General features: G+C 44.6%; 1 protein-coding gene and 1 long non-coding RNA gene across 6 annotated transcripts; both read left to right on the forward strand.

Moving 5' to 3' along the window:
• The first annotated feature begins 2,840 nt into the window (after positions 1-2,840).
• On the forward strand, positions 2,841-11,844 carry LOC140593829 (uncharacterized). Its single transcript, XR_011994139.1, has 4 exons — positions 2,841-2,966; positions 3,886-4,090; positions 10,369-10,541; positions 11,662-11,844. It is a non-coding gene; the product is annotated as an uncharacterized lncRNA (long non-coding RNA).
• Positions 11,845-28,691: 16,847 nt separating this feature from the next.
• On the forward strand, positions 28,692-49,424 carry LOC112925540 (protein FAM124B). Of its 5 annotated transcripts, none has more exons than XR_011994141.1 (4): positions 28,869-29,867; positions 45,029-46,762; positions 48,427-48,545; positions 48,887-49,424. XR_011994141.1 is itself a non-coding variant. In XM_026006351.2 (2 exons), the coding sequence occupies exons 1-2, from the start codon at positions 29,136-29,138 to the stop codon at positions 45,677-45,679; spliced, it is 1,383 nt and encodes a 460-aa protein (XP_025862136.1). In that variant the 5' UTR covers positions 28,692-29,135; the 3' UTR covers positions 45,680-48,191. The 5 variants fall into 5 exon arrangements, 1 of the variants encoding a protein (XP_025862136.1); XR_011994142.1 differs by having other exon boundaries at positions 28,902-29,867; positions 45,029-46,642; XR_003236139.2 differs by having other exon boundaries at positions 28,870-29,867; positions 45,029-46,642; positions 48,427-49,424.
• The last annotated feature ends 22,111 nt before the right edge of the window (positions 49,425-71,535 follow it).

Raw genomic sequence — 71,535 nt, forward strand, 5'->3', positions numbered from 1 at the left:
GGAAATCCCGAAACTGGGGCTCTCTATCTCTCTTTTTTTTAAGATTTATTTATTTATTTATTTATTTATTTATTTATTTATTTATTTATTTATTCATTCATTCATTCATTCATGAGAGACACACAGAGAGAGGCAGAGACCCAGGCAGAGGGAGAAGCAGGCTCCCTGCAGGGAGCCCGACGCGGGACTCGATCCCGGGTCTCCAGGATCACGGCCTGGGCTGCAGGCGGCGCTAAACCGCTGCGCCACGGGGGCTGCCCAAGGAGCTCTCGCACATCGCAGTGGCTTCCGCTTTTTCAGGGAGGGGGAGACGCTGTGAACTGCGGGGAGCTGGGGGGGGTCCCGCGCCCCTGGCCGGGTGCAGGTGGCGCAGGACCCCGCGGTGCCCGGCTCGCTGCGGGCGGAGGCAGGCGCCGGGCGGGCCCCGAGGGCTGGCGGAGCAGGGCGCGGGTCTGCAGGGGAGGAGGGTCCCGGAGCGGCCCGGCAGGGGGAGGGGACCCTGCGACCAGTAGGCGGCTCGAGGAGCTGCGGGTCCGGGGCGCTTCGGGCCCCGCCTTGGCGACGGAGCCCTGCGCGCGCGGGGCGGGTCCCAGGCGGCCTGGGCTCGGCGGGGCCCCGGCTCTCGGTCTGGCCCGGGGCGGCGGGGGGAGCTCGGCAGCCGCGGGAGGCAGCGCGGGGCCCGGGGACCAGGGCGTGGGGACGGCGGAGCGCAGGCGGGGGCGGGGGGAGCTGGCCCGGGGCGGGCCTCTGGCCGTACCCCGGTCCGCGTGGGGGCGCTGGGGACGCGCGTCCGCGGGGGCGGGCTGGGGGCAGGCTGGGGGCACCCGGGCCTGCGCCCCTCCTCCTCCTCCTCTGTCGCGGGTGCTGCTCCAGGGTCTCGGGCTTTGCCTCCGGGCCCCTGTTACCCGGTTCCTGAATCCCGACACCTTCTCTTTGGCCTCGCGTTGAATCCCCCTGAGATCCATCCCCCCCCCCCCCCATCTTTCGCTGCGCATAATGGTCACCTGGGCCTTTGGCAAACACGGACCCCTGCCCAGCCGCTGCCTTGGCCCCTCGCCACGTCCCTCTGGAAAGATCCAGTAGCTGAGCCGGGTTCTCAAACTGGGTCCCATGGTCAACCGAGCCCCATCTTCTTCGTTGGACTGGAGTTGGTGCAAAGCCACTCGGGTGCATCCTTATTTTTCCCTCTTGCACTTAGGGCTTTTCTCATGGGTATGAAAAGGTTTTCTTTCTTTGCTCTCTTTGTACTGAAAGGTGAGTGATGATAGCGGTGCTATTGTAGAGTAAAAGTTAGACAGTGAGAGTGGGTGACTGGGGTGCATCTGAACAGAGGGCCGGTGGCAGCAGGTGTACCACCTGGGCTGGACCTGAACCTGCCACTGGAGTAACTGCAGTATCCAGGGTGGCTCTTCTCTTCCCTTCCTAACTGGGGTTGATCCCGGTTTGCTTTATAGAGGCCACGTTGTTACAGGTCCCTCCTGTGATGCCGAGGCAATGAAAAGCCAAAATCCAATGGTGACTTGGCCATTTGCTGCCCGAGGGGCCCTCGGAGAATCCAGGCCAAATTAGAGGCCAATGGCCCCTAGATGCCCATGATGACTTTTGGGATAGGAAGGAAACTGTAGGAGTGAGGAAGAACTTATCCTTTGACTCCTGGCACTAATCAACAACGATTAAGTTCAAATGAGTGGATTAAGTAGCTGGGGAATGTCAAGTGCAGTAGGCCCTCGACGAGCAAACATAGTGCAGAAGAGTCCTCCTGTCACAGCCTGAAGCTGGAGATTATTGGGCAAAAGAAAAAGAGAAATGGTGGTGGTGGACGGAAGGCTCAAAAGCATCATGAGTTGAACAGAGAAGTGAAGAAAGGTAACTTGGGGTAAACCTAATTCAAGAACTATCACTTCAGTGGATTGGGTAGTTATGGGTAAGCTAAAGATGGAAAATGTTTATGGCTTTAATACTGATCCATACAAAAATATTTTCTAGACTGAGGATATTGATTCTCTCTTCTCTCTTCTTTGGGATACAGCCTTCAGGGGAACATGATGGTTGGGGTAAAAAAACAAAAATCTCTTTGAATCCTAATCTCGCCTTTCCAAGCTGCAAGGAAGGGAGGGAAAACTATTGACCACGCAGGCTGTTTCTCTAAAAAATAGGATTGTAGGGCAGCCCGGGTGGCTCAGCGGTTTAGCACTGCCTTTGGCCCAGGGCATGATCCCCCAGATCTGGGATCAAGTCCCACATCGGGCTCCCTGCATAGAGCCTGCTTCTCCCTCTGCCTGTGTCTCTTCTTCTCTCTCTCTCTCTCTCTCTCTCTCTGTGTGTGTGTGTGTGTCTCTCATGAATAAATAAATAAAATCTTTAAAAAAATAGGATTGTAGAATTAAATGAGTCACAGTGCGTTGTACACCTGATGGGTGCTATTAATAAATAGAATTGTCATTACTCAAACTACCATTCATCACAAACTATCTTTGTAGAAATCATGCTATGGTTTTAATAGGCACTCTATAAATAATAATAAAAAATAAATGACCCTAATTCATAAGTAATACCATATCGTATAGTGAGTCCCAGACTTCTTGTATTATCCTAAAGACAATATTACACAGACTAAAATACAGGCATTTTCTTTGTTTTGATTTGTTCCACTGAAGAATAACAGAAAAGTGTATAGAGCATGGCATACGCGAGCTGGTACGACTGCCGTCAAACGTATAATCAACTAAACCAAACCAAAGAATGAGAAGGGGGCATAGTCAGGGCTATGAAGAGCCACCACTTCTGGGGCAAGTCTGTTTGATTTTGGGTGCTTCCTAATTTGTCCTGTCGTTCTCAAGGCCAGCATGGAGCCTTCCCAGGATACAAAAGTGCTCTGGAATGTTAGCAAGAGTGGAAGACACTCTTCCTGTCCCTGGAAAGCCTACCTCCCAGGGGGTGTTGGGGGAAGAGAGAATAATTAAATAGTAAGTAAATTAATATTGCTCTCATTCTGCTTGCAGGGGCCAGACGGTGGGATTTACATTACAAAGGTTAAATTTACATTATAAAGAAGCCCTTCAGGTATTTTATAACTAAATTCTCTTAAAGACTTGTAGAAACTTGCCTTGACTAAATGTTCTTTTTAAAGGCAACCCAGTTCCACATAAAATGACATGAACAGTAACATGATGAATGCTGTTTTGGAGTGAATCTCCAAGGGTTTGGTAGAAGAAGGGGAGGCATGTGGAGAGGGTTGTGCTGTAGCAGCAGTGACTTCTATATCTGTGTGACTGCTCCTGTAGAGGTGGACGATGGGAGGGTCTGCACGGGGGGATCAAAATTAGCTCACAGATCAAAAGAGGGCAGGGGGAAAGGGGAAGGCTGCTGTGAATGAAACTTCAAGCCCTGGATAGGATTTTAGCATAATGCAAGGAGCAAAAGCCAAGGAAGAATGACCAGGTTCAAAAGAGAGTCAGTGTCTCTCCTGGGACAGCCTCAGAATTTCCAGTGTGGGAGGCGATTTGGGGCAGACACCTCCTTCTACACCTAAGAGTATTTGTCTGGATGATCTCTGCAGGTCAGATGCTGCAGAGCTGGAGTTGGTTGGTCTAGATCGAAGAGATGGGAGTAACTAACACACTCTCTCTCTCAACCACTGCCTGTACGCTTTATATTGTTGTCATGCCCAACAAATTGTTGTTGGGCAAAAATGGAGTCTTATCGTAAAGATATTAGGGAAATGAGAGCCCTGGTTGCCTCACACAGAAACCCAGCAGCCTTCACGGGGACCATAAGAGAATCAAGGGCACTGGCAGAGAACAAAAAGACCTAGGAACCAGGTTTCTGCAGTCTTGTCTTATCTTGCGTTGTGGTGACTTGGTGTCTTATTGCTCTATTCCCCAGACTGCTGCTTACCAAGACCATCCAGCTTCTTTCTGGGGTCTCTTTGACATCAACTGTTCCTCCATTGGCCATTTACACCTCCCTAGAGAGAATACTCAACTGCCCCAACTTAGTCTCCATGAGGCCAGGAGACGAGCTTTGTTCCTCAAAAGTTGCAGAAGAAGGAGACATTCTGGAAGAACTGACTGGGGCTGCTTCTCTATAGGTAGGTGTCCCTAGAAGGCACCTCCATGGAAGGGGCTGTGACTTCCCAGGAAATGTGCTGTTTTCTACTCTAGGTGCACTCAGATCCAGAGCACAAAGCCCAGGGAATGTGCTCGGGTTACCTTGGTCTCAGTACTCACTGAATATGTGGACAGGAAAAGCCCCTCCAAGGGGGTGTGAAACAAGCTTTTCCTTAAGAACAATCTCCCCTTACAACATTATTGGCGGGTTGTACTGTGTCTCTTTGTCAATAGCAATGACATCCACTCTGACGGAGTGTTCAGTACCCGGCGGGTACAGGGACAGCACCACGCACTTTCCCTGCTCACGGAATCACGCGTATTCACTACACCTCACCAGTGTGAGCAGGTACGTGCCCTTGATAGAACTGGCCATGTGGTACGGATGAATCATCTATTTCTAGGTTACAGGCTACTCCAAAGCTTACTGGACTTAATCATCATTGTATTTATTCAGGTCTTGTGAGTCAGAGATTCAGGTTTGGTTCAGTAGCCAACACCTCTCTGCTCTGTGATGTTAGGGCCCTCAGCTGAGTGGCTGGTAGGGCTGTGACTAGCTGGGAATCTCTCTTCTTATCATGATGAGGCCACTCACCTGCTGCTGGGAAACCCAAGATGGTTTCACTCACTGGTCTAGGGCCTTGGTGTGGGCTGTTGGCCTGGGGGATTTGGGTTCTCCTTTGGGTGATCTTCCTCTGTTCCTCTCTCTTTCTTTCTTTCTTTCTTCTTTCTTTCTTTCTTTCTTTCTTTCTTTCTTTCTTTCTTTCTTCTTTTCTTCTTCTTCTTCTTCTTCTTCTTCTTCTTCTTCTTCTTCTTCTCCTTCCTTCCTTCCTTCCTTCCTTCCTTCCTTCCTTCCTTCCTTTCTCTCTGTCTCTCTCTCTCTCTCTCACTGTCTCTTTAACTCTCTCTCTCTCTGTCTCTCTGTCTCTCTCCATGGCCTCATCATTCAGTAGCCCAGCCTGACCTTCTATGCATGGTGTCTGGCCTCCAAAAGGGCAAAGATGCAAGCTGCAAAGCCTCCTAAGGGACAGGCTTGAAACTCACATAGCGTCACCTGTTCAGCATCCATTGGGCAAAACAAATCACGGAGACCTCCCAGATGCAAGAAGAGGGAGATGAGGCCACCTATGCATGCAGGGAGGGGAGGAATGTTGGTGGCCATCTTTGCAGATCATTATTTTTCCTTTTCAATGATTAGCTGATGATGGTTCAGACAGGAGAGCTCAGGGGTAAAGGACTTACACACGTTTCTACTGTAAAGTGGTTCAGCCTGGGGTGGTCACAGGACAAAAGAGAATGTCACAAAGATTCTCAGTGAAAGCCCTTAGAATGCCCTGTCTCCATGGATCCATCTCACATAAAATGGCAATGCTCACAACACCAATTAGTTTTCTTTCAAATAGGCCCCATTCCAACTATTTACCTTTTTCCTATCTGGTTTCAGTTGATGATGTATTACCCCAAAAAATAATTTTACAGAGTTAATGCTTTTCTCATTTTTGTAGAATATAAGCTGTGTACTGAGAAGCATCTGGAAAGTCTTGGGCCATTGGAATGCTTAGCTGTGAGCTCCTGGAGCTTTCGATTTTCTGGTTAACTGAATATTTAGCTTTAGTAAGCTCTTGTTGGAAGGTCTTAGAAAATGTACTAATTCACTTTACTTCCTTTATAACTAGTATATGAAATACTATTGAATTTTTGGCTCACAAGCAAATACCTCTAGGCTCAGAGTCAGCTTCCTGAATCTTGTTTTCTGAGCTGCTGTAGCAGGATCAAGTGGCTGAGCTGGATATGGAGTTTCCGTGAAGTGAATGGTGACCAAGTTGGATCGTTTTATTAGTATAACTTTATGCTTTCTGAAAAAAATGAAAGGCCACCCCTCTCTTCAAGAAATGCCATTTATGTGGAGATCTTACCATAAACTTAAACACTTTTTCAACTGGATGAAGAACTATTTTGTTATTTAATCATGGAAAGTGTTATTCTTGATTCGTAGGACTCTTTAAGAGGAAATCAGTAATTAGTATGGGATCGGCGGACGTCAGTGTGGGACCCAGTTCTTCCCCAGAGGAAGGCCTGAACAATAGGGGATGTGATGTTTCATTGGATTATCATTATAGAAATCAGGCATGTCTGTCTGGACATATTCTCTTTTGGGCTTTTGTTTCTATCAGACCTTTGGTCCCTCACACTGTTCCTAGTCACACTCTTGATGGCCTCTGCAGGGTAAGATTGGGCATTTAAACTCTGAAAGTGGTTGTAGGGCAGGGTGATATTTGTATCTGATCGAATAGAGCTTATCTTTGAAAAAGAGTTACTTGATTTTGATTTTAGAAAGGAACCCCTCCCAATGACATCATTTGCCCAAAGATGATTGAGAGAAGAAAGACTCCATGTACATATTCCAGCTTCAATATGTAATCAGGAAGTGTGATGAGCAGAGATGTTCTGTAGTTAAAAAGCTTAGAATTCATTATTTGTTTAAAAAAATGTGTATACATAATGGATGTTACATCACATCGCTGCCCACAGCCATCTCTGTCGTTTCCTTTGTACTTGTCCTGTGCAAATTCCTTTATCTGATTTTCACTTATTTATGTATTCAGCAACTTTTGGTGAACCGTGCAGGTATCAGGTGCCAGGGTCCTAAAGATGATGGAGCTGTGGCCCTTCCCCCAGGAGACAGACACGTTAGGAGATGGTAGCAGCGCACCAGGGGCTGAGGTATGGACATGGGCCTGGAGAAGCCTAGGGAGGTCAGCGAAGGCTTCTTGGAGGAAGAGAGGCTTATGCTGAAACTCTGAGAGTGGAAATTCATCAGGAACAACATGGGGGTGAGTACTGGAGGTTATTTAAGATGGGGTTAGAGGTGAAGGGGCAGAAGAAGCAGCCCTGTGGAGCTGGGGGCCCTTCCATTTGGGAAGAGTCACAGCCACAGTGCAGAGGCTGTCAGGATCAGGTCCTGGAGACCCTAGCTGTCAAGGCCAGGAGTTGGGGCTCCATCCTGCAGGGTAGACATCGGGAACTGGGAAGAGGTTAAAGTCTCTGTCAGGAAAAGTGAAGAGGGGGTAAAGGTGGGAGAAGGTGGAAGCGATGCAGAGGCCAATAATGCAGGGGCCCGAGGCTCGTTAATACTCTCTAGGTTCTTCCTGGCTGAGTGTACCTGCAACATGTCACTTATCCTCTGTATTTCCATTTGCTCATCTTAAAGTGAGAAGCAATTTGATAATTTACAGAGCAAATTATCAAAGTATTGGGATGTTTAAGTGATTTAGTATTTATAGAGCACTTAGAACAATGACCAGCCCGTCATAATAATCAGTAGCTGTTATTTATAGTGATCAGTGATGTCATCAAATGTGGATGCAGAGGGATGCCTGGGTGGCTCAGTGGTTGAGCGCCTGCGTTTGGCTCAGGCCAAAGGATGGGGTCCTGGGATTGAGTCCTGCATCGGACTCCCCACAGGGAGCCTGCTTCTCCCCTCTGCCTGTGTCTCTGCCTCTCTCTCTGTGTCTCTCATGAATAAATAAATAAAATCTTTAAAAAAAAAATGGATGCAGAAAGCTTGTAACGGTGGCCCAGTAGAGGAGGTTGTTTGAGATTCACCAGAGGAGAAATCATGGGGCCAGCAGAGAAATAGGTTAGAAGACTGATTCACAAGACAATGCAAGATAAATTCTTCAGGACTTGGCACCTGGTAGGATGTGCAGGGCAGACGGATGAGTCGTGGGTGACCCTCAGGGTGGCTGGCCTGCGAGTCTGACTGAGGGGTGAGGTGCTCATAATAGGAATAGGAATCAGGGAGGTGGAGCCTGGGGACAGTTTTGACATGTTCTGTTTGAGGTGCTTGTGTGACATCAGAGTTGGGGGCTTGACTGAAGACATGGATCAGGCCTAGGAATCTGGATTTGGGATTCATCATGATATAGGCAGTGGGAGCAGTCATGGTATGGGCGAGCTGGCACAGGCCACGTGTTCAGAGAGAGAAAGGGACACAGACTAGAGATCTGAGCAGGACCCGTGGAGACCTAGGTCCAGACCACTCTAGACATTTCTCTTTCAGGGTGTGGGTAATGTCTTAATGAGTTCAACTTGTGCTGGAATGACCCATTAGGAGGCCAGCATGTCTGAGGGACAGTGGCTCCTGGGGTCAGCGAGGAAGGAAGGAAGGAAGACCCTAGGAGTGACTGGAAGAGGTGGTTAAGGATGAAAATCAGTTTTGAGAAGTTAGCAGAGGAACCTGCATGTCAACATCTCAAAGGCGGCCAATGGCAGGATGGTGATGGCTGGCAGGGTCGGACAGATGAGGATGAGTAACCGGTGAGGTCTAGGTCCAGGCTGGAGGGCTGCTGTGTCTAAAGAGAACTGCTCTTCATTGAGCTGGCGCTGCGTGCTACCCCGCGCGGAGCCTCTCAGATGGCTGTATTTATCCCCACGGCAACCTTCAGTAGTGGGTACTAGTGTCCACTTTATTTTATCAAGTAAGAAACAATTTTTTTTTTTAGATTTTATTTATTTATTCATGACAGACACAGAGAGAAAGAGAGGTGGAGACATAGGCAGAGGGAGACGCAGGCTCCCTGCAGGGAGCCCGATGGGGGATGTGATTCCAGGACCTCGGGATCATGACCTGAGCCAAAGGCAGATGCTCAACCACTGAGCCACCCAGGTGCCCCCCAAGAAACAGTTTTAAAGAGACTAAATCACTTGTCCAGGATCCCCCTGTAGTAAATGACGGTGACAGTCTGTGAAGAACCCAAGGGTGTCTGCCTCCTGAGGCAGCCGATGGGCCAGAGCCTTCCACATGGGTGCCCTTCCAAGCAAACAGATGGCAAACAAAAGTGGGTAACCTGCAGGGAAATTAATAAAGTGACTATTTTATAGGTGTGAGCAGGGCTTCAGGAGACCACGGGGATCGTGCAGGACCTCAGGGTAAGGAAGAAGGAGGCTTGGAGGGGTGAGGGCGGAGGGCAGCGGTGGGCTCTGGGAAGGGGCCGTGAGTAGGAGCCAGCCCGAGGGGACCCTGCGGGGAGGAGCCCTGGCAATACCACCCAGCTCTCACGGCCCCGCGTGCTCAGTCCCCCTCACTGGCCAATCACCCACATGCCACAGGGCAAGAGGTCAGTCTCAGCACACAGAGCAGAGAGATCTGGAGAAACAAGCACAAGCTTCCGGTACAGTCAGGCCACGGGAGCTGGAGAGAAGTGGAGGAGCAAGTCCAGCGAGCCTCACTGTACCGCCAGGGCCAGCCACCTGGAATTGGTGACAGTAGGACCACCCCAGGAGATCCACCAGGGGGCATCTTTGTGGCTCCTTTGGCATCACAGACCCCTTAGGCTTCTCCCCTTAATTCCAGGACTCAGGGGACTGACAGTGAAACAAAACCCACCCTTGGTGGATCCATGGGGTTCCCCTCTCCAAGAATCTCAGCCACCATTCCACCCTCCCTCCCCCTCCACACCCCTTCCCGGGATCCTCTTCCCCCTACTTGCCCCACAGGACACTTCTTGACACTTGTTAGAGAAGTGCTGCCAGATTTCCCAGCTGCTCCCAGCAGTCAGGTGCACGCTGAGGAGGTGAACCTGGGTTATGACCTGTAGACCATTTAGAAAGGCCCCTGTCTTCTAACTTCAGAGTTAAGAGAGATGTGTATGTGCCTGTGTCTGAGTGTGTGTATGGAAGATGGGTGCATGGGTGCATGGATGCACGGATGCACGGGTGGATGGATGCATGGGCTGGAAGTGAGATAGGATAAACTGAGTCCAGAGGCAGACTGCACTCCTAAGCCAAGTGCCTGCTCTGTGTGTTTCTTCTCAGCATCCCTGGCTCCTACACTGTGACCTGGTCCTAGATCCTTGGCTGAGGGCTGGACCGTTCGGTGGACATGCTGCGGAATAAAGTGGAGACAGTAGTGGGGATTCCAGATTCATCATGAGGGTCTCATGATAGTGACAGTAGCAGTCTTTGGATACTGCAGATTTTGGGAGCCAGGTGAGATCTGTGGTGAAGAGTTTTCATTTGCTGACTGGCAGCCATGACCTTGCTGACTCACATGGAGCATAACTGGCATGTGGCATCTATGCCTCCACAGTGGTTCTGGGATGGTAACCGGGTTTTCAATTTCCTTGAGTTTTGCCCTGGATGCCAGGAGACTCAACACCGATTTCTATGTTAGTTCTTCCTCCTGGAATATATTTCTTTTTTTTTTCATGATTTTGGTTTCTCTCTCTCTCTTTTCTTCTTCTTCTTTTTTTTTTAGAGAGAGAGAATATCTGCAAGGAGTGGTGCAGGGGGAGAGAGAGAGAGAATCTCAAGCAAGCTCCACGTCCAGCATGAACCTGAGGCTTCATCTCATGACCCTAAGATCATGACCTGAGCCGAAATCCAGAGTGGCAGCCCAACTAAACCAACTGAGCCAGCCAGATGCCCCAGGTGGTTTCTCCTTTGACTCCAATGTCATCATTTCAGTTTAGGCCTTTTATACTAAGGACATTCAAACGTGTGTGGTTGGAGGTGGAGGATATATATCATATATCAAATATAATTGGAACAGGAAGAAGAATGGAATCTGAGATGCCAATAACATACAGAGTTTTTTTTCCCCCAAAATTAGGCTTGGTTGGTCTAATATTACCTGTCAAATAAAATTATAAAATGAAATCATCAGAGATTACTTCTCAAGGATCCTTACAGCAGGGTGTGGTTTCAGCTTTGTCTGGCTTGCTAGACAGACTGGGTTTGTGTTGGATCCCAGACCATGGAATGTGATTTGAGCCTGGTCTGTAGGACATCACAGCTATTGAACCCTTTTCTGCAGTCAGATTTCATTTTGGAATTCCTTCACGAGGTGCATTCTGCTTATTTACTGAGGACCTCCCTAGAATGGGCGAGTGACAAGAATTTTTGTCTGTGTCATTCACAACCTATATTTTCATCACCTAGAACAATACCTGGCACACAGTAGGAGCCCAATAAATAATCACTGAATGAATGAATGATGGTATGGATTTTTAAGTGAAAAGGGGAAAATATTCTGAAATTTCTGGAGTGAGAATTTTCTGCAAAAGTGACTTTTCAGGTTCATAGCAAATAGCCATTCACACCACCCTCAAACTGTCTTACTGTGTATTCAGTTTCAAGCTACCCATCCAGCTGCGCACAAAGCCAGTAAAATCAGATGAAAGAGTCAAAGGGCGTTCTTTGGAATAGAAAATACGGTTTCTTATTCTTGATATATCAGATGACTTCTCACTGTGGTGATGCTCAAGGCTCCCATAATAGCAATAGTTTCTATGACACTTGAAATAATCTATTAATTTACTACCTGTCCCTCCATTATCAATCAGGAATTTGTATAGCTTTGACAACCTGTTTTTAATAGTTTCTAAAATTTCTCAAAAGTATCTCATAACCAGTAGTTATTTTGGCCTACGATAATTCAAGGATAATATCCTTTTCGTGTGTGTTTGTTGGTGCTGGTATTGAGAAGAAAAACATGAAGCCTTGGTTCTAAATTAGCATCTTTTTTTTTTTTTTTTTTTTTTTTTTACAGTCAGATCCACATCATCATGCTGATACAGGTGGAAGTGGAGAGTGGCCACCAAGCCAATGAAGCTGTGTTCTTTGTCTCCCTGGTGCTTGTCCAAATACCAGGCAAAAAAGTCATGATGACTAAAGGTTTACTGAACAGAACCAAATTCATTGAGCGTTCCTAGTGTTCCTGCCACCACACCAGGTACTGTGAGGAGCAGAGCAAGATTTTAAGACAGCATCTTCTCCTGGGAGGAGAATGGGGGATGAGGGAAACAGGTGAAGGGGTTGAGGACTACACTTATCTTGATGAGCACTGAGTAATGTATGGAAGTGTGGAACCACTATATTATACACCTGAAACTAATAGGACACAGCATGTTAAGTACATTGGAATTAAAATTTCAAAAAAAAGACAGCATCTCTGCCACCTGCGCATTTGCAGTCTCTCTAAGGAGACATTACTCTGAACAAAATGACCAGGAAATGGAGTAGAGTTGAGTGCGAGTGGAGTAGACTGAGTGCGGACTAACTGGGGTATTGAGTAGTTAGAGCTCTGCTCCGGGCCACCTCGTGACACTCACTCTCTTGGTGATGTCATTCGGGGCTACTTTTCTTAAAATGATTTTATTTTATTATAATAATTAGTTATATTGTATATTTTTGTAACTGAAAAAACATCAAATTTCATGCAGGGCTTTGAATGGCTTTTGATGCTGTGTAAGTGCTGCTGACTCTCAAATGTGTGTCCCCTACCCAAAGCAGAGGTGGAATTCAGATGCTCAGAGCGGCTGTGACCCAACCTGCTCCTTGACTAAGCATCTTCCAATCCTGGGAAATGACATTGCTGACTGCCTGGCTGTTCGAGCCAGAAATCTGGAGTATTTTTTTTCTCCCTTCCCTCCAGTTTACCCCAAGCCGGGTTGACTCCCCCGCTTCTAGCTCCCAGGAATTTCACTGTCATGTCACTATCTCTGCTGTTTCCACGCTGGTTGGAAACACCACTGGGCTCTCCCCTGAGTAGCAGACTCCTAACTGAGTGTGACCCAACTCATTTTTCTCCCAGCCACTGATGTCAAAAACAGAAATCAGATTAGATCGCTCATTTAAAATCCTTCGCTAGGGGCAGCCCCTGTGGCGCAGCGGTTTAGAGCCACCTGCAGCCTGGGGTGTGATCCTGGAGGCCCGGGATTGAGTCCCACGTCAGGCTCCCTGCATGGAGCCTGCTTCTCCCTCTGCCTGTGTCTCTGCCTCTCTCTCTCTCTGTCTCTATGAATAAATAAATAAAAAATCTTAAAAAATCCTTCACTAGAATCTATACATGGGGTAAAATTGCACAGAACTATACACACATACAGATGAAGCTATATACACACAAAATCTATGAAGCTGAATAAGAATCTATGGTCTAGTGAACAGTGTTGTACCAAAGTCAATCACCTGATTTTGGTTTAGTACTGCGCTCATATAAGATGCCACCACTGGAGGAAGCTGGGTGAGGTACAGGGAAATCGATGGGCTATTTTTGCAACTTCCTGTGAGTCTATTATTAGTTAAGAATGAGGTTAAAAAAGACCTGAGTAAGAATGCAGAAAATTACTGGCTTTCCACTGTAACCAATCCAACTCTTTACCACAGCCTGTGGAAATCATTGGCTGTTGTCATTCTTGCCAACCCCCTTTCCAATCCTACCCAACGTCATGCTTCCCTTAGTTACTCTTTCTCAGCCACACTGGATTCCTGGTAGTTGCTTAAACATGCTAAACACCTTTCTGCCCCAGGACATTTGCTGTCCCATATGCCGAGAATGCTCTGTCCATGGTTCATTTTCCGTCATCAATAAGAGAAGTCTTTCCTGACGCCTGACGCCTGACGCCTATATTGGATTCCCCCCTCCCCACTTGGCTCTTTGTTTTAAGAGAACTAGTTATCATCTGTTATGAATGTTTGCCTACTACTCAACAGAATGTAGAGCCTAGGGAGAGATCATGAACAGAACAATAAAACATGTCTGTTTTATTTACTTCGTCTCTTGTGTCCCTAGCATGGTGCCTGGCCTATAAGTGGTGGTTAGGTTCCCCCAAAATGAGGAGGCCAGTGTCAAAAGAAGCTTGGAGAAAAAGTTTCATACAAGAACTCATTAAAATTTGAATTAACAGAGAGTATCTGGTTTGATACATGTTGTTGGTGTGTGTGTGCACAATTAAGATTTGGTCCTCAAAATATAGATGTGCATCATGGATATGTACAATTCCATTTATTTACTTTGAACTTTTGCATTCTATTTTAAAACCAACTGCAGAAACTACTCTAAGGTCTAATATTTTAAGCCTCCCCGAATAACTTTAAATTTTAAATTTAAATAACTCATTTTACCTGATATTTTTATGCAGGGTAATAAAGAAGGGAGATGCTGCATTTAAGTTGCTTTATTGAAAAATACACGTATTTATTGTTTTCTTCTTATTGAAGTTCTAAATGCACATTTCAGATAATTTGGAAAGTACAGAAAGATAAAAACGAAAAGAAATATCACAGTTAACCCATTATCTGGAGATCACCATTATTCACACTTGTACTTTCTTACTGTCATTTCGATGAATATTTCTTAACCATCAAGAAACGACTACAAATGAAATATTTTACCTTGGCTTTGAAAATGTAACATTAACACAAGCAGTTAACACGGTGTTATCTGAAAGAAGCTTTTCAAATGATAGTGCCATGATTTATTTCACTCTGTTCCTATTGCATAGATACACTCCAGCTTATTAGTCTACTTGAAATTTAGGCTATTTTTCCCCTACTTTCACATATTTGCAATGTTGTGATTATCTCTGTCCACAAATGTGTGTCAAAGTTTCTTTTTTTTTAAGATTTTATTTATTTATTCACAAGAGACACACAGAGAGAAAGAGGCAGAGGGAGAAGCAGGCTCCAGGCAGGGAGCCTGATGTGGGACTTGATCCTGAGTCTCTAGGATCACGCCCTAGGCTGAAGGCAACGCTAAACCACTGAGCCACCTGGGCTGCCCTGTGTCAAAGTTTCTAATATTTACTTAGAATGGATTTTTAGGAGAATTACTGAGTCAGAAGGTTGTTGTTTTTTTTGTTTTTTTGTTTTTGTTTTTTTTGAGAGAGAGAGAGAGAGAAAGAGAAACGTGCGCAGAGGGGAAGGCAGAGGGATCCCTGGGTGGCTCAGTGGCTTGGCGCCTGCTTTTGGCCTAGGGCGCGATTCTGGAGTCCTGGGATCGAGTCCCACATCAGGCTTCCTGCATGGAGCCTGCTTCTCCCTCTGCCTGTGTCTCTGCCCCCCCCCCCCCCGTGTGTGTGTCTATTATGAATAGATAAAATCTTAAAAAAAAAAAAAAAGAGGGGAAGGCAGAGGAAAGGGGAGAAAGAGAATCCTAGGCAGGCCGCACGCTCAGCATAGAGTCCAACTCTGGGCTGCATCTCGTGACCCTGAGATCATGACCTGAGCCAAATCCGAGAGTCATATGCTTAACCAACTGAGCGACATAGGCGCCCCAGTATTCACATTTTTAAAGCTCTTGATAATGTATGGCCCAATTGTTTTTCCGGGAAAAATGCATTCCTGTGGCCATGACTTTATTTCAGAGCCATCTTGGCGTTCCACCTTACCTGGACCAAAGTGGGTATGACTCAGGCCCAGGTTGGATCCCTTCCAAGAGGTGTATTATAAGGTGCCAGCATGGCTTCCCTCCGGGGTGGTCTTGCATAAAATATAGTCCAATGCATGGAAATACCCAAAGACCCAAAGGCTGTATTGAGCCTCCTGCATATTTACTTCCTCATTATTCTAGGGAGAAATGTTAGTATTCGGGTCTGGTTTCCTGAGCTTTAATTTGGAAAGAAAGTGGAGGAAGTGGGTTAGTTTAAATTCCCAGAGCATTCCTTTGCATCAGTGAAAAGTTACAATTTTTGAATAGATACCTGTATTCCAGCTGGTCCCATGGTGCCTGAAGAATTTAGGGCATGATTAAAAGAGTTGAAAGGAAGCAGTGTCAAAAGACCCAGAAAATCTAGTGTGTCGAGTCTGAAAACAGGATTTCAAGCTTTTGAATTTCACCAACTCATTCACAGCTGCACATCCTGTCAGATTTGGGCGACTGGGTAAACATCTTTGGAAGAGAGCCTTTGACATTTAAGATAAAAATATTTTGAACCTGAAGGAAAATGAACAATTGCAGTGACAAGGGGCTGACAAGTTTTCTGGAAAGTAGTTCTTTTTATTCTTAATGAGGTAGGAGATGATTGCTCTGAGTAAATTGAGTATTTCTGGCTCTTCCATCTGTGTCTCAAGTAGTTTCAAAATTATGTTGAGTGAACACAGTGAGGATTTTTTTCACACCTTTGGTTGTGGTGATTAATGGCGAGTACACAACGCCTTTGTGTGTATGTGTGTGTGTGTCTTTGTGTGTGTGTCCACGTGTATGTGTCTACAGAGAGCCGCTGACGTAGACTTGTATATTCTGTAGATCACGGAATCCAATATATCCATGTAGGTTGGAAGTTTCTGGTTAGACCTTGTAGGAGCCCATGTGGTGACTGATAAGCCTCAGTGGCTCCAGAACAACAAAGCTTGGCATAAATATTCCTATCTTCAAAGCAGCAGTTCTAGTGGGTTAAAATGCTTTAACTCTGAATTTCCTTTGTTCCAGAGCTTACTTTACTAACAGATAGAGATCACTGCGCATGCATGTGTCACACTTTCCTTTGAAGGTATGCTAGGGTGTTTACTAATTACTAGGCAAATGAACAATTACTTTAAAGAGGTTCTTTTTTTTTTTGAGCATGTTTGTTGATACTCTGATGAGGATATTTATAGTAATCTTTTCACCAGTTTCTGAGTCTCTGTAAAAGCAAAGAGATAAAAATCAATAGGCATGGTAGACGGGGGAGCAGTGATGTTAGCTCTTTTTGTAACAACGGGGTGCTAATGAGGGCATGATTTCCCAAACACCAGAAAAACAATTCCTCTGGTGCCAACAGAGACTTCTCACCTCCAGCTATCTCGACCTTGGGGGATTTATCATGAGAGGAAATGGGTCAATGTGAGAAGACGTTCAGGGCCAACCTGTCACCAACCACCTCGGCTCCCCTCCCAGGCTGGCTCGTCATCATTCCCAGCCTTGAGTAGGATGACTTTCTTCTTAGTTAACAGAGAATTAAAAATATGCCCCGTGATTTCTCTGGGGATTCCCCTTGCAAACGCTGGACGTCAACTGCCAAAGCTCATACTTCAGGGCCATACAAAGAGGACATTGCCTGTGCTTGCAGGAGGGAGGAAGTGCAAGGTGCCTGGAGGGCCCCAGGGAGGGCCTGGGTGCCAGCTTCACACACACACATCCTGTTCAGCAGTCAGGGGCCGGCTCTGGGCATGGCTCTCACCACACCACAAGCAGTCAGTAAATATTCATTGATGAAATCAAGAATGATGAAGGCTGGGACGTCTGGGTGGCTCAGTTGGTTAAGTGTCTGCCTTCGGCTCAGGTCATGATCTCGAGTCCTGGGATTGAGCCCCAGATGGGGAGTCTGCTTCTCCCCCTGACCCTCCCCTTTCTTGTTCTCTTTTTCTCTCAAATAAATAAACTAAAAAATCTTTTTAAAAAATGATGAAGGCTGTCCTTTCAAAACCACACCAGACCATCCCTTACCTTCCAGCTCCCACAGTGTATAATCCATAACTGGCCTAATATAGGAACAGAATAAAGGAGGCTAACAAAGGATTTTTCTGATCATTTCTTTAACACTTGAGAAATATATTTTCTAATTTATTGGACTTTACTGCTGTGTTCCTCTACCCCTTTTCCATCGTGTGTTTCATTACTGCCTGAACTCTATTATCTCAGACTGTCACACAGCTAGAGCCAAGTGCTGCTAAAGACATTTTTTTAAATTAAGAATAATATATATATTATAAAGATATAAGGGTTATAAAGTTTTATCTTTATAAAGTTAGTAATCTTTACTTTCAAATGATCCTAATATCCAAATGTAACGTGTTCCATTTCTTTTAAAGAATATAAAAGAAATACAACTTTCATGGTACTAGATAGAAATAGATGGACATGACCAGGGAGGTCATACAGGATGGCTATTATTTCCCCCAAGGAAATCTCAAGGTCTCTCAGCTAATTTATTTCATCTATTGCTTTTATTTAAATATTTTAAAATGATTATAGTATCATGGCATTTTTCCTGTAAATAAGGACTATGGATCTCTAAAAAACAAGGACATTTTCCTACCTAACTACAGTACCATTATCACACCTAACAAAATTATTAGTAATTCCCTAGTTGTATTTAATACTCACCTCCCCCCTCCCAGTTTTCCCAATTGTCCCTAAATGTCATTTACCGTTGGTTTACCTGAATCAGGCAAGGTCCACACATTGCACTGCTTATGTTTCCTAAGTCTCTTGTAATCCAGAACAGTCCCTCCCACTCCCTCCACCTCATCGACTTGGTGAAGAAACAGTCCACTGTTTTGTAACGATTAGTCTCACTTCATTAATTGCTAAACAAGAAGCCAATCACAATGGGTTAAGAGTCTTGCCAACCTAATGAAGCCAGGTGTCTTCATTCCATAATTGATATTTTTGATCTGGTGTTCACTGACGTTCAACCTCAAGAGCAAAGAAAACAAAACCAAGACCAAAACCAAATGCTGACGGAGACTTGAATGTGACTGCACGTACACGAGTCCTGCAGCAAAATCCATGTCATCTAGTTTCAGTGGCTGCTTTTCACTGACTTGGTGCCTGGTTTCTGTGAATACCTGCTGCGATTTCTTTCTACCTCCCCTGATTCTCAGGTCAGTTCTCAGACAGCCAACAGTCTTTACCTGTGGGCCACCTTCTATAGGTATGCCATCCCCTGGCACCTCTATGAAGTATCCCCTTGGTAAGGAGACTGTATGAAGGGGAAAGATGTTGACTGAATTTCCCTTTCACTTGGGTACCTCTGACTCTTCTTTACCTTTTGCCCATCTAGAGAAGAAAACCCCCATGACAGAATGGTAATTAGTACTAGCAATCTCTCCAGTGACTCATAACCCTAAACCTTACAATGCACATGTATTAGAGGTGTGGGGAAAGTGTCTTTCATTCCCAATGAAAGGAAATTGCCATTTAAAAATTATGACTCCTGGGATCCCTGGGTGGCGCAGCGGTTTGGCGCCTGCCTTTGGCCCAGGGCGCGATCCTGGAGACCCGGGATCGAATCCCACGTCGGGTTCCCGGTGCATGGAGCCTGCTTCTCCCTCTGCCTGTGTCTCTGCCTCTCTCTCTCTCTCTGTGACTATCATAAATAAATAAATAAAAAAATTAAAAAAAATTAAAAAATAAAAAAAAAATAAAAATAAAAATAAAAATTATGACTCCTATAGGAAGTATTGAGAAATGGTACCCACTGGTTAACTATTATATATTAGAGGTTATCCTTTCTTACACTTGTGAACCAAAGTGCATCCATCAGACCAGGTTCTAACTCCAGTTGAATCGTATTAAACTGGGTGACCTGGGACAACCCAGCCGTCTTCCTTAGCTGAATATTTTCAATCTAAAAAGTCAGAGGAGTGGACTAGACACCTAAGGTCCCATCCAGCAGTTGAGCCGGATGACTTAATTATGTTAATAGCTACCTCAGTGTTCTCATTTTGTCTCTCCTCTCCTCCCATAAAGAACCTCTCCTAACAGGCTCCTGCCTTTGTGTGTGTTGGGAGCCTCTATAATGTTTGGCAGCCACTAGTCAAGAGGTTCCTGTTTTTAATTTTTAAGTATGACTTTGCTAAACAGGTTATTTTATGTGCTGGAGGTTTCCCTCATACTGGACAGACTCACCTTTCAAATGAAGAGCAGTGAATCCAAATACATTTATGCTAAAATGTCATTAAAAAAAAGTGTGTCATCAAAGGATTGCCAAGATCTGGTCAGATTAAGAAAACCTGGAGCATGCAAATATGCTAGTACTGAATAGAATTGTTGAGAATGCCCTGCACTCAGTGCCTGCACTAAAAAATAAAAATTAAAAAATTTTAAAAAGCATTGGCATCGGCCCTGCTCCGGGCATATGCGGGGTCCTTATCTCAGTAATCCCCATGGGGACCAAAGAAGAGCCAGCCCATTTGGGGAATGAGCAAAGAAACGTGTCCTTGCCCACCACAGAGTGAGAATTCACCTCAAATCTTGTCCCTCTTCTAACCGATTCTCTTCCTGGTGTTGCAACTCAACTTTGGAAGTCACGTATCTGAGCAATATTATTGTTTATGCTTCGATTTCGTGTGCAATTCAAGAGCTGTCCTTATTTTTCTCTTGTGTCATCCCGCGGAATAGATACCGCAGACAAATTTGGAAACCGTTTCAGAATGATTCATATTTGGGGAAAAATTCAGCCACAGGACATTTGTCCCCGGGAGCCATAGAAACTGCAAGCTCAGTTTGAGTCTTATAAACAGTTCTTTTATGAGGTCGAATAGACCAAAAATCCTGCTTCGTGGTTTAAAAACAGATTTGTTATTAATGTGTATGGTTATTTCCCCGTCTTTTCTATTTTTGCTGTCGGGTCGGTGCAGCTGTGGCCCTTTGCAGCAGCTGGGGTATAAATATAAAGTGGGAATCGAGGCACGTTAGAAGGGAGGGGGCAGCCGAGGAGCACAGCAGAGCCCCAAGCTCTGCAGGCCCGACGTCGGGTCTGGGCATGTTGGTTTCGGTCTGATTGCCTTGTCGGCTTTATGCTGAGCAAGCTTTAATGATTTACAGGTTGGCATGAGAAGCGGGGTTTCTTGTCATGAGCGTGAACATCCATCTCTGCTTGTATCCTACATAGTAATTAAGGCCAGACCTTTTTTTTTTTTTTTTTTTGACATTTGTTTTGATGTAAGTTCGATTTGCCAACATATAGTACAGCACCTAGTGCTCACCCCATCAAGTACCCTCCTTAGTGCCCGTCACCCAGCCACCCCATCCCCCCGCCCACCTGCCCCCTCTGCAACCCTTTGTTTCCCAGTTAGAGTCTCTCATGGTTTGTCTCCCTCTCCAATCTTTCCCACTCAGTTCCTCTCCTTTCCCTTATCACCCCTTTCACTATTTCCTATATTCCACGTTTGGGTGAAACCATATGATGATTGTCTGTCCTTCTCTGATTGACTTACTTCACTCAGCATAATACCCTCCAGTTCCATCCACATCGAAGCAAAAGGAGGATATTTGTCCTTTCTGGTGGCTGAGAAATATCCCATTGTGTATATATATGCCACATCTTTATCCATTCATCTGTCAAAGAACATCATGGCTCCTTCCACCATTTGGCTATTGTGGACATTGCTTCTATGAACATTGGGGTGCAGGTGTCCTGGCATTTCACTACATCTGTTTCTTTGGGGTAAATCCCCAGTAGTGCAGTTACTGGGTCTTAGGGTAGCTCTATTTTTAACTCTTTGAGGAACCTCCACACAGTTTTCCAGAGTGGCTGCACAAGTTTGCATTCCCACCAACAGTGCAAGAGGGTTCCCCCTTCTCCACATCCTCTCCAACACTTGTTATTTCCTGTCTTGTTAATTTTAGCCATTCACACCAGTGTAAAGTGGTATCTCATTGTGATTTTGATTTGTACTTCCCAGATGGCGAGTGATGTGCTTGCTAGCCATTCTCTTATACCATCCACAAAGATAAGCTCAAAATGGTTGAAAGATCTAAATGTGAGACAAGAATCCATCAAAATCCTAGAGGAAAACACAGGCAACCTTTTGAACTTGGCCACAGCAACTTCTTGCAAGATACATCTATGAAGGCAAGGGGAACAAAAGCAAAAATGCACTATTTGGGACTTAAGATAAAAAGCTTCTGGACAACAGTAGAAACAGTCAACAAAACTAAAAGACAACCTACAGAATGGGAGAAGATATTTGCAAATGACATCAGATAAAGGGCTAGTATCCAAGGTCTATAAAGAACTTATTAAACTCAACACCCAAGAAACAAACAATCCAATCATGAAATGGGCAGAATACACGAAGAGAAATTTCGCCAAAGAAGGCCAGACTTTTTGATGGAGCATGATCTCTGGGAGGATTTGAGGCAGTATCACATTATATGCTCATTTCTAGGTTATTTTTGAAGGTATACATTATATGTTAGTAAAACGTTTAAAAATGATTCATAGCTTAAAGTTTATACCAATGTATAGACGTGTCACTTCATGAATGGAAGTCCTTCTGGAAAGAGACTTGTCTAAAACCAAGGTGAGAATTTGTAATAACAACGATGATCCCTTTTTGCAAATGCTGGCAGGGTTTCTTCTGTTTTTGCTGTTTTGTTTTGTTTGTTTGTTTTGCTTTGTTTTGGGGTCATTTCTTAAACTTCTAGTGAGGAAAGACAGCTTTGGCTTATCAGTTACAGTAGTGAGCCTACCACCCAAATTGTTGACAAATGGCCAACATGTCTCTATGAGAGGAGTAGAGATGGTGTGCATGTATCAAGTAGAAACTTCTATATATACCTTCAGCTAACAGCCTATGTTAGCAAGAATTTGTCAAGTGTCCACTAGGTGTCAGGCATTGTGCTGGGTGCAGCGGAGGGTCATACAGATGGGATCACAGCCCCTCAGGGACACATAACTCTTTTCTCCAGTTCAGTGAACCCCACATTTTCTGCAAAATTTTTATATGCATATAAAAATGTAGTTTTCTTTCTAGCACTACTGTAGCAACAAAAAAAAGGTGCCAAATAATTAAAGGTTGATTTGGTTTTACATAGCTGGATGTCATGTGATAGAAAGTGCTCAGTAAGTATTAGCAATTGTTGTCATCTGTCCGGTGACTGTCTGGATTTGCTTCTTCTCTGGTTGCTAAGATCATTCTGAGTCATATGACATTTTCCCAGAACCCGTATCTCAAAAACCTTCTAGCTACAATCCCAGCCAAACCTGCTCTTCTTCCAGAATTTTCTGTTAGCACAAGGTACCTCCAGCCACATAAGCCAGTCCTTCAGTCCACCATGCTCCTGCCTACCACAGGGTCTTTGCATGTGCTGGTCCTTGCCCTAGAATGGCCTTCCCACTTCTCCTTTTCAAACATCAGAGCAACATTCTGCTGAGGTGTCCTGTCTGACCTCCTTGAGCACCCCAAATCCTCTGCACCACTTGTCTGTAACATTTAGCACAGATGCCACTTTATATTTCATTGAGTGATTATTTGATTAATGTCTGTCTCTCCCACCAGGATATAAGCTCCATGAGAACCAGGGCAGTATTAATTTTTGATAGTCAACAGAATCATATGCTCATATGCTTCTGTTTTGTTGAAGCCTATACTGAAGCTACTTTTCTAGGCCAGTATATAATTCAGCTCTCTCCTTAAGACAATATGAAATCCTTCAGAAAGTTCTAAAAACAGTACAATGAGCACTCATGCACCCACCACCCAGCCTATTAAATAAAGATTATGCGGACATTGACCACATTCCTCTCCTTCCCCATCATAAGATGAGGCAACCACTATCTTGAATTTGCTGTTTCTCATTCCTGTGCATTTCTCTGTTGACTACCTATGTCCGTCTATAACCGTCAGAGAGTCTTTACGTATTTCCAAATTTTGTGTAAATGGTATAATTCTGTGTGCATTTTCTTGCGACTTTATGTTTATGAGATTCAAACTGAAATGGGTAGTTCAGGTTCATTCATTTTCCTTGATGTGGTATATTTCCACTGCAAGAATATGGCATAATTAATTACCATTCTTTTATCGATGTGCATTTAGGTGGTTCCCCACTTTTTTTTTTTTTGCTATTTCTAATGCAGCTACAAAACATTCTTGAATTTGCCTTCTTTTGTGCTATTTCTAATGCAGCTACAAAACATTCTTGAATTTGCCTTCTTTTGTGCATGAGACAGTTTTTCCAGAGAGTATACCTGAGAGAGGAAATGCTGAAGTGTAGGCTATGTTTTTCTTCAACTTTACTAGGTGGTGCCAATCTACTTCTCTAAAGTAGAGAACAGCTGCACAACATTCCATTAAAATAATGTCGCTAACTGATTTCCCCCCATTCCCTACTACATTTGCTGGATACTATTGTGAGGGGGTGGGGCCGATTAAAACAATATTAGATATAAAATCTTTCACGTTGAGATGATTACTCTAATAGAGCACTCAAGATCTCTCTACTCTCTGGGGTATTTGAGCTCATTTGGTCTGTGTTGAGAGTCAGGTCAATTACTACCATCACTACTTTTTATTTCCATTGGAGATAATGAGACCAAACCTGAGAGATTAGGCATCTCAAGTCCTGGTGGGGCGAGCAGCAGAGCCAGGTGGAGTGGCCTGGTCTCTGGCACACAGCTTATTCCACTCAACTTCTCTCTCTCCTGACCCAGGAGTGAGTTGGCTCAGCCACAACTAATACCAGTCAGAGCACGGGAAATGATGTCACAGCCGCAGACCACAACAAAAACATGCCTTCTTTATTGCACCTGTGAAAATGCGGGGTATTAGCTCACAGGCAGCGGCTGGGCTGCATTGTCCTGGACCAGGGGGAAACAGATGGCAATTTAATAGGAACCTGATAGCATTGTTTTGGGTTGGACAGGGGGTAGCCTCTGGGGAACTAGGAGAGAGGCTCTCAGCTACCAGGCACAAGGGCTTGGAGAAGGAGCTTGCTGTGGCCACTTCCTCCCTCCCACCTCTACCCTAGGAGGAGCCCAGAGGGGGTAGGAGTGCAGAGGCCTCTATTGTTTGCCTGCCCTGTGCGTGTGTAGGTGTGTAGGTATATGTGAGTGCTCATAAGGACACAAGCACATGTGCATATGCATATCCATCTCCGTGTGTGCATGTGCTTGTGTGTGTGAGCGTACGTGTGTGCTCATGTTCATCTCTGTGTGCGCGTGTGTGCGCGTGTGCAAGCGCATATGCATATCTATCTCTGTGTGTGCATGTGCTTGTGTGTGCCTGTGTGTAGGCTGTGTGTGTGCACATATGCATGTGTGCGAGCGCATGTGCATACACATACACATCTCTGCATGTGCACGCGCTTGTGTGTGTGCATGTGTGCACTTGCATGCAAAAGGGCCAGCGCTGCCACGCCCGGCACCTGCCGCCTGGGGCTGGGCTGGCCCTGCTAACCTCAGACCAGGAACCAGAGCTGAGGTGGCTCGGGGAGCAAGGGAACCGGGGGCCTGAGCGGCTCTGAGGTCTGCTTGGTGCTTCTCCGGAGTCGGCCTAGTCCCGAAGGTAGAGGGCCTCCAGCTGCAGCTTGTCTGGCTGGTGCAGATCCTGACCCCGTGGCCCGGGCACCCCCGCGGGGCTCAGCTCACCTGCTCCCTGGATGCCGCGGACACGCCACCTTCCTTACGCCGGCCCCAGCGCCCCCCTTACCTACCCTCCCCTCACCACGGGGGCCGCCTGGGCCGCCGCCTGCCCCCCAGTGCCTGCAGACCCTTGGCTCCCGGCCCATCTCGGTCTGCTGCCCTGCGAGCCGTCTGGGCCGTGGCCGCCGCACAGCCCCCCCGATGACCCCCGGTGTCCCATCTGCATGCCCCGTCCTCACCTGCGACTGCTCTCTCTCCGGGGCTCCTTACCTGGTGGCAAGTAGCCTCACCTGGGCACCTGGAGGCCACCTGCAGCGTCACTGCGGCTTTGGGCCCATATCCGACCAAAGCTGTTCGTTGACTTTGACTTCCCTTTTTTTTTTTTTTTCAAAGATTTTATTTATTTATTTGTGAGAAACACACAGAGAGAGAGAGAGAGAGAGGCAGAGACACAGGCAGAGGGAGAAGCAGGCTCCATGCAGGGAGCCAGATGCAGGACTCGAACCCTGCCTCCAGGAAGGATCAGGCCCTGGGCTGAAGGCAGGTGCTAAACCACTGAGCCACCCAGGGATCCCCAGACTTTGACTTTCCATGTATCTTCCCTGTCTATGTTTTTTCAAGCCAACTTTTCCGTCGTTCTGTTCCCATTAGAAAAAATCCTAAACCCTTTGGGGCGACCTGTGAGGCCTGGCTGCCTTTCCAGCCTCTTGCCACTTTCCCCCTTCGTTGTCCCCACCCTCCATCCGTCTTGAACTGCCTACAGTTTGGCCATTGGGTCACAACCCCTACCCTCTTATCCAGGTCTGGCTGGTCCCCATCAGCATCCTCTCCTTGGAACCCCTCCCCCTTCCCCAACCAAGTCTCCTCACCTGCCTGGTTCCTTCCTTCCAGTAGCATCTCCTCCTCTCCCTGAAGATGAGGGAGATTCATCTCCTCCTCTCCCTCCCTATCCTTGGCCCTCTCATCTAGATTGGGGGCTCCTCCTAGGGGTTTCCATGGCATCCTGCGGTGACCTTTACTGAGGCACCGATGACATCATTTTGGGTGCTCCTCCAAAGTGGGACTTGGTGATTATCTCTTCTCGGCTCCTGGCGCAGTGCCTGGCTCTCTGTATGTGGGATGCATAAACACATTTTACAAGTTAAAGAGAGAGAAACTTTCTCAAAGTTGTCTTGGAGTGGCAGCAGGGTGTCAGAGTTTTAATGTATCCCATTATATGTATGTGACTTGCAGCAGGGACAGATCCCGGTGGCTGTCCACAGGTTCTGACAAATCCTCATAACTAGCTGATTTCTTACCTTTCCTTGTAGTACCTGTCACCTGCTCCTCCATTTTGCCAGGAAGAGTTGACCCTCTGGCTGCCATCCAGGAGCCGATGACTGACAGACCTGGGCATCTTTGCCAAGTTTAAGAAAAATAAGGTAGATTGCTGAATGTCAGCTGTCCAGGAACTAGGAGTCAAAGCTCATGATTTCCCTTCGTACATTCATCTGCGCCTTCAGCAGCAGCAGCTTGCAAAAATAAAGAGCACAGTAGGAATCGAGCCCTGGCTGAGAATCTGGCCATTGTGGTGGGTGGTGGGCCGGAGGAGGAGGGAGGCAGTTACTCCCAGGGTCAACATTTCAGGTTGTTCCCGGAAAAATAATTGCAAAGGCAACCAGTCAGAAAGGAGATTGGTGGCCTCCCTCCCCCGCCCCCTGTATTTCTTGGCACTTTGGCTGCCATCAGATTAATGAAATCTTCCCAGTCCTGACAGAAATGACAACCTCAAGAGGAAAAAAAGTATGTTTCCGCACTGGATAAAAGATTAAAACAACACGAAGGAGCAAACCCGTTCCTATATAAGGGCTTCAATACTTCCTTGTGCCAAATGATGTGAGTTAATACCTTTGTCTCAGGGGGATATTTTTTTCTCCTTGAATCTTTAGAGGTTATTTCCAGAGTTGTGAAGGATATTTCAAAAACCATGTCTGAAGTCGAAAGTGCCCAAGTACAGCCAGCTCTGAGCCGAAGGACAGAGGAAAGGGGAGGGTGTCCTATTGAGAGATGAGAGTTATTGCCTGCAAGTGCTAATGTAGGTCATGAATGAAGAGTTGTTGTTGTTTTAAAGATTGAGAACTATAATGGCTTAAAAAAAAAAAACTAATGATTTTTGGAAAATTGAAGCACACTGAATTTAATTACTGTGATAGTTAAAAAACAATTCATTTGGTATCAACTATATTTCTGTATTTTTCCAGTGGAAAAAGTATAGGAGTTTTGAACCTCAAATGATTGGAAGTGTAGGTTTGATTTAGAAAAGAAACCTGAGCAGAAATTATTCTTTTCTGTAGATAACAGTATTTGACTTTAAATTTGGTTATTAAACTATTAAAAGAATCAGCCTACATAAAGTTGTCATATTTAAAATCATAAAGTGCTTTTTATTTTTTTTAAGATTTTATTTATTTATTCATGAGAGACACAGAGAGAGGCAGAGATATAGGCAGAGGGAGAAGCAGGCTGCCTGTGGGGAGCCCAATGGGGAATTCGATCCCGGGACCCGGGGATCACACCCTGAGCCGAAGGCAGATGCTCAACCGCTGAGCCACCCACGTGTCCCACAAAAGTGCTTTTTAAATTATAAGACTGTCACAATGAGTTTCATTGATAAGTATTAATAAGCAGCTTACTTTAAGAATTCTGTTTAAGGGATCCCTGGGTGGCGCAGCAGTTTGGTGCCTGACTTTGGCCCAGGGCGCGATCCTGGAGACCCGGGATCGAATCCCACGTCGGGTTCCCGGTTCATGGAGCCTGCTTCTCCCTCTGCCTATGTCTCTGCCTCTCTCTCTGTGTGTGTGTGTGTGTGTGACTATCATAAATAAATACAAATTTTTTAAAAAAAGAATTCTGTTTAAAAATGTGCATATCCACACCTTTTTAGGAGCACAGCTCTCCGAATAGCCAATGATTTTCCAATGGATATTCAGAACACGTTAGGGTGGGTGTTATGTTTAGAGCGTGAATATTCTAATTGAAGAAAATTCATTTTAAGATTCAACAGCCCCCGAGTCTCTAGGATAAATACATGTCCTCAATTAGAGTTTGTTTTGGTGTCCTCGCCCTATCCTTAGGAAGGAAATGCAGGCCGGGCCTTGCAGGTCCGTGAGAGGCGCCTCATCTTTACTCCTCTCAGTTCCTGGGTGCAAATCCTCCCTCAGCCACTTTTTAGCTGTGAAACCTCAGGCAAGTCGCTTAGCTTTTCTGTGGCTTAGCCCCGGGCCCTTTGCAAGTATTCTGGGGATAAATCGTCTTTTCTTCACAGGTTTGCTGCAGAATTAAATCCATTTATGTCAACTTTTAGAACCGCTTATGACTGGTGCCTAGGAGATCCTCAATAGATCTGAGCAATCCTACTGTCCACATCCGGAAGCTCTCACTCTTCCTGAAGAATCAGCATGAATAAAGGGGGAATTTTGTTTGTTTTGCGACTTTTTTTTTTTTTCTTTTTCTTTCTTTTTTTTTTTTTTTTGCAACATTTCAGTACATGCGCTCAGGCCTCGCATCACAGCAAATCATCTGCAGGGAACGCTCAGTATCATTTAGATACAGTGTCTTCTCTTCGTTGCCAGCATCAGTTGTCCCGTAACAAAAAAAAAAGACAAGGGGGGAAAAAAAATCCTGGCCAGGGGACAAGTTTCGAGAATTGTTTTAAAGCAGTCATTGTGTTCAGGTGGCCTGGCAGGCTACTGTAAACACAGAGAGATGCAAGGAGGAAATCAGAGCCCATTGTGGGCTCATGAAATGGTTGTCTTTTCAACCAAACAGATTGCAATCAGCCCCACCGAGCCCACGGCCTCGTGTTCCTTTCTGCTTGGTCATTTCCTTTACTGAGTGTCTGCAAGAACCACCCACTTGGGTGGTTCTCAGGATTATAGGTTTTTAGGTCAAACAGAAACCCAGGGCTGGGCCTGGACAAGCCAACACGCAGTTACACGCCGGGCGAGCCCGATGACACGGGCCCCACGGCTGGCGGGCCCCCATCCGCGTGGACTCTGGCCGTGTGGCCCCCCGCAAGCGGCGCCCGGGCTGCGAGCTCTGCTCTGAAGGGGCCGCAGGTCTCCGGCCGGGCTCACGGCTCCGCAGCGGGCCCCCCGCGCTTGCTTCCTTCGCCCCCCCTCGTTCGCCTTCCAGAATGGACGGGGCCCCGGAGCCCCTGGCCATGACCATCCACCTCCTGGCCAGCTCTGGCCAAGGCTCGCTCCTGCAGCAAACCCTGGATCAGCTCCTGGCCTGCATTTGCCCAGACGTCCGACCCTTCCTGGTGTCAGAGCGGGTCAGTCCGGTGAAATACTACGACAAGTGCCACTCCAGGCGGTCACGGTTCCCGGGGATGTCTGTTTTGCTCTTCCTGCACGAGAGCCTCGGAGAGGAGCGGCTCTTTCGGGTTCTTGACTCCCTAGGGCGCTGGCCGTGGCAGTGCTACCCCGCCCCGAGCGCCCAGGGGAGGCCGTGTCCCTACATCCTTGCCAATCAGGAGTTCTACAGTCTGGACAGCCAGATGCCCGTGTGGGGCGTGAGGCAGGTGCACCGCGGCACCGAGATCCTGAGAGTCACCCTCTACTGCAGCTTTGACAACTACGAGGACGCCATCAGACTCTATGAGCTGATCCTGCAGAAGGAAGCCACGTTGCAGAAGAGCAACTTCTGTTTCTTTGTGCTCTACGCCACCGAGAGCTTTGCTCTGCAGTTGTCGCTTAAGCAGCTGCCCCTTGGAGTGTCAGTGGACCCCAAAGAGTCTTCGGTGCTGCAATTCAAGGTTCAAGAGATCGGCCAGCTGGTGCCTCTCCTACCTCATCCGTGCGAACCCATCAGCCGCACCAGGTGGCAAACACAGGACTATGATGGCAACAAGATTCTGCTTCAGGTATTCATCCCTGTTTTGCCTCTGATCTTTATAGATGCGCATGGAGCTGTGTGGTTTGACCTCTGAGATGGGCCTTAGTGATGATCGAATGCAGCGGTTCTCAGCTTCGGTTGCACATCAGAATCCCCAGGGAGGGATCCCTGGGTGGCACAGCGGTTTGGCGCTTGCCTTTGGCCCAGGGCGCGATCCTGGAGACCCCGGATCGAATCCCACGTCAGGCTCCCGGTGCATGGAGCCTGCTTCTCCCTCTGCCTGTGTCTCTGCCTCTCTCTCTCTCTCTCTCTCTCTCTCTCTGTGTGTGACTATCATAAATAAATAAAAAAAATTAAAAAAAAAAAAAAAGAATCCCCGGGGAGCTTGCAAAAATTCTCATGGGCCTGCACCCCAGGCCGGTGAGATCAGCATCTCTGGGGGCGCCTGGGGTGACTCAAATATGTAGTGTCAGGGCTGAGAGGCACCGATCTAATAAAATCCCCTCATTTGCCAGATAATGGAGTTCACGCCCCGTGAGCTCACGCAAGTGGTGCAAGTGGTTCGCAGGAGAATCAGGACATCCCATTTCTCAGCTTGAACTTTGAAACTGTATGCAAATCCTTTGCCCACGGCTTTGGGTTCAGGAGTAGTGTAAGCTTTTCCATCTGACCTAAGGAAGCTGAAGTTGTTAACTATGGTTGGAGATGTTAAGTTTGTAGTCCTGTTGACTTCATTTTTTTTTCCCCCCTGGTGACTTAATGTTTAAGCAGCTTGTATCACTATCAGTTTTATCCCCAATCTAATTTGATGGTTAGAGCACCTTAGTTTAAAAAGAAAATCTTGATTTTAAAGGCTTCTCCTGTAAGCATCCCGTCTAAGCCAGGCACAATCATGATCGCTACCATGTGTCGTCCCTTGCCGAGTGTTTCGTGGCAGTTGGGCCTGGCAGCTAGTAGCTGCCTGGCTAAGCCTCGATTCCTTCATTAGCACAGTGGAGGGAGGAGTAGCATCTTCCTAGAGTGTGGGTGGTCAGCCACACGGAACGACGTCATGCTTCAAGTGCTTAAGGTAGTGCCCAGAATGCAATTTTAGCTATTACTATCTGTTCTGACCTAGGCTAAGGGTTGTTACATGGATTGCTTTATTTAATTCTTATAACAACCTAGGGAGGCACTATTTCTCCCATTTTGCAGATGAGAAAACTGAGCTACTCAGTTAATTGCCTAAGACACAAGACACAGGTAAGGAAGCGTCTACTCAGCTCCAAAACCCAGACAGTTACCCATTATCGTCCAGTGCTCAGTGGGTGTGCAAGTGTGTGTAAGTGAGTGCAGGCAGGGAGGGGTACATGACACCACAGCAAAATGTTCTGTGGCTTCTGTCCTTAAGAAAAGGTCAGTAACCCCTTTAAGGCCTGTTGGGTCAAGTAATAATAACAGGATAGAAAATGAATAGTCTTTCCCTTTAATTTTACTATCTGCCTTGAGTTTGAATCAGTTGGATTCCTTATGAAATGATTTCTCAATTATTTACCTGTCACCCAAGGTGGACAGGCACTGTTTCTCTTAGTTGCCTCTGATTTAACTCAGCAATTTCTAAGGCATCTAAGTTTTCTCCTTCAGCTTTGGTTAATCTCTAGCATTTAAAATCAAGCTCACTGTCGAACAAACATTTCATATGTGTGTGCAGCAGGGGGCACATTTTTAACTGTTCCTATTTTTCAGATCAACCCACCCAACTTGGATCAGATTCTCCTCTCCTCTAAACCAATTATTGCATCCAAGGGAATGGGGTTGCATGGGGTGGTGTAGTTCTGAGGCAGAGGCTCTGCTGGATTGCCTGTGGAGTCAGGCCCTCCTGGGACTCCCAGGGAAGAGTGAGGGCCGCCAGCGAAGATCAGTAGGGGAACAAATGCAGGGTGGCCCAGATGACTGATGTTGACCAAAAGAAAGGAAATAATACCCATTCAAGGGAAAACCACTAATTAACCTCTCCATGAATAACCTTTCCTGAAGGCCAGAATGGACATGTGTGTGGGCATGCTAGACCTGCGGGGGGCGGGTGATGGGCAAAGCTTCCTGAGGAGTGATACCTGGGCCTGCCGAGGCTGGACAGCCCAGAAGGAAATAGCCAGATGGAGAAGGGTCACCCACGGTCTCTTCCAAAGAGAAGCATGTGGTGGCATTTCCTTAGCAGGGCATGTGCAGAACACTGCCTGAGGTTCTCTGTGGCTGGGGTGAAAAGAGGGGCTCAGGGGAAGATGAGCAGGTTGCTGGAGACCACATCATTAGGACTATGGTCAGCCACTGGAAGATAAGCTCCATGAGGGCAGGAAGCTCTTCATCCACTTCTGTACTCTCAGGACCTAGAACAGTGTCTGGCACACGGTAGGCCAACCACATTCTTGTGTGAATGAACCGGAGCCTGGCTAACTAGCTTCTGTTTTATCCTCACTGCAATCAGCAGTCACTGATGGAGGCTGTGAGTGACGCTGACACGTAGAATTTGTTCTGAGGATCAAAAAAGAGAATGTACATGGAGGTGCTCTGTAAAGTAGAAACTGTAGGAGATTGCGCAGAAGCAATGTGATGATTGCGTGTGTAAGAAGGCCACTAGCCATCTCACCAGATGCACACAGTGAACAATTCTTTTCTCCTGTCAGTACAGATGGCCGGATGCTTCTCAGAGTCTAGAATGTTTATTTTTGATGAGAGTGACTTTAGGGTACATAGCGGATGCTCAGTAAATGAATGAATGTATCAATAAATGATCAAATATGTCCAAGTTTCTTCATTCACCAAATACTCTTCCTGAGTGCCTATCCTGGGCCAGGCCCTGTTCTAGGCCTGTCCTCCATTTGTCTTAGTTCTTAAGGGCTGCAAATGTATGGTAGGTTAATTCCTCCCTTCCCTCTCTAGCAGTCCTCCTTTGTCCCTGTGTTTTTCCCACAGGTGCCCTTTTGCTAGGGGTTCTGTGTGATGTCACACTGCCTTTATAGGCTGATGGGAGGCCTGATTTCCCACAAGTGCCGGGAATGGCAAGTGGCCTATGGTAAATTCTCTGTCCCCACCTTGAGTGTAGGGACAGAAAGGGTTAATTTGACCAAGTTTGGAAAAGTTGTTTGAAGGATGTGTCACTTGGAGGGTGACCAAAACTGGGGGTAGCAGGGTGTGCAGCTGGAGAGCTCAAAGTTGTTTAGGAGAATGCTTGTTGGCCCACTGAGTATGAGAACAGGAGGACATACAACAGGCATTAGAGAGGCATTTATTAATGTTTTTCAAGAAATGGCAGATAGTCTGTAGTATACAGTTTAGAATGATAACCCTGGTACCATCACGTAGAGTAGATCAGATGAGTGCTAGACTGATGCATCCAGAGTGACTTCAGTCATCCAATAGGAACCAGCAAAGTTTAGAGTAAGGGGACCCACAATAGAAGCGTGAGGTTAAATATGAATTATATTTCAGGGTTGGACTTAACAGATTTGGAAATGAATTAGATGTAGGGGTAGAAAAGAAGGAGGTGATGATGAGTCTGGACGCACTGAGTTTAAGCTGCTTGCAGGTCATTCAGGAAGATATACCCAGTCATGTGGCCTCTGGGAGCTGGAACTTAGCCTGGGGACATAGATTGGGGGTGATGGTTGAAGCCCTGGGAAGAAGTGCTAGTATCAAGGAACAGAGGGTAGAATGAGAAGAGATCAAGGCAGAGCCTACAAAACATCCACACTCCAGGAGTGAGAAAGAGAAGAATGAGTGAAGGAATGTGAGAAGGAGCAGCCAGAAAGGAGGTAAAGATTATGATGTCACAGAAGCCAGTATGTCACTTGGTGGTGTGCCATTGTCCCTAAGATGCAATTTCTCGGATGCTAGGTCTCTCCTCACCAGACCATCGTTCCCCAGTTGTGTTGCCAATAACCCCTAGAAGACTGGCACAGACTGCAGGGCCAGCTCTCCTCCACTGGCAACTGTGGCCACCACCGCCCTCCACTTATGGGCATGTCCTTGCCAAAGCCTCCACAACACTATTGAAACCAGGCTGCAATTTTCAATAAGATCTTTCTGAAAGTTTTAGGATAAAAGGGGAAAACAACAAAAGATTCTGTACAGGGACGGTGAATTACAAGCACCTCTGGGTGTCACCATTCAGAGCTCCTTTGCTAAGATGTGACCTTGAGATCCTTTGCCAGGTCTCCTCTGTGTGTTCTCCACACCCGTCACCAGGAGGGGCTCCAGGCCAAGCACATAGCAAGAGAAGGGAGGTTGCCTCTTAGCCCCTTGAGGGCCCAGCTTCCAAGTCTTTCTTAACAAGGGTTGACTGAGGGGAAGGGAGAAGAAATGGGTAGGAAATACCAGAAAGGGAGACAGAACATGAAGACTCCTAACTCTGGGAAACGAACTAGGGGTGGTGGAAGGGGAGGAGGGCGGGGGGTGGGGGTGAATGGGTGACGGGCACTGAGGGGGGCACTTGACGGGATGAGCCCTGGGTGTTATTCTGTATGTTGGCAAATTGAACACCAATAAAAAATAAATTTATTATTTAAAAAAAAACAACAACAACAAGGATTGACTGCCTCCCAAGATGAATGAAGTGAGAAAGTTCACATGCACCTCCACTCCTGTTCCACAGTGGGGGCGTCTTGTTCATGGACCTGGACAGGGGGGTTCAGTTATGCCAGTACATGACCCGGCATCAATACAACCCAGGATACTGAGTCTCAGCAACAGACACTAGTCATCAGCCATCCTTCCTGGCAGTTCTTCCCAGTTTATCCTGCTGAAAGACTTAGAACTCGTGCCTGCATATCCTTCCTCCAGTCCTTGGCCTCACCTCTGAATCCTCTACAACTGGTACCTGAGTTAGAATCCACACCGCTCTCCAAGAACAAGTTCTTCCTCCAAAAATCAATGAAATTGATTTTTCTCTACTGATTTCCTGCTTTAAATTTCACTGGTTTCAGCTCTAACTCTCATTATCCCTTCTTCTGCTTACTTTGGACTTTTGGGGGCAGATTTTATTTATTTATTTGTTGGTTTGCTTGAAAGAGAGCGAGAGAGAGTACGCGCAGAGAGAGAGGGACAAGCAGACTCTGTGCAGAGCATGGAGCCTGGCACGGGGCTCAATCTCACGACCCTGAGATCATGACCTGAGCTGAAAGCAAGAATCAGACACTCAACTGACTGGCTGTCACACAGGCACCCCTGCTGACTTTGGATTTAATATGCTTTTCTTTTTCTAGTTTCCTAAGGTGGAAACTTAGATTATTGACTTGAGGTCTCTCCTCTTTTCCATGTACATCCAGTGCTAATATATGATATAAACATAAACATACATAATTAAACACACTGTTGGTGTTATTTTTTTAATAAATTTATTTTTTATTGGTGTTCAATTTGCCAACATATAGAATACGGTGTTATTATTTTAAATAAACTTTTTCATTAGATCAATGAAGAATGAGAAAAATGGAAGTTTTGCATTTACCTTCACTTATTTCTTCTTCAGTGCTCTTCCTTTCAAGCTTCTGACCATATTATTTTGCTTCTCTCCAAAGACCTGGGATGTGTCTTGCAAGGCAGGCCTCCTGGCATACAAATCCCTTCAATTTCTCTTTGTTTGAGGCCTTGAATCTCCTTCACTTTTGAAGGAGAATTTATAGGATGTGAAATTCTAGGTTGGTATTTCCACTCCATTCTTTTCTTGCTTGCATAGTTGTTGAAAGGTGAGATGTGATTCGTATCTTTTTTTTTTTTTTTTACAATTTTAAAAATTTATTTGAGAGAGAGAGAGAGAGAGCACTCAAGTGGGAGGAGGGGCAGAGGGAGAGAATCTTCAAGCAGACTCCCTGCTGAGCACAGAGCCTGACACAGGGCTCCATCTAATGATCCATGAAATCGTGGCCTGAGTGAGAAACAAGAATTGGATGCTCAACTGATTGAGCCATGCAAACACCCCAGTCTTGTCTTTTTTTTTTTTTTTTTTTTCTGGTGTCTTAGGATTTTTTTCTTTATCTTTGATTTTTGTAGTCTGGAAAACAATGTGTCAAGGTGTAGCTTTTGCGGAATTTTTATCCTTGGTGTTCTCTGAGCTTCCTGGATTTGTGGTTTGGTTTCTGACATTAATTTGGGATAGATTTTCAGTTTTTGTTATTTCAAATACTTCTTCTGTTTCCTTTCTTTCGTGCCTTCTGGTCTTCCTATTATCCATCTGTTACACTTTTGGTGGTTGTCTCACTGTCCTTGGATATTCTGTTCTAGCTTGTTGTCTTTGTTCTCTTTGATTTTTAGTTTTGAACGTTTCTTTTGAGGTCCCCTCAAGCTCAGGATTCCTTCCTCAGCCCTGTCCAGTCTACTAGTAAGCCCATCAAAGGCAGTCTTGATTTCTGTTGTTGTCGTTGTTTTTTAATCTCCAGTGTTTCTTTCTATTCTTTCTTAGGGTTTCTATCTCTGTTAATATTGCCCATCTGTTCTTGCGTGCTGTCTACTTTATCAATTAGAGCTCCTAGTACATTAACCATAGCTGTTTCAAATTCTGGCCTGATAATTCCTGCAATTCTGCTATGCCTGGTTCTGATGCTTAACCTGGTCCCTTCAAATTGTATTTTTTACCTTTTATTATGCCTTCTTTTTTTGTTTTGCTTTTGCCAGCCAGACATGATGTAGCAGGTAAAAGGAACTGCTGAAAATAGGCCTTTGTAATGTGGTGGTGAACAGTTGGGGGAGGGACAGCATTCTATGATTACATTGCACACAGTCTTTTAGTGAGTCTGTGCCTGGGACTGTGAATTCACCAGTATTTAAAAATTTTTTTCTTCCTCTTTTGGCGGGAGAGGGTGGCTAGAATCAGTGGGAATTGAGTATTTCCCTTCCCCTGGGTCAGTTAGGCTCCGATAGTACCTATCAGGGTTAACTTTTGCTTAACTAGTTTACTCTGAGAGCAGGCCTTTTAAGAACACAGTTTTCTGGTGGATTTAAAAGTGCTACTTTTTCTCCTTCCCTTCCAGAAAGACAAAGAGATTTTTCTCTGCTATTTATTGCGAGCATCTGGTCAAGCTCCTGGAGGGAAATCTCACAAGTTTGCAGGGCCCCTCTGTGACTGAGACCCCCTGGAGTTTTTAACTCACAGAGTTATCTACACTGAGCCTTCTAGCATTCCTCAGTGATAGTTGAGGTTTTCCTTGCTTGGTGCTGGTTCCTGCTGTGGCTTCCACTTATGAATCTCTGCTCTGAGAAGCTGTGATTTTCTGTATTTGTCTGTCTGTCTCTCCTATCTTTGGGGGCTGCTTTTTGCCCTGCGTCCTCACCTCATGTACAGATGCTGGAAGTGTTTTTGCTCTAAGACCACCAGCATCAGTAAATGCTGACTGCTCCTGCCTCGAAAGTCTCTCCTCTAGAGGCTTCAATAACCCAGCTCTTTAACTCAGCATTTTCTCTTCTCTGTCTGGCTATCCCTTTGCTATTTCTTCCCAAGCACTCACCTTTTTCCTCCTGTCCCTGAATCAGGTTTTCTCATCTATGATGGTATTGACATTTTGAACTAGATGATTCTTCATTGTAGAGGACTGTCCCATGCATAGCTCATGTTAGCAGCATTGTTGGTTCTGCCACTAGATGCCAGTAACAACGACCCCTCAATACCCTGCACCCTAGTTTTGACAATCAAGATGCCTCCAGACCTTGTCAAATGCCTCTGGGGGGGAGGGGTGAAGTTTGAGAACTGCTGAGAAGTTTGAGAAGTTGAGAACTGCTGTCCTTGATTAAAGATTTCCCTAAGATTAAGAAATACAGAGCGTCCTGTGGATTTAATATCATCTGTCTTACTTCTGTGTTTGCATCTGTAGCTGTTGAGCTTTAGCTTATTTATTTGTTTATTTAGCTTATTTCTAGCCCCCTGTAAGATGATTTGAACATAAGGTCTCATCCTCACCTTACATTCAGTCCAAGCAAAATCTAAGTCAACTTCTCCATCTTCTCCAGCTCTGGCCACTGTCTCTTCATTTTCTCTGGCTTTGAAACATCATCACTATTAAAGCCCCTTTTTCCAGAAGCCCCACATTCAGTCACACCCAACTATTGTAGTTTTCCTTTGGGGACATTCCTTTTCTGCCTTCCTTTGTTCAGCCCACATAGCTTTAAATGTGCATTATTATTACAACATTCTAACTCTTCATTCTAACTCTTCACTCTTGCTCCAGGCATCCTCTTTTATCCAGCACATCACAGTTGAATATATCTTTAAATGATTGCTAAGTTTATGGCTATCCCAACTTTCTTTCCAGAACTCTAGGCTCACTCCTACACCCAGGTTTTTTTTTTTTTATTGTCATAAGATACACAGAGCATAAAATTTATCACTTGAACCACTTTTAAGTCTTGAATTCAATGCCATTAAGTACATTTACAATGTTGTGCAACCATTACCACAGTCTGTTTCCACGACTTTTTTTATCACACCAAATAGAAACTCTGTACCTATTACACCATATAACCCACTATTCTCTCCTCCCTCTGTCCCTGGTAACCTCTATTCTTCTTTCTGTTCCTATAAATTTGCCTCTCCTAGGCCTTCCATATGTGGAATGATATAACATTTACCCTTATGTCTGGCTTGGTTCACTCAGTATAATATTTTCAAGGTTTATCCGTGTAGCATGTATCAGAATTTCATTCTTGTTTAAGTTGAACATATTCCATTTTATGGATATCTGCATCTATGTTTTGCCTAAGCTGCCGCTGTCCAGAGGTGTTTTTCTCTTCGTTTTTACTTATCCATCCTTCAGGGCTCTGCTCAGAAAGTAATTTCTCTGTGGAATCTGCCGTGAAGCTCAAGTGCACATTCACTCCCATTTGGTGTACATTTTACGTGGAAATTTTTGTAATACACAACTGATTACATATTTTTGTATTCTTGTACCATATAATTTGGGAGTTTATGACTCTCTTCATCTTTTTGGTATTTTGTTGTAAATGTCTATTTCCAGTAGACTAGTAAGTAGACAGCTGTTCTGAAACATGGGTTGATTGACTGCTTGTTTTCAGGAAATAAGTCTGTCTCTTCAGAAAAAGGTGTATATTCCAGAAGCTAGATTGGTGTAAGCAAGCGTGTGATTCTTTTCATTTTATCAACAGACATTTAGCTAAGTTGTCCTTATGTTCTTCATTAGCCATTGAAAAATGAAAGAACATAGCCTCTCATGAAGAAAGTAATTCATTTTCTTCTGTAGCATTTCTTGAGAGTCTTTTCTCATTTTCAGATCTCTCATCTAAAACTCTCATCTCAGACTCTATTCCTCCCTTTGTTCCTTCTCTGTTTCTTTTCCATTCTTTATCCACATCCCTAATGTACCCCATGCAGCAACACACGCACATACACGCACACACACACACACATACACACACACTCCCATCCCTGCTCTTCATCTCACTCAATACTCCCTGAAAGAACACTTGGAGGCTATGACTTAGAAGTTTTTCACTCTTATTGAAAAGCAAGTTAACACCAGTGGTTTTGGTTAATCAGTTAGAGTAAGTGATTTTAATCTAAAGATCAATTAATTATAAAGGAGTGGTTTCAACTCTTTGGTAAGCAAGTTTGGCCTGTTTTGATATTTCTTATTATCTGTATAATTTATTTCCATTTAATTTTTTCTCAATGTAGGAAAAATTCTCTTTTGCTATCTCTTACAGTCACTTCTAGTAAGAGACAATATTATTTTCCCTTCATGATGTGAATCTGTTCTTAAACAGCTTCATCATTTTTCAGTGATGTATATTCTCTTGTTTCTCAAGTGTTCAGAGTCAAATGAGTGACAAATGATCATTCTATTCATCAAGATAACTGCTAACATTCCCTGAAACTTGAAAATGCTAGCTCTCAATTTGTAATATTTTATGAATATTTCTTGGAAAGATGAGCTCTAAATGATCAGAATTTCTACAAATGAGTTTCAATTTATTTTTTTGGCAAGAGGAGCTTTTCTTCTCCCTCAAGGGATCTCTCTCAATCACCCAGCATTATGTTTCTCCTAGAAATTCTTCACTCTATCTGCACACATCTGCATTTCTGCATTAATAATGTTACATTCAGTTGTGCTATGTGGTCTAAGGATCTTAGACCTTTCTATAAGGAAGGAAAGTTGATATTTCTTTCTCTTTAAAAGTTTGCAGAAATGGCCAACCAAATGATGAAAGTCTTTTTGAATTTTCTAAATAAGACTTTATATCTACCTAATGTCAAATAATTAGGGGCCCAATTCATACATTCTACACTTCCATACATTTCTACGTGTAAAAATTTATATTTTCTTAGGTGTTAAGCTTTACTTATGTATCCAAAAGACATCTAGTGATTACCTACAACATGCTAGGTACTGGAGTTACAACAATGAAGAAGATGCATACAATCTTTCTTCCAGATGACAAGTTAAGAGGAAGATACAGAAAAGTAAGTGGGCAGATGCATAACAGTGTGGTAACTACTATAATATGGTAAGGCCTCTAGAAGATCTAATAATAATACTAATTACTATGATAATGACCAACTTGTATTTAGCACTACTATGTCCTAGGCACTGTTATCATTTAATCCTTTCAACAACTCTCTGATGCTGGTATTTAGGATTATCTCCTTAGAAACAGAGGCCTAAGAAGATTAGGTAACTTGTCTAAAATCCAACAACTAATAAGTGACAGAGCCAATATTTAGGGGACCCACCCCAGATTTAGTGATATCAAGAAAGCTTCCAAGTGGAAATGATGTAGAAGCTGGCATTGGCCATGGGTTTTTAGGAAAAGGGGTTAGAGGAGACATATTTCAGACAAAGGAAATAATATACACAAACACTGGCACTAGGAAAGAGCAAATAATATCCAAGAAGTTCGATTTTGAACAACTAGAGCCTAAAAGGGAGGAAGTGGTAAATGACCAGGCTGGAGGAAGAAGGGGCAGATTGTCGACGGTGTGATAAGACATTTTAAGGGCTTAGATTTTTATTTCAAGAAGAGTAGGAAGCCATCTGAAGCAGGAAGGTGACATGATGAAAACTGTTTTTGAAGCTCCTCTTGTAGTGGAGTGGAGAAGGGATTGGAGGGAGGTGAGAGCATGGGGGCTTTATCATATGACCATTGCAATAATTCAGACAAGAGATGTGAGAGCCTAACCTAGGGTTAATGGCCTTGTACATGGAGACACAGAAAGATCTGAGAGATCTCTGTGAGGCAGAGTCCATGGGAATGGATAACATGAGGATGAAGAAGAAAAAATGATGTTCTTGCTTGACTAACATGGAGCTGATGTATTCGAAGAAAGGGAAAAGACTAAACAGAACAGAATTAGCACAGAGGGGAAATGAGTTCAATTTTGGACATGTTGAGTTTGAGTAGCTGGTGCCTGGAAGACAGTTGGATAGATAAGTAGAAGCTTAAAAAACTGGTTTGGGGATCCCTGGGTGGCGCAGCGGTTTGGCGCCTGCCTTTGGCCCAGGGCGCGATCCTGGAGACCCGGGATCGAATCCCACATAGGGCTCCCGGTGCATGGAGCCTGCTTCTCCCTGTGCCTGTGTCTCTGCCTCTCTCTCTCTGTGTGTGTGAGTGACTATCATAAATAAATAAAAATTAAAATAAAATAAAATAAAATAAAATAAAATAGCCTTTAAAAAAAACTGGTTTGAACTGTAGTTATGCTTTGGGGAGCTTTCATCATTTAAATAGTAATTGAAGGCATGGGTGCCCATGAGATTGCTCTGGGAGGGTATGCAAAGAGAAGAGGACTCAGGTCAGCACTGAAGAAACACAACATATAATGAACTGACAGGGGAAGAGGCTCCTTCAATAGAAACCAAGAAGGAGTAGATGGAAAAGAAGCAGAAAATTTAGAAGAATGTGTTGACATAAAAGCTTAAAAAGAAGAAGACTTCAAATGTAAAGGAGAACAGTCAGCCTTGTAAAATTCTACCAAAGCTCTGGTAACAATGGATGACAAGAAAAAAAAAAAAAAAAAAAAACAATGGATGACAAGGAAGTTGATTGTGGATGATCTTGGCAAGAGCAATTTCCATGTATTGGTAGGAAGGAGAGTCAGTGGTGTGGGTAGGGGAAATGGGTGGGGGGTGGTTAATAGGATAAATGAGTGTGGATGAATTTTATAGAGAGGCTTGGCTGTGAAGGAGAGGAGAGACGGAGCTGGAGGGGATAGGGGGGGAAAGAATGCTTTATTCAAGAAAAACTGGAGTAGGTTTAATTGCTGTTGCAAAGGAGTGAGCAGAGCACCAGGAAGAGAAAAAGACTGGAGAAACAAGATAACAAAGTGAGAGAAAATGAATCATTGATAAGCTGGGGTGGCCAGGAATTCACAGTGCAGACAGACCGGTCCCTTTTCTTGTGGAGAGGATGGGAACATTCCAGATGTGTTGGGCAGCGGGCAACAGAGAGTTGCTAGCTGGTGGTGACTTTTGTTTTCTCTCTAATCTAGATGGTGAGACCTTCTGCTGGGAGGTTGTGGGGAGGTTGTACGACTGAAGGTTTGAGGACAGTTCTTGAGGTTTGAAACAACTGCCTATGGTGAAAGGACAGGTGGCTAAGGAGACAGGACTGGCAGGGAGGCAGGGCTAAGTGGAAAGCCACACCTTCACAGTGATGTCACTCTGAACAGCCATGTGCATTTCTTGGACAGCTTGAAGTTCAAAACACAAGTTCAAAGAATGTGGGCATGCAGATGGACCTGGAGGTGAGAGGTCTGGAGGGAAGCTTTGATAGAAAGGGAGTGGCAGAGGGGAATTGGAGATACTGGCAAGGAAATGGATGAAGTGAGAGTCTTTGGACTCCAGTTGACATAGAAGGAGCTGTTGATGTGGAAGAGCTGATGTAAGAGAATGAGTGTTGGAGCAGAAAAGAGCATGCAGTTTGAGTCCCTCAGAGGTGGAAGGCCCCCAGAGCTAAGATTAGTTTTTCCATTTTTAAATGGTTGGGGGAAAAATGTCACGACACGTGAAAATTGCACAAGACTGAAACTCAGCTACACCCACTTACCACATTGTCCATGGGCTGCACTGCAGCAGATTCTAGTCATGGCGAGAAAGGCCATAGGTCCACGGGGCCTCAGATACTGATTGTATGGCCTTTTACAGAGAACATTTGTCAACCTCTATGCTAAAGGAATTGATGGAAGCAGCTTTTTTGCTTTCTGCAGTTTGGAATGGTTATGCCATCATTTCTATCAGAGAAAAAAATTGAGGGGAGGCCATATAAATGTATCACGTACCATATGCACATGTGTGGTGATTTACTCATTTCTAGACCTGCTTTCTTACTGTTCTGATTTCTTCCTTCTTGCCTGGTGAGATAAATAAATTCTTGCCTCCTTCCTTCTTTTTATTTTCTGGCAATAAATTTAAAAAAAATATTTAGAGTAGTGCTAAGTTCACAGCAAAATGGAGCAGAAGGAACAGAGTCCCATATGTTCCCTCCCCTACCCCTCACAGGCACAGCCTCCCCCACTGTCAACATCCCACCAGGGTGGTGTCTTTGTTTCAATTGATGAACCTGCATAGAAACATCATTATTGCCCAGAGTCCATAGATTATATTAGAGTTCACTCTTGCTATTGTACATTTTAACAGTTTTGACAAGTGTGTAATGACATGTATCCTGCAAGTATCATACAGAGTAGCTTCACTGCCCTAAAAATCCTCCATTCTCTGCCTGTTCATCGCTCCCTCCCCTCTAGCCCCTGGCGACCACTAACCTGTTTATGGTCTCCATAGTTTTGCCTTTTCCAGATGTCAAATAGTAGGAATCATACAGTATGTAGACTTTTTAGATGGGCTTCTTTCACTCAGTAAATGCACTTAAGGTTCTTTTGTACCATCCTTTTTGATATTTGATTAAGGACTGGGCCAGGCAGGGGTGGATCCTGGATACCAATTTCTAAGAGCTACTGACAAGATAGAGAAAATTGTCTTTTCCAGAAATCTCCTGGGCAAGAGTGTTGCATAATGAATAGGGGATGAGGCTCCCAAGAGGCCAAGGATGGAAGATGGGCCAGTGAAATCTAGTTTGTGGAGGGAAAGAGCACTTAACTCTAGAGTGGCAGTTCTGCTGAGTAGGGTCTCTAAGTTTAAAACCAGAATGGAGGGACACCTGGGTAGCTCAGTGGTTCAGCATCGGCCTTTGGCTCAGGTCGTGATCCTGGAGTCCTGAGATCGAGTCCCACATCAGGCTCCTCACAGGGATCCTGCTTCTCCCTCTGCCTATGTCTCTGCCTCTCTCTCTGAGTCTCTCATGAATAAGTAAATAAAATCTTTTAAAAAAGTAAAAATAGGGGATCCCTGGGTGGTGCAGCGGTTTGGCGCCTGCCTTTGGCCCAGGGCGCGATCCTGGAGACCCGGGATCGAATCCCACATCGGGCTCCCGGTGCATGGAGCCTGCTTCTCCCTCTGCCTGTGTCTCTGCCTCTCTCTCTTTCTCTCTGTATGACTATCATAAATAAATAAAATTAAAAAAAAAATTTTTTAAAAGTAAAAATAAAACCAGAATGGAACGGCTAGGGATTAAGAAGACACCACTGCTCCTACATGGGCAGTCTCCCTCATTTCTTTGTTGTTTTGCCACATGCCACTGTATATGGCCTATACTAGAAATAAATGGTGCCCCTAAATTTAAAGAATATTGACTTAGAAGGTGTCTAATTATGAGTCTGCCCGGAGTGCCCACATGTCTCGCAATAGCTCAAGATCTATATCATTAGCATGATGTAAAAAGGACTTTGAAAGATTGAATTCTTATTCCAGTTTTTATCTTGACTATAACCACATGTTTTGGTGGCTTTTTATTTTTATTTTTGCATAGTTGGTAATAAGTTATTTGCAACCTCAAGTGAGGCCACCAAGTAACGTCTGTGAACATCTTGCATATTTTGAACAACATGACCTATGGGAACTATATTGTTGCATATGATCCTCAGATTCTTCGTCTTCTCAAATGTTAGTTTAGGGATTCTGAGAGCGAGATGTTTGGAGCTGATACTGATACCTCGCCTGATTACATTGAACTTACTGCTTCGCTTCAACTGGCTTTATTGAAAGTCTGCTGTGGGCACAGGATGGCAGAGGATGAATGGGACATGGCCTGTTCTTGGCATTTAGTTAATGGAAAACATCTATTGAATTTGTTTCTTTTTCCCTCGTCCCTCAGGTCCAACTGAATCCAGGACTTGGGGTTAAGAATGGTGAACTTTCCTTCCTGAACGGCACCGTGGGAGCCAACACACTTCCCCAGGGCTGCAGGCTGATCCCTGTCCCCACAAGGAGGACCTTGGAGCCAAGATGCCGAAGGAGCCGGGCCCGGAAGCTCCAGGTGGGTTCCCTGCAGTGTCCGGAGTCTGGCGAGAGCCCTGTGTCAGACAGCTTTAGTGGCACTTCTGGGAAAGGCCCTGGCTGCTCATCCCAGGACAGGAGCTCAGCCCTGGGGGCCCAGATGCACCTGCCTTCTCCCCACCTCCAACCTGGGGCCAGAGAAAAGATCCTCAGCCCGCAAAACAGCTTTGAGGAGCTGGAGGCAGAAACGAATGTTGACACGGGACGCACTGTGGTCAATCCTGAACCCCGGCAGTCTTTTCTGAGCAGATTTTCCAGGGGTCTCCGGACCAGCCACCCACCATCCTGCCTGCCAGACTCCTCCGTAGGGGCAACCGCCTCCATGAACAATAGAACCCTTAAGGAAAGGATCCATTCTTTGTCACTTGCAGGCCAAAAGGATCTTGGGGCAAGGAAGATAATCTCAAAATGTCCCCTTCACCTGCCAGTCCAGGGTGAAGAAAAAGAAGAAGAAGAATTCTTTATATAGCATAAAGCAAATGCGATTTCCGAAAACACAAGATCAGATCCAGTGTTCTAGAAATGGAGCACTGACCTGGGACAGATGGTTACTTGTTCACGTGAGGGGGCCTGAATGTTAGCCACGCACAGATTATTTTATTTTATTTTGATTTTTGCTTTTATTTGAGATGTGCATAGTCTAAGGTGCTGTGAAGGGTTGTTTATTTGCCTTCATGGTCATAAGGGAACACAGCCAACGCATAGGGAGAAAGCCCAAGGCCCTGGGTCCCTGGAGACACACTAACTCAGCGGGGTGCACCGAGTTCAGCACCCGTCAGGAGGGATTGCGTTCTCTGCGAGCGAGTCGGATGTGCTATGCAATGCTGATGAGTGTAGGCAATTTGGTTTTAATTTTTACTTGGGTTGCATTGCTCATCCCCCTGGACAACATGGACTATTTATTCTGTAGTGTTTTTTAATTTTTATGTGACCTCCTTTGGTAACTAGGCCCTGTACACCACATAACCTCTAGTGATTTTGCCTTTAAAGCTGTCTGTGTCTGGAATGAGTTCACATGCAAGTGTTTCGAAAATTACAAACAATTAATTTCTTTCCTGTTTAATAAGCAGAAACATTGGAAGTCAAGAAACTAGGTGAAAAATGAAAGCGAGGCTCTAGGATTTCCTTGCTCTTCCATTTCTCATCTGTTTCGGCACTACTCCAAAGGGGCCCGTGGTTCCTGTTTCTAACCAGAGAGGAACATGACATGAATGGATCTCTACTCGACATGGCAGGAAGATTGGATTGGATGAGTTGTTGGAGCAGGACTTGTGTTCTTCTGGCCATGTTCGAATTCCTAAATTTCTTTGCAATATGCATTCATCCATTTTTACATTCACTCATTCATTCAGCAAATACTTAGTGAGCACCTCCCTCTGAATAAGACATCGACGTATGGTCCACAAAGTTCTGTAGTCATCAAACCCAAAAGGTATATATGGTCTCACCGGTATAAATCCATTCTATCAACACTTGAGGATATGTTGAAGTCTTAATTCCTCTAGGACCTTTTCCCACAACTGATTTTCTCACTTGCTGCATAAAGGCTGTGGTAAGCAGGCGGAGACTGAGCATATTATGAATTGTAATTATAGCTGCAATGGACAAACTCTTGTTGCTCATGTGCTGTAGTTTTTGGTTGGATTTCTACACACATTTTTTAAAAATCTGAGGTCTGTGTGTTGTGGTTAATCTATAAGGTTATCTGATTCCATGAACTTTATTCTCCAGGACAGATGTTACATCAGATTATAAATGCTGATTTAGCTGGATCTTCTGGTGATCCTATTACTTAGTATACCCACTTGGGGTGATGGATGAGTTCAGGCCCAAGGATGAGTCTTCAGGCAGGGACACCTCCTAGGTTTGGGTGCTCTGCTGAGCTTAAAGAATAGAAATGAAGAAGAGTGGCAAAAAGACAAAGACAAGATTTCCATGTCGATTTTACTTTTCTGGGCTCATGACATCAGTATATTCCCATTCTCATTTTCTTTCTCCCTTCCCCCTCCACTGCCCCCCAACCAAGACTAAAGTTAGATTTTAGACAGTAGAATGAAGAACTTAGTTTTGGTCTAATTTTCTAGAATAAGAGTTTTAAAAAAATGAAAGTCTTATTTAAATTGAACTATTGAGCCGCCTTGAAAAGCACAGCGGGGGGCAATTCTAAAATATCTTTCCCACTTTTTTTGAGGTTACCTGAATTCTTTAACATAATATGTGGGTGAGACTATAAGTACATGGAAATTATGAAGAATACTGGAAAATGTGAAGGAGTGCCTTACAAAATTGACTTGTAAAATAATACACTTTTGAAATGGCACCGACTGTATTCTTCAACACAGAAATCCAATTTACAACATGGTAGGATGGTCATTCCCGTGGGCTAGGTAGGGTGCCAAAGGCCCCGCTTTAAGCCTCAGCTTTTAAATTTACTATTTATGGCACCTTGAACTGTCAGCCTCCTTGATCCTCTGTTGCTTTTCCTACCGTAACAAAAGGTTGTTAAGAGAATCAAGATGACCCACATGAAAGCATTAGACCCATGTGTTTTTTTTTTAAATGTCATGGAAACAAGAGTTTTTTTCTTTTTTCTTTTTCTTTCTGGAAACAAGTTCTGGTAAAATCAATGATTCAATTTAAAAAAAAGAAAAGAAAAGAAACTCAGCTCTCTAAGAATCTTTGCTACTTGTGCCGCTTATTATGTTCCCATACCTAGGAGGGAGATTGTGGATGGAAAGAATCAAATATATCTTAAAGTTCAAAAGTGATCGTCTGTAACAGGAATAAACTCTGAACTAGTTTAACCCAATGTATTGAATTAGCCAGACTCTTGACTTACTTATGCTGTATCTTTTAAAATGTAGAATGTATCACTTTTCAAATCAGAGGGACTCTCAATAATCAAATTACTTCATATTTCTGTACAGGTACACTAAAAATCCGTTGCATTACAATTGTTTGGCTATTTTTAACCCTGTTAATAGTATATCATACTTCTTTGCCGGTGTTATTTGGACATTGCTAAACAATAGAAATGGTAGCCTGTGGAGACTTTGGAATATGTGTGTCCATTAGGGAAAGTAGGGCAGGGGATGTGGGGCTGGGGTAGGGGAAGGCAGACACCCCTTGATTCACAAAGGGAGGTGGGACTTTGTAGAGGTGTGCCCGTCCTTCCATGGCCCCCAAACTCTGCTCACCCTTTTTCCTTCCTTCCAGAGAAAGCCAGGGAAAGGGGAAGGGAAGCCAAAGAGAAGAGAAATGGAGCTCACTCTCTGTTGATTAGAAACTCCTGAATTTCATCTCTGTGTTATAAAAACAATTCAGAACTTCCCGAGGTAACTTGATACTGTCTGCCTTTCTGGACTCTTCTCATGCTCTTGGGCTTTCTCTCCTTTTTTCCTTCCTTCTTTCCTTCCCTCCTTCTCCCCCTCTTCTGTTCCCTCTCTTTTCTTTCTTTCTTTCTTTCTTTCTTTCTTTCTTTCTTTCTTTCTTTCTTTCTTTCTTTCTTTCTTTTTCTTCTTTCTTCTTTCTTTCTCTCCTTCTTTCCCCTTCCCTGCTTCCCATCCTCTCTCCTGCCCCCCTCCCACCATCCTCCCCTGGGCCCTGCGCATAGATCTGATCCTCTCTTCGTTCTTTGTTCTGTTTTGAAACACTCTGTCTGGGAGGCATCTCTCAGGATTCCCGAAGAGGCTGTAAACGGATCTTTTGGCTCAGCTCTGGGAAAACGAGAAAGAAGAGGCCACCCCCACCCTGAGGAGGAAACGCTCCCCACTTTCCAACTCACGCTCAGGACTCTGCTCTGGGACTACGAGGCCCACACCACTTAGAAAACAGTTGGTCTCTCCACCCACAGCTCTCTCCTTTGACAACTCCTAGACCTTTCTCTGAGGTCTATTTCTGGGTCTGTTCTCCCAATTAGCAACTTTAAAAATTGGCTGTAGTATGTGATAAGAAAACAACGGGTGCTGATGGCCCCAAAGAGCATGTATCTAGGACTTACGTCATCAAGAACTCAATCCTCATAAATTTCATTTTCAAATATGTCATTTAAAAGTCGAGTTATTCCAGAGAATCTACCTGGAAGACATGCCAAGGTCCTCGCTTAGCGTGAAAGGAAATGTATTGTTTTTACAAGTCCTATGTCTGCCAGAGATGTTTCTGAGGAGTTTCTTTTAAGGACAATCAATAAATACTTCGAAAGAGGGCTAATGACATCAAATGTGAAGATGATGGCTGGCCTGTGCAGCCCTTCCTACCTGTTGGTGCTCTCCTGAGTATTTCCATCTTTACACCAATCCTTTGAGGTACATGCTATAATTATTCCCATTTTACAGGTGAGTAAACCAAGGCACAGGGAGGTCAAAGCCTAATTCAGAACTGAACAATGACTAAGTGGCATGGCTGGGATTAGAACACTGGCTGTCTGGCTGAAGTCTGTACCCATAACCACTCCAGCAGCCTGTCCCTCACAGGGGGTGCAAGAACGGCAGACCCCAGCTTTCTGCCTGGTACCCACAATGCCTCCACACCGTGAGTCTGGACAATGGCATGTCACCTCAGTTTCCTTTCTGCTCCTCAAGCATGCCCCACTTGTGCAGTCTGCCCAGACCTGACCTACGGGAACTCCTTCTCATCATTTAGGATCCAGGTTGAAATCCCCGCCGCAGGGCACCTGACCAGATAGCACCTTATTGAAGCAGTTCTGGAACCCAGCCCCTAGCCCAGTGCCAGGACCAGAGCAGGTACTTTTACAAATATTTTGCTCAATGAATGCGCAGCAAGAGGAGGAACACAGATGAGACCTCCACTCTCTGGATGCCAGAGGAGAGAGAGATTGTCCTAGGTAGCTAGGGTTGCTATGACCAGATACCATAGGCTGGGGAGCTTAATCATCAGAAATTTGTATCTCCCATCTCTGGAGGCTGGGAAGACCGAGACCATGATGCTAACAGGGTTGCGTTCTGGTGAAAGGTCTCTTCCTGTCTTGTAGCAGGCCACCTTCTCGCTGTGTGCTCACATGGTGGAGGACAGAGGTTTCTTGTGCCTCTTCTTCTTTCTTTTTTTTTTTTTTTTTAAGATTTTATTTATTCATGAGAGGCACACAGAGAGAGGCAGAGACCTAGGCAGAGGGAGAAGGAGGCTCCCTGCAGGGAGCCTGATGTGGGATTCGATCCCAGGATCTCAGGATCTCGACCTGAGCCAAAGGCAGATGCTCAACCACTGAGCCACCCAGGGGCCCCTTTTGTGCCTCTTCTAAGGACACTAATCCTACTCATGAGGCCTCCACCCTTACACCTAATTATCAAAGTCTCCAACCACCATCACAGTGGGGACTAGGGCTTCCATGTATGAATGTTGGGGGATACGACACTTCAGTCCATCATGGAGATGAATCATTTCATCCCTGGCTGTGTCCTAAGTGCCAGGTCTCCTCTGGACAGCCCCTTTTCCTCTGTGTCTTCTCCATCTCTCAGATGGAGAGATTTTCCTCATTTTTTTTTTTTTTTGAGATTTTCCTCATTTACCTGTTGGCAGCAGGTCCATTACAGCTGGCCTCATCTGGTCTGTCCCCTTCAGTGTAGGAGCGTCACTGTGCTTTTCCATCCTTGTTTGTGCTGCTGAGCCCTACCTGCAACTCACTCTTCTATTCATTCTACAAACACACCCTGTCCCATGTGCCTGACTCCAGGGACGCGCTGACAGCTACCATCTGCCACCATCTGCCACCATCTGTGGGACCTTGTCCGTGCTCCCCATTCCTCGGCCAGTGAGCCTCACTTCAAAGGAGCAGGTTTTGTCTTTAAGAAATGAAGCCACCCTGGACAGTCCCAGCAGAAACGATGCTGCCGCTCTCATCACAAGGCGTGAATTCCCACAGGCACACACTGGCTCATTCAAGCTAACCTCCAACATAGGTTATGGTCCATTTTATGTGTCTTCTCACAGAAGAGCATTTGCATCTCTGAATTTTCTCTTGCTTTGCACAACAGTCTGATTCACTGAACTAAAGTGCGACTGAATTTCAGCAGGACTCCTTAACGAAGTGTGCAAGGAGTTACCTCGTTTCATCCCTAGCATGAGTCTGTCACCAGAGGCCACAATTGTGACAATCTAATCGCTGTGGAGACCAGCTCCAACCTCTTTTTCCCCCTCTACTTCACCCCAAGGGAGGGCATGCAGATACTTTTAAATTAATCTGTGTCCAGGAAATTTCCCTACAGGCATCTTGATAGGAGGCAAAACTACCAGAAACACGACCCATGCTGTGTGTGGGGGTTTTATTTTTGTGTTTCTTTTTTTTTGTCTCCTTTTACTAAGGGAAACAAACCGTGTACTGCAGGGTGCTACCTCAAAGCATAGCAAGGTGGTCAATGGATTTCACATGACAGGTCGCCTGCAGGCCAGGAGTCCCATCACAGCAGGAGGACCAATACCACAAAGCTAGCAGGAGGTAGCAAGAGCTTGGCCAGGCCTTGTCAAAACAGGGTCCCTTCAGGCCTGAAAGAGCAAGGGGACCTGCAACGTAGACGTGGCCAGATGCTCCCAGCGGGGATGGGAAAGCTCCTTTAGGTGGGTGGTGGGGGCGGGTTGGGGCGGCGGCAGCATTCTGTCCCCAGTACATATGCTGTCGCCCTGTTGGCTGAGGCCTCACCCCAGGTTGGTTCAGGGGCCTGATTTTGGTTCGAGGCTGCCTGCCTACCTTCCTACTGTTCTTGTGCATTTTCCGAGCCCAGGTCCCCAGCCTTCTGATGAACTAATTCTCAGCTTAAATCAGCTAGAATCCGTTTTATTTATGCACCAAATAACTGAGATCCATACAGAGTGAAGCGCTAACAGGGGCTAAGACCCAGTACAAAACTGGGGCACTGTATTAGGGAATCGGGTTTTCAAAGGGATAAACAAAGATGTGAAAAACTATTCATTTGGGGGTTCGGTGTCTCTTTGAAGTTTTCTTAGCTTTGATTCTTTGATTCTCCTTTCCTTTCGGATTGCTCCTTTCTTCTCCCTTATGGCTGTGGCAGTAGGCCCGCCGCCTCCCCTTTCCCACGCTAAGAAGGAAGCAGGATGGGATCCACAGAAGGGGGGCAGGGTCCCTTCTCAGAAGTGCTCTGCCTCTAGACTTTTGTCCAGGCTAGACAAAAAAAAGCCAACATGTGGTCTGGCATAGGTCACCAGGACAGGGCCTTGAATTAGAACCCCTGTATTCACAAGCAAGAGACACTGAGAACTCATTTAAACAAAAAGGGGAGAAAAAGGAAAGCTGTGGGGTCATGTGGCTAAGACCGTCAGGGAACCCCAGCGACAGGGTCACATCCCACCAGCGAGCTCCCAAGTGGAGAGATGGTCCATTCCCAGCGCTTCCAGGGAATTCCCCAGAGAGGCCTCTGATTGGCCTGACCTGGGTCACACGCTCGCCCCTGAACCAATCGCTGTACCAGATGATGGCTCTGCTGATTGCTGGGGCCAGGGCTTTGCATCTATTCGTGGGAATGATTAAAGGAGGAAGGGAACAGCCCTGCCTGAACAGCATGGGGAGACCTGCTTGCTTGCTTCTTTTCTTCAGAGATTTTATTTATTTATTCCTGAGAGACACACAGAGGCAGAGACATGGAGGGAGAAACAAGCCCAGGGCTTGATCCCAAGATCCTGGGATCATGACCTGAGCCAAAAGGCAGACACTCAACCACTGAGCCACCCAGGTGCCCTGGAGAGACTTTCTATGAATAAGAGGACGTGAGAAAAAAATGTCAGCAGGCAACAAAAAGAGGTGTCCACTCCTGGCCCCAGCTGTAGTGGCTAACAGAGGAAGAGCCCCCTCTGCATTGTCCCTGTGAGGAGGACCCTGGAAGCGGGTCCTGGTCACCTCTTTCTCATGAAGAACATGCCTTTTGACAACGTGAGACCTTCCAGCATCTGGCCTCCATCAGTCTGTTTTGTTCTCTTCAGAGTCTGTATTAGTTGCCTGGAGCTGTCCCACCAATGACCACAAACGTTGTGGCTTAAAGCAACAGAAAGCTATGCTGTCACAGCTCTGGAGGCCACAAATCTGAGATCAAGGTGTTGGCGGGCCCCACCACCTCTGGGGGCCCAAGCAGAGAATCCTTTATGGACTCTTCCAGCTTCTCCCCGTGGTCCTTGGCTTGTGGCTGCAAAATGCCAATCTTGGCCTCCACCTTTGTATCACCTTCTCCTCTGTATGTTTCTGGTGTCTCTCAGACAACCCAGAATGATCTCAAGATCCTTACCTTTTTAAAAAAGATTTTATTTATTTATTCATGAGAGATAGAGAGAGGCAGAGACTTAGGCAGAGGGAGAAGCGGGCTCCCCTTGGGGAGATGTGGGACTCCATCCCAGGACCCGGGATCACGACCTGAGTCAAGCGCAGACTCTCGATCATTGAGCCTCCCAGGTGCCCCTCAAGATCCTTGACTTAAGGATCTTCATCCCAAGATCCTTGGCTTAACTACATCTACAAGACCTTTTTTCCACATCAGGTCACACTTGTTATTGTATTGTCTGTCACCCTTCCTTAGCCTGCTCTGCTTCTCTCTCTCTCTCTCTCTCTCTCTCTCTCTTGCTCTCTCTCCCTCTCTCTCTCTCTCTCTCTCACACACACACACACACACACACACACACATACACATACACACACAAATATAACCTCCATCACAGTTAGGACCTGTCTGTCATCTTTATATCTGTATTCATAAGGCCTAAAACAGTGCCTGAACCAGAGTAGACACTCTGTGAGAGTTAGTTCATTGAATAAAAGAAAGAAAAGAGTGTATTTGCTTGCATCGTGTCCCTTAGTGCTTCCTCCATACATTTAGTACTGCTCCAAACCCATTCTATTAGTTGAGTATACCTGGATCTCCGTCCCTCATTAAAATACACACTCTCTGAAGCTTCTTTTTCGTGGTTGTGGGTGATCATTTTGCCGTTTAATTCAGAGCAATGAAATTTATGCACCAAATATTGTGCTAGATGCACCCTCAGAATTAATAGGAGATGAAGACAAATATAAATTCATCTTGCATAGTTTGGGTTTTCCACTCATTGCCCATCTATCTGTAAATAATTTTGACTTTTCCCCCTTCCTCCTGAGATGTTTCTCATCTCAAATTACAGGTGAAGTGAGCAGTCGCTGGACCCTGTGTGCCCAGAGCCTCTATTTTTGGGTCTACCTCTCCTTTTTCAAGTCATCACCTCCCCCAATTCTTATTTCCGTCACTTGGTCCTGAACATTGGAGGCATGAAAAAGGAAGCTTCAGCTGGACATTAAACAGATTTCAAAAGGTTGAAAAGCAGGAGGCTAACACTTGTTGTTGACTGCCTTACATCTAATTTTTTTAAAAAACCATAATTAACATGCTCTGCTATCCGAGCAGCTGCCTTGTCAGTCTGAAACACCGCCTGGGAAAGAAGTAGTCATGGGGTAATTTCTGTTGAGACACTTCACAGACACAAAGATAATTAAATGACAGCGGTGATGCCCCACAGCTTTGAGGGCTGGCGTGCAACCACCCATGTGTGCATGGAAGCTTCCCAACCGCTCCCAACAAGCCTTTCTGGAGCCCCTATCACCAAGCAGCACAGGGCTAGACACTCAGGAGACATGTGCCTGGGTAGGGGTCAGAGAGATTTAGATTGACCTCTGGCAGTCTGCTCATGGGAGCAAAGTCCTCACTTTTGCAGCAAGTAGTCTGTGTACACCAGAGAACCGGGTTTCAATTACTTTGTGCACGGCTGTGCTAAATGAGCAAGCTTTAAAGGGACCCTGCAGACACCACAAAAATGTTCCCCCAGTGCAAAAGTGTAAAACATAATCGTCCTGCTGGAGATGTTGCCCTACAAAACACCAGACAGGGCTCCTCGGGAGTGAAAACTAGATTGGGAGCAGATCCATGAGATACATAATTAGTGAGGACCTCACCTCCTCACCGGTTTTCACCACACCGATGTGGGCCAGGCTTTGTGTTCAGTCACACCCATGAAAGTCTCAGGGAGGCGGAGATGTTTAACACATCATCTGACTTTGGAAATCTTTGCAGGTGGCATGTAAAAAGAAGATATGCTGGGGCCCTTGGGTAGGTCAGTCGGGTAAGCATCTGCCTTCAGCTCAGGTCATGACCTCAGGGTCCTAGGATGGAGCCCTGCATTGGCTCCCTGCTCCATGGGGAGCCTGCTTGTGCTCTCTTTCTCTGTCAAGTAAATAAATAAAATATTTTTTTTAAAAGGAGATATGCCCCTGAGGTGATTAGCATTGACTTCACGAGACGATTTCTCCCCTTTTGTTGTGAGCATAATTTAGGGAAGAGGCAAAAGCAAAACTGTGTTCTGGGCAGTCTTTCTGAAGTCTGAAACGTGCCCCTGTAAATTTAGTATGTTAAATTTAATACATTGGGCACCATGTAGTTACACTACAGGCATATTTCTGTCCTACGTTGTGCTAAAATTAAGCTGGTATTTTCTGTGTCTGTGTTAGGCTTTGTGAGGTTGCTTCTGCAGGAAGCCTACGGAACTGGATGAAAATAGAAAGGTTCATAGTGAAGTAAAGGAATATCCTCTCAGCTGTCCCCTGGGGCAGCGACCGGTTCCCCAGCTCCAAGTGGAGGGGTCCAAGAACAGGCAGCAAGGACAGATATTTTTAAATCCATTAAGAAAGAGGTGCCAAAGCTCAGTTTTTACACAAAGGGGAAGGCTCTGCCTCTCTAAGCTGATGCTTCTGTAGTTTCTGCTTCTTATTCCCTGGGTCACGATCACAGGAAGATCCAGCGAGGTCCACTGCCACGGGACTGTGAGCACCTCTGGGAGCTGGGAGTGACTGTGGGAACTGTCCCACGAGATCAGATGAAGAGAAGAGTGGGTCTCTGGTCGGTGACAGGGGGCAGTAAGGGGTGAGTCTCCTGGGACAGAAGCTGGCCACAGGAGCACCAGGAAGGGCAGGGACCAGTCCAGGATCTTGCTCTCAGTTGCAAGTGGCCATGGCAACAGGGACTTTGATTTAGTGTCACAAGAGCTGAACCAAGTCCCTGATTCCCTGTGGATGAGTTGTCATGAGAAGTGTAGGATCCTGAGCACCTAAGCTATGATGCCTTAGCCAACATGAGATCAGTGCCAGAGCCCACTGGCTCTGGGCCTGGAACTCAGGTAAGGCCCTTGAAGAAGAAAAAGTGAGATGGGTGTGTGTGTGCCCATGGGGCATTCGGGTCTTTAGAAGGATTAATAATCATCATCATGGGTGTGCAGTATGTCTGAGGCACTGTTCTAAGATTTTCTTATTAAGTGTACAATTCCCATTCTAAGATTTTTTACATATATTAACTCATTGACTCCTCCTATTATTATCTGCATTTAACAAATCAGGAAGTGGAAGCAAATGGAGTTTAAGTAACTGGTGCAACCGGTAGGTAGAGCCCAGGCCTGCTGACTTGAAGTCCTGGCCCCATATTACCTCGCTCTGTGTAGTCTGCCCCAAAGATGTCCAATCCCTAATCCCTGGAAGTGATGAACGTCAACTGGATGTGGTAAAAGGGACCATGCAGTCGTAATTGAGGTGGCATCCTGAGATGGGGCGATGATTCTGGATTGTCTGGGTGAGCCCTAAGCATAAGCACAAGTGTCCTTATAGGACAGAGGTAGAGGGATACTTGACCACAGGGGAGGCAGAAGATGACATGACATTGGAGGCCAGGTGATGTGAAATGAGGAAGAATCAGGGGCCAAGGAGCGTCGGCACCTTCCAGAAGGTTCAAAGGCAAAGAAACCGACTCTTCCCTAGTGCCCCCAGGAGGGACCACTCTGGCCAACGCCTTGGTTTTAGCCTTGTTGTATCCATTTTGGACTCTGGTCACCAGAATTATGAGATAATAAATTTGTGTTTGAGGATCACCTAGGTGGCTCAGTTGGTCAAGTGTCTGCCTTTGGATCAGGTCATGAGGATCCCAAGGACCTGGGGTCCAGCCCCACATCAGGCTCCCTGCTCAGCGGGGAGCCTGCTTCTTCCTCTCCCTCTGCCCCTCCTCCTTGGCTCATGCTCTGTCTCTCGCTTTCTCTCTCTCAAATAAATAAATAAAATCCGGGATCCCTGGGTGGCACAGCGGTTTGGCGCCTGCCTTTGGCCCAGGGCGCGATCCTGGAGACCCAGGATTGAATCCCACATCGGGCTCCCGGTGCATGGAGCCTGCTTCTCCCTCTGCCTATGTCTCTGCCTCTCTCTCTCTCTCTGTGACTATCATAAAAAAAAAAAAAATCTTTAAAAAAATAAATTTGTGTTTGTTTTAAGTCACTAAGTTTGTGGAAATTTGTTATAGCTGCCGTAAGAAACTAATACACCATGGTTCTCAACACTCTCACCAAATTTTTTAAAATAAATTTTTATTTATTTATGATAGTCACAGAGAGAGAGAGAGAGAGAGAGAGAGAGGCAGAGACACAGGCAGAAGGAGAAGCAGGCTCCATGCAGGGAGCCCAACGTGGGATTCGATCCCGAGTCTTCAGGATTGCGCCCTGGGCCAAAGGCAGGCACCAAACCGTTGCACCACCCAGGGATCCCAGAGCTCTCACCAAATTAAGTGGTGTGTGTGTGTGTGTGTGTGAGTGTGTGTTTGGTGAAGGCAAGCATAAATAACATGTTATAATTATGTGATTCAGAAAATAAAAAAGATCTCAAAATTCATCATTAAAAAGTTAATATTATAAATCTAACACATGGTTTTAAATCTTATTACTTTGACTCCACATGGAATAGTAACAAGTGGGTAGTACTGAAGAATAAACCTACGTAGTCCTTATTTGGTTATTTGTAATGATGAATGTTGTTATCGGCCTCATTAGTTTGGTTTGGCACTTGTTAAGTGACACCCCCAGAAATGGTCACGGCATTGTTCTGCACTGTTCTGCAACGTAGATAGAAGTGCCCCCATTCATGCCTTTTCATTTTCCCTTGTCCCTTTCTTAATAAAAATATATCCACGGTTAAAAGGATAAGGAAATCGGTGTAAAAACCAAAATGACCTCTCAGCACATAAATCTCAGCCTGTCATTAGGGTCTGAGGTCTGGGAATGCCTCCACTCTGCTAACATCAGGGACATCCTTTTGGCTCTTGTTCAGAAAGTTGGTCAGGATGTAAGTGATAGGAAGACAGGTTATGACTGGAATAACCGGAAATCTTATTTAATGAAAAAATGCAAATCAGTCACAAGCTTTGGTCCTATGTTACTAACTGTCAAACTCTAGCGCCTCCGTGGAACAGTCATGGATATGGGCATCCAATGTTCATTGAGATAGGCAAGGAAGGTAGGTTTCTCTTTTACGGGGGTAAGCGGGGTCTCATCATATGGGATATAGGTATTGCATGTTTGTTAGGACAGATTCTCAGAGGCAGCCCTGCGAGTTGAGAGCAAAGCTGCCATTCTTCTTATTCACACAGGGCACCAGTTGGGTTAGCGGGGACCTCGGAGCATTTGCATGGGTACAGAAGGAAGGGGTCAGTGGACACCAAGTCATATATATCTCTGCAGTCATCTTTTTTTTATTTTTATTTATTTATGATAGTCACACAGAGAGAGAGAGAGAGAGAGAGGCAGAGACACAGGGAGAGGGAGAAGCAGGCTCCATGCACCGGGAGCCCGACGTGGGATTCGATCCCGGGTCTCCAGGATCACATCCTGGGCCAAAGGCAGGCGCCAAACCACTGTGCCACCCAGGGACCCCCTCTGCAGTCATCTTATGTAAGATGTAAGACGACTCTCCTACGTCATAGGGACTTGCAGATGCTTCATTAATTTTAACGTTGAGTGAATCCTCACATTTGTGTAATACTCTATGCATCATAAAAATCACCCTTAAGTGAAAAAAGAGATAATCCACGGCAGTAGTCGAATGACAAAATAGAAGGATTTTAAAAGATCTCTAAATACTTCTGATTTTCATTGCTAGGTAAACTTTATGCTAAACAGACATGCAGTCTACTGGGTTGTCACTAGGCCAGGTGAGTTGGCAGCCAAATACAAGTTGCCCACATACATAATTGAGTGTTCTATGTATAAACAAGTTCTGACACTTCATTTCTGTCTTGGAAGGAATTGTGTGCCATAAAGATTATCTGCTTTACAACAAGCATAAAAATCTTGTCAGGTGGCCATGGTTTACTTGAATTAATCGAGAAAGCGCTAGTCGTCTTTGGAGAATGATTTTCAAGTCTATCCATCTTCACATTAATGCTGAAAAGGCTTAATTGCGTAGAATGAAGAAATGCAGCCTACGTAAGAGAAAATAAAAATGTTGGAGTCCATCAGCAATGGCAATCTCATCCTTGAATAAATCTTCACTATTACTGCCCTCTCATGATTTCCTTGTACCTCTGTCACTGCCGTGATCATGGTCGTTCTGTGATTTCTGTTTTTTATGGTTGCACGTGTATCGGATTGCTCTAAGAGGTGGTGAAATTGGGAAAGTGAAAGATTGTCTTAAATCATTGTATTCCCCAAATCACACAATAGGGTCTTTATTTCACAACAGATATTAAATAATAATTCTACACATTGTATTGGCTATCATCTCTATATGTAGAATTTTATTCTAACAACATGGAAAATATTGATATTTCAAGGCTGCCTTGAGCCTTGTTAAAATATTATTAAATGTAGGTTTTATTATTGTTCAGGGGTGGTGAGACCAACAGACCAGGAGATGACTGCAGAGTTGAACAGAGTTTGTTACTCACAGTCCCCAAGAGGTGGGAACATGCCATGCAATGTGGGGAAACACCAGAGTTGGTCACCAGGTGGGACTGCAGGGGAGGGGTGGTGGTGGAGGTGCAGGGTAGGGGTTGGGGGTGAGGGGGATGAGAGTAAGAGCCTTTATTGTGGTTTCTGTGGGAAGGAACATGCAAGGCAGGGAGTGCCAATCTAGGATTGGCCAGTTTGAATGATTTCAGCAAGTTCTGAGTGTTGGGGCTGTATCTTAGCTGTCTGGTACCTGACTCGGGGGTAATTAGGGCGAGGGAATAGAGGTGCCATGTGAGAGCCCTATGTAAGCCAGGAAAGGTGGTAATGGGGATGTGGGCTCTGGATTGGTTGGTTTGCATGTGAAAGGCATGCTCTCAGGTGAGTCTTTAACTATCTTTAGGAATTGGCTAGTTCTGAGAGGGGTAGTCTCTCCAGGGCCAGCAAAGCCATAGATCTCAAACCATCAGAATAAAGAGACATGCTCAATTCATATGGAAAACCTACTGCCAGACGTATAGAACAGTGAGAGCGTGAATAGTGAACGCCTATTTTGTGCTTGGCCTCACATGCTTTGCATGTATGAACTCAGCACCTTTAGAGCTGGTGCTGTTTTAGCTAGGCCGGGTCACTTGCCTGAGAACATTCTGCTGGTAAATTTCTTTTTTTTATTATTATAAATTTATTTTTTATTGGTGTTCAATTTGCCAACATACAGAATAACACCCAGTGCTCATCCCGTCAAGTGCCCACCTCAGTGCCCGTCACCCAGTCACCCCCACCCCCCGCCCACCTCCCCTTCCACCACCCCTAGTTTGTTTCCCAGAGTTAGGAGTCTCTCATGTTCTGTCTCCCTTTCTGATATTTCCACTCATTTTTTCTCCTTTCCCCTTTATTCCCTTTCACTTTTTTTTAAATTCCCCAAATGAATGAGACCATATAATGTGCTGATAAATTTCTAAATTAGGATCACGAACTGGCCTGGCTCCCAAGAACCATAAAGGAGGCTGGGACTTCTTAAGGGAGGTGGCTCGTAGAGCAGTTAAAAGAACATGCAGTGCTAGAGAGAATGAGCTTGGTGACAAAGAAGGTGGTGCACAATGGTCTATATATTCTTCTCATTGGAGAGAAAAATGAGAGATTAGGTTTTGAATGAATGAAAAATAGCTCATTGAGCTAAACAGACATCGCAATCTACTGGGTTATCACTAGACCAGGTGAGTTGAAGAAATATATGTTCTTGATGATACTTTATTCTGGTTGTTGTTGAAAAGGACTCATTAATTGACTCACGTTGAAATGCACTTTTAAAAAAATTTAAAAATTAAGGCTTGGCTTTAGCAAGTGGGTGGCCTTCCAGTGGGTGAGCTATGCCTGTGTCCCCATCCAAAGAGCAGGCTGGGAGCAGAGAGACACAGCCCAGGGAGAAAACATGAATGACATTAAGGGAAATGGGTAAGGAGCTACCACCCAGAGGGAATAGGGTGAGTGGTCCCAAACTATTTCTCAAAGTATTACAGCCACTTGCAAGTCGGGGAGGATACGGAGTCTGAGGGGTCAGAGTAGGAGCCATAGGGAAGTAGAGTGACTGGTGGGAGTTGTGTTATTTTATTGTCTTCAAGAACAGGAGAGAATGGGGCAGCCCAGGTGGCTCAGCGGTTTAGTGCCACCTTCGGTCCTGGGCCTGATCCTGGAGACCCGGGATCGAGTCCCACATCAGGCTCCCTGCATGGAACCTGCTTCTCCCTCTGTCTGTGTCTCTGCCACTCTCTCTCTTTGTGTCTCTCATGAATAAATAAATAAATAATCTTTAATAAAAAATAAAAGAACAGGAGAGAATGAGGCTGGCTTGAAGAACTCCTGTCATTGTGGTAATTTGCCACAAAGTGCCCATTTTAGACTATTCTCATCTGGGAAGCTTCCAAAACGATTCTTATTGGAGCTCTCCAAGCCAACACAACCCCAGACAGTGTCAGGGCCACACTCAAGATTCCATCTTGTTCTGGAAGCCTAGACTGTGTGTTGAAGTAATCCTGAGAGGTCGACATCGATGCCTAGAATCCCTGGGCTTCCTTTAGAGTAACATGCAGTAAATATACATCAGTTAATTCAATTTCATCAAAAAAATCATGGCCTGAACAAGGAAAAGGTGTCATGCACCTGCAATATACAGTCTCACCTTTCGAGTGGCGGCAAATTCCCAGAGCATTGGCTTCATCTATATTAAATGAGTAGGGTACTATTGCCACCTTGTGATCAGAAATAGAAGTGTTTTTATTCTGGAAGCTGATTGTGTAATGCCTCATTTAAATATGGATTAGCTTCCCTCATCTGCTTCTGATCAATTCTTTCATTTTGCTTTGCTGCCTTACATATATTTACAAAAGCTTGTACTACAAAAAAAAAACTGCAATAACCTAAAATGGGCATGAAAATCCATCCCAAACCATTAGAAGCAAGGAAGGGGCCAGTGTCTCTAGAGTCTCTAGCCACACCTATTCTTATATAAACTGAATCTGGCAGCTTTGGGGTCAGATACCAAAAATAATCAGGACACCTGTTAGATTAAATTGCAGGGACTCCAAAGTGCAGTAGACATCCCTTCAAAGGAAATACTAAAAAAAAAAATCACTCTGAGTTTAATTGTCAGAGATTATTGGAGCTGCCCCCCCGCCTTTTTTTTTTTGGAAGAGAGGATTATTATAAAATCAGGCTAAATATTTTGTAAATCTTAGCCAGAGAGAATATTCCCAACCACCAGAAATTAAAATAAGTGAAATATTACTGACACGAAAAATGTCACATTGACTCGAAATGAACATGAACCATTTTTTAATGCTTCAGAAACTAGCTTTCCCTCCCAAATAGGAATATCATGGATTGAGATGCCGTCCACCTCCTGGGCGATTTTCACTCATTTCTTTCTCTGTAATTTGTGTGCTTTCTTGAAGGCTGTCCGCGGGTGGCCGTGACACTATTTTCGTGAAAGCCTGTTGTCCTTATAACAGTTCTTCCTGGACTTTTATGAGCCCTGCTTGTCCTGTCCTCGCCCTCTGTCCTTCATCTCCAACATCCATAACTTCTCATGTTGTTAACTAATATTGAACAGAAAGTTTCTTTGTCAAGCATGGAAGGGGTGGGTATTTGCAGGGGCAAATCCAGGTCCTTTTGTTTTCATTGGTTAGAAAGATGAATCTAGGCCTTATTCAGAGAATCTCAGCAATAGCTTAGATAAGCAGAGAAGAAGCCAGGATCCTAAAATATATAAGCTACCTGGCATTTAAAAGGAAGAAAATCCTGATCCCCTGAGGGCATCTGAACTCTTAGTTTGAATGGCATCCCAAGCAGCTCTGTACTAGCCCTCCTCTCCTGGGAGGAACCATTAGGGACTCAGCCCAGAACATACATCCTGAGACTAATGTTAAAATGACTACTTCCTGTTTTAACATCGCTTATCAGAATCTGTATAGGAACAGGACTAGGAAGGTGGGAACCTTTTAGCTGCTCTGCGATGATATTTGGGTAACAGCTTCATTGGGGCTTCTGGGGGACATGGCATCTATGACCCTGTTCACCAGGCATATCCCTCTGTCAGAGCGAGGTTGAGTTCTTGGATATGGTTGTTTATTTCTGGGTTACTGCTGGATTAGTTGGAGGCCCTCTCTGAAAGGCCCCCTCTTAGTCCATATAATGACAGCATTCCTTCTAGTTTTCAGCTCTGAAAAAATTTTTGCAATTGAGTGGTCAAAAGAGAAGAAATTCTTGTGCCATTAAAAGCTGGCATGACCACCTTGACCTTTGAGCCTTTTCAATGACCCTTCAAGTTTCCGGAAGCCCTGGACTGAGTTTCCACCTGGTCAGGAGGTGGACAAATCTCTCCATCACTGTCCAAGGAGGCTCTCAATGCCCTAAGACCTGGTTATCACTAGGGTTTGTATGCAAATTTCACTTGATGCTCAGCACAGGTGCACTGGTTGCTTCATGAGGTCTCATGGGGTTTCTTATTCTCCCAACTAAACTGGGAGCTCTTTCAGAAGCAGGGAACCTGTCAACTGTCTGTATCTTTCAGGGAAGCCTTGGAAATTTCTATGAACTCAGCATGTGTGTGCGGTCAATAATCAGATAGATAATGAAGAATGAAAGAAGGAGGAGGAGGAGGAGGAAAAGGAAGAGGAGGAGTCAGAGAGAGATGGCTATCAGTAGAACCAAAGGAATCTGAAGAGTGACACAAAGACTCAAGGTTCAAGAGCCCTGGCTTCAAGCAGGGCACGACATCTATTGTAATCCTGGGCTAATGATGCCTTCGTTTGTATCTTGTCATTTTATGTTTTGGAGTCTTGGGGTGTCCACCGTAGGCAACAAAAAGTGAGACCAGATTGTTCATAGGCTAGGGAAAAAGTCAAGAAGATTGTTCAGTAGAGGACAGTAGAGGAGCTTCTCCTTATCTTCCTCTCTCACCCTAAATCCCATGCCCTCAAGAACTCCCAGAGGCTATGCTGGAACCACAGACTGAGTCTCCTCCAGGCAGAATGAGGAGAGAGGCCGCTGTCAGCCAGTTGCAAGTAGTAAAGTTCCAGATTTTCTCTCCCACATTTGACCCTTTTTACTAGAACATCCCAAAGTTACAGGGAGTGGTCATAGGCATCTTAGACTGCTGACATCAAGAAGCCCCAAGGGCCAAGAACAAACTGCTGATGCCTGGGGGACCTGCATCAGGGGGGTCGGTGGTAGTTACCATAGGAATAACAATGATCCGATTGCTATTCCTGGGGAACAGTTGAGTCATTGCTATTCCTGGGAAACAAGCTCCTGGTGGCTGCTGCCCTTGGAACTGCTTCTCTTCTGTTCCTCCTCCCATAGTTTCAGCCCCAGATAGATAGGTCTGTTCCACCAACCACTGAGAAGAACAGAAATGACCAATGGTTCTGGCAAGAGCTTGACCATTGTAACAATGGCAGTGGGCAAGTCTGGAATGGGTGAAAAGCAATGGGCAGGGCAAGGAGTGACAAGTGTTGACAGATGAGGGATGACATATGCCTGAGACTTGCAGGAAGGAGCCACAGAAATCCAGGAGGAATGAAAGCATGGATGGGGAAAAGAACCAAAGTTTTCTGCATGGCTGCTCCAGACCAGGTTCTGAGCTCAGCATGTTTTGTCTTATCACAATGACTTATTTTTACTTTTAATTATGAAATATTTCCAAGACACAAGAGAGTACAGAAAATTAACATCATGGATATTCATGTAAGTGAACCTGGCTAGAAGAGGTTTTGACATTTTGCTGAATCTCTTCTCATCCCTTGGGGTCTCTCTCAGCTTCTGGGCCTTCAGTATTTGAAGGGATTTCTAGGGGCATGTGGTACAAGATCAGCTACTATAACTTTAAAAACGATCAAGCAAGTCAAAATAAATAAGACTTCCAAGAAGGCTGATTATGATGTGATTCTTGTTATTTTTTAGGTAGATTGTTTTTAAGTTTTTTTTTTTAAGTTTTAATTTACTTAAGTAATGTCTATACCCAATGTGAGGCTTGAACACATCACCCTGAGATCAAGAGTCACATGCACTTCTGACTGAGCCAGTCAGGCACCCTTGATTTCTGTTCTTTTTTTGGTGAAGATTTGTTTTTTTTAATTTTTAAAAATTTTATTTAAATTCAATTTGCCAACATATAGTATAACTCCCAGTGCTCATCCCATCAAGTGCCCTCCTTAGTGCCCATCACCCATGCCCCCACCCTCTTCCTCCACCCTCTTCCCCCACCCTCTTCCCCTTCTGGAGACCTTTGTTTGTTTCCCAGAGTCAGGAGTCTCTCATGGTTTGTCTTCCTCTCTAACTTTTCCCCTCTCAGTTTCCCCCTTTCCTTATAATCCCTTTCACTATTTCTTTTTTTTTAAGAGTTTATTTATTTATTCATGAGAGACACAGAGAGAAAGAGACACACACACACACAGAGAGAGAGAGAGAGAGAGAGAGAGGCAGAGACACAGGAAGAGGGAGAAGCAGGTTCCATGCAGGGAGCCCGACCTGGGTCTCCAGGATCACGCCCTGGGCTGAAGGCAGCGCTAAACCACTGAGCCATCCGGGCTGCCCCCTTTCACTATTTCTAATATTCCACATATAAGTAAAACCATATGACAATTGTCTTTCTCCGACCGACTTATTTCACCCAACAAAATACCCTCCAGTTCCATCCATGTCAATGTAAATGATAGGTATTCATGATTTTTGTTCTTAATAGCCATTCATATGTTGTGTTAGGTCTTGTTTTCAAACATATTTGAATGATTCTTTTATTCCAGGAAATTTTACTCCTCATCCCTTACCTTACACAACGGTTTCTGTTTCCTTGTGCTCTCATGCATTTTTCTCCTTTTTGTGTGGTTGCAATCTTAGTTTCTATGTAATCTAAGTTCTATTTCCTCTCTGTCATGGCCACAAAATATTATTTCATAAACTTCCATTTTACTCCACAGTTAGCATCCACGGTAAATTGTAGTGCTTGCTGGCCATTTCTGTTGAGCTAATATGTCCAAATTTCCTTTGGGGGAAATATTACTTCTATTGGCTTTCAGTCTGTTCCTCTTTCAATTTCAAATTATGATCATGAAGATCTATTAGATGCATAGAATTGAGCCGATCGTGCTCCTAATTTCATGGCATATAATCACCATTATTCTCTGTTGCGGTCCCTCTTCTATTATTTTAGTTTATTTTATTTTCTTCTCTTTGCCTTCCTGGTCCCCAGTCTCATTCCCCTTCCCTGCATCTGGTGTATTTACTCAATGTTTTCCCAAATGACTTTCAGTAAGTTTCTCTATATGTATGTCCATGAGAAACATATAGTATTGCTTTTTGTTTTAGAGAATGTGCTTAAAAGGTATCATTCCCCACATCAATTCTGTTTCGTACTTTCTTTTTTCAGCCAGCCCACGGTTTTGAGCTCTGTCCATGTTGCCATTGGTAGAGCCAATTCCTTCCTTCCCCTCTCCTTCCTTCTGCACAGAGATCTAGTGTACATATGGTGTACATTTTACTTATCTTTACTCTCACATTTTTTAATGGACATCTTCGTGATTTCTAACTCCTAGGACCCCCAACACTGTAGCCAAACCACAAGTCTCTTGGGCATCTGAGAGAGAATTTGAGGGGATACAGACTCAGGAGTCAATAAACTGTGTCTGAGGATAAAGGTGTGCTCCATTTCACAAAATCCTGCCAGGTTGCTCTCCAAATGAACACACCAGCTATGGTGCCACCAGCAGTGCGCAAGAGTTCTTGTTTTCCCACATCCCCACCAACCAATGATTTTATCAAAATTGTGAATTTCTGACAATCCGATGGATTGAATTAGTATCTCAGGGCTATTTATATTTGCCTCTCTCGATGCCAGTGATGAGGGGATCAGTTTTCTTCTGTGAATTACATAGAATCTGTGTCCATCTTTCATTTGTCAATTTGTCCATTTGTCCGTATGCCCAGTTCCTTCTTGTCCATTATCCTATTGAGTGTGCTGTCTTTTTTTTCCCCTTCTCAATTATGGGAGTCCCATATACTAAAAGCGCTTAACGTGGCTGATTCTAGTCTCATTAAAAATGAACTATGAACAATCTACCTCTGTTCAGATAAACTGATCCATAAAGTCAAATATTTGTTGCTCTATAGTCACCCGTCAATTTCAAAGCGGGGAGAGAAGAAAAGGTCACAAGAGGGGAGATGCTCTGAGCTGCAAACACTTGAACTTTTATTTGCAAGTGAGAAAAACTAAAAAGTTAATTTAAGCATAATGGAGGAGTGTATTGACTCACAAAAATTTAGGGCAGTCAGACTTCAGGCATGGTGGGATATAGAGGTTTAAAGAGATCATCTTTTCATCTCTTGATGCCTTTTCCGTTGATTGGCCTTGCTCCTGGGCAGACCTCCTCTCTAGTAGCAAATGGCCCTGGGGCTCTCCAAACTAGTGGAGCTTTGGTGCTTGTGATCTCCAGGGCAGAGTAAATGGGGTTTTTTTGTTTTCTTGTTTTTTTAGAGTAAGTGTTTTGATGCCATTAAGGGGGTAGTTTGTACTCAAACAAGATTACTCAGAGACTAATAGGCACACATAAAATTAAAATGTGACTTTAGTAAAATTTGTAAGTTTAATAAGTTATAAATTCCTTTCTAGTCACATTAGTGACTGTAATAAGTTACAAATGTAGAAGCCTAATTCTTCCTTATGCTTTGCAAATTAAATTACAAATCTTATCATCTACTTATAAACCTAGAAAATTTCAACAGTCACGTTTTAGAGTGCTTGTATAATCTAATAAAATTCCCTTAAACATTTAAACTGCATTTATAAATTTAATATATTTAATTTCCTTTGAAGTCCTTCAAAGGTCTGATTAACAAATAAACCTTCCCAAGTTCTTAGATTCTATTCTGATAAATCAAGTACATTAAAACTGAACATATAAAGAATCATAAATTCTCATGAATGGTCTTTACCGTTTACAACATTAGTCAATTTCTCTTGTTCTTTTCATCCTAAAAAACACAAGTCTAAACCAATTACCCAAATGCCTTTTTACTTTGGGATGACTGTTAATCTGTTAAGTATTTGGATTCTCTTAAACATTACCAATGCTTAAAATATCCAATGTGTAGATTGTTTTTCTTTCCATATTTAATAAGATGGCATACAATCTGAAGTCTTGGTCAGGACATAAGATCTGGAGTAGCCTCCTGAAAGGGTCAGTTTCTCACCATCCAGACAGACAGACAGACAGACAGAACCCTCTTTAATAGCCATTAAACAAAGAGACTTCAAGTCCATGCATGTCAAACAGGATAGCCTGGTAGCCCTTTTCAAACTACACACTATTTAATTTTGACATCAGATTAGAGATATAAGCCCCTGCCCCGATGCTTTCAACATTTGATTGAATTCAGTGAACTATTAATTTTGATCCTATTCCTTTTTTTTAAGATTTTATTTATTTATTATGAAAGACACACACAGAGAGAGAGAGAGAGAGAGAGAGAGAGAGGCAGAGACACAGGCAGAGGGAGAAGCAGGCTCCATGCAGGGAGCCCCACATGGGACTCGATCCCAGGACTCCAGGATCACATCTTGGGCCAAAGGCAGACGCTTAACTGCTGAGCCACCCAGGCGTCCCCCACCCTTTTTTTTTTTAAGAGAGGAAGTGGAGGGGAAGGGGAGAGGGGAGACAGAGTGGAAGAATTTTAAGCAGGCTTCACCCCCAGGGCCGGGCTCAATCTCACAAACCTGAGATCATGATCTGAGCTGAAATCAAGAGTCAAACTCTTAACCAACTGAGCCACCCAGGCGCCTCTTGCATAGCCTTCTTATTTTGCAGGACCAAAACTCTAATGATTTTGTGAATACATCCCATTGGACTCTGCACACCTCTAAAGGTTCAGTCAGGCTCTGCAGTCACAAATCTAGAGTCATACTAATGATATTCCACCCAGCAAAAAAGCCTCTTTCCAAGTATAACCTAAATTCTAGGTGAGCACTTACTTGGTTCTGTTTGAGTCATGTGTGCACTTCTGAAATAATTTCTGTATCCTGGACTATGAGATATTTGGAATAGCAAATTTTGGAAAAGAGGTTTTCTTTTCTTCATGTTCACCTTAGGGAAAAACGTATATTTAATAATACTTATATTTATAATTGACTAAACATAACTATATATAAATATATGCATGTGTATCTCATAGAAAGTTTTATGGTACATAAAACCATGATTTGAAAACATCTATATATTCTTTTTTTTTAAAGGACAGACATGAAATTTTTTTCAGATGTTGAATTTTAACAATTCCCTTTCAGAAATCATTAAGATGATCATATTATTTTTCTGTGATTTATTAAAATAAATCATATTTTAAAATGATAAATTGTATTAGATTCCCTAATATTGAAACTTTCATCACTAATATGAATCCCACCTGGAATCATGCATTATTGCTTTAAGTACTAATAGAATCTTTTAGCTAATATTTTCTTTTAATATACTGAAAATTATAATAGAGATTCCCCTATAATTTTCTTTTCCATGGGTTTCTTTGTCAGGTCTGGTATTAACTTGTTAACTCTGATTTTTTTTAAAGGAGGATTTTCTCTTTACTATATACTCTGGAACAGTCCAAATTACATTGGAACAATCTGTTAAATGTTGATAGAATTCTCTTTCAGTCTCTCACCGTTTTGTCTTTTCTTGCAACTTTCTCTGTTTCTTCCATGATAATTAGTTTAGAAGTTCTATGTTTTCTACAGTTTCTTTTGGTAACTCACATTTTCTGAGAAAATCATTAATTACCTACAGATTCTCAAAGTGATTGGCTCAGATTTGAGTCAAGTGTTCTATCTATAATTTTTCAAATACCTTTGAGTCAGATCACTTCTGCATCCTAATTCTTATTTATATGCAATTCCCAACCTTTCTCTTGATCAGCTCAGGCCAGAGTTTATCAGCCTTGGTACTACTGAAGTTTTGGGTCAAAACATCATTGGTTGTGGGGTCTGTATTGGCATATCTGGCTGCATCCCTATTTCTACCCACCAGATACCAGTAGCACCAATTGTGACAGCCAAAAATATCTTCAGACATTGCCAAATGTCACCTGGGGAAAGTAGTGGGTAAAATCACCCATGTTGAGAATGACCAGATTAGATGACAGTTTTCTTAGGTTTTTAAAATTTCATTCTGTATTTTTAAAAATTTTATTTAAATTCAACTTGCCAGCATATAGTATAACACCCAGTGCTCATCCCACCAAGTGCCCTCCTTAGTGCCCATCACCTAGTCACCTCGTCCCCCGACCAACCTCCCCTTCTGCAACCCTTGGTTTGTTTCCCAGAGTTAAGAGTCTCTCATGGTTTGTCTTCCTCTCTAATTTTTCTTTTCTGTTTTTTTTTATTTTTATTTTTTTATAAATTTATTTTTATTGGTGTTCAATTTGCCAACATATAGAATAACACCCAATACTCATCCCATCAAGTGCCCACCTCAGTGCCCGTCACCCAGTCACCCCCACCCCCCACCCACCTCCCCTTCCACCGCCCTAGTTCATTTCCCAGAGTTAGGAGTCTTTCATGTTCTGTCTCCCTTTCTGATATTTCCTACTCATTTTTTCTCCTTTCCCCTTTATTCCCTTTCACTATTTTTTATATTCCCCAAACGAATGAGACCATATAATGTTTGTCCTTCTCCGATTGACTTATTTCACTCAGCATAATACCCTCAAGTTCCATCCACGTCGAAGCAAATGGTGGGTATTTGTCCTCTCTAATGGCTGAGTAATATTCCATTGTATACATAAACCACATCTTCTTTATCCATTCATCTTTCGATGGACACTGAGGCTCCTTCCACAGTTTGGCTATTGTGGCCATTGCTGATAGAAACATCGGGGTGCAGGTGTCCCGACGTTTCATTGCATCTGTATTTTTGGGGTAAATCCGCAGCAGTGCAATTGCTGGGTCATAAGGCAGATCTATTTTTAATTCTTTGAGGAACCTCCACACAGTTTTCCAGAGTGGCTGCACCAGTTCACTTTCCCACCAACAGTGCAAGAGGGTTCCCCTTT

The sequence above is a fragment of the Vulpes vulpes genome, chromosome 9 (genome assembly GCF_048418805.1).
Source record: "Vulpes vulpes isolate BD-2025 chromosome 9, VulVul3, whole genome shotgun sequence".
In the NCBI taxonomy this organism is placed as follows: domain Eukaryota; kingdom Metazoa; phylum Chordata; class Mammalia; order Carnivora; family Canidae; genus Vulpes; species Vulpes vulpes.

Bases quoted from the DNA above. Each gene is read 5' to 3' on its own strand.
- LOC112925540 (XM_026006351.2), top strand. From the start codon at position 29,136: ATGGACGGGGCCCCGGAGCCCCTGGCCATGACCATCCACCTCCTGGCC. The intron at 29,868-45,028 runs GTATTCATCCCT...CTCGTCCCTCAG, and splicing joins GCAACAAGATTCTGCTTCAG to GTCCAACTGAATCCAGGACT.